Here is a 72089-nt window from a genome sequence, read left to right as displayed (position 1 = left end):
CTTGCCCATTCTGGAGCCCTTCTGCAAGTAACCTCAGCAGTCCTTCGCTGTTTTAGAACATTTGGAGACACATTGATATTCGAACAAGAGGAGGCAGGAGAAACAGGCCACAGAGCCACAAGGGGAATGAATGTGCAGGTGAAGCATTGCTATTTTTGCGGGGGGAGTAAGAGAGAGAACCCACTTTACATTGCGTACTGCTTAGAATCCTGCTTCTGACTCCTTGGATGGAGAATAAAGGTGGCTTGTTTGAAGAGATTTTCAGCAAGGCAAAAGGAGAAACAGTGTGTGTGGAGGGGGAGAGGAATGAGCGCTGGATTCGTAGCGAGGACCCGTCACTCTACGTCTAAATCTACCACTAACTACAATTTTTGTAACCTTGGCCAAGTGTCTTATGTTTTCAGGCTTCATTTTCTTTATGTGTAAATTGTGGGTGTTGGCCTAGGTAAGGGTTTTCTTAACCTTTTTTTTTTGTGACAGGATCCTTTGGCAGTCTGGTGAAGCCCATGGACCCCTTCTTTGACTCATATTTCAATATTTTTGAAGGAAATGCTAAATTTCAGTTAGAGGTTAGTGAAAGTAAAGATGCAAGTTCTTTCTATTCTGAGTTCACAAACTTTCTTCCACCTCTAAAATCAATGCACGTGGACTTCCCGGGGGTCTGTGGAGCCCAGGTTAAAAACCCTCTGGCCCAGACAACCTCTAAGCTGTCTTATAGCTATGTATGCTTAAAAGAAATCTTAACATCTTTTAAAAAGTCTTCTGGCAGTTTTCAAAAATCTATAATCTTGTACAGTTTAAGATTATCTCCTCCAAATTTCCCTTATTTCTGCTCATATGTGCACCAGTGCCCTAGATTTAGTGTTAGAAGAGATCTTGGGCCCATATCCCTTTTTACAAATGAGCTTATTGAGGCCTAGAGAGCTTCAGTGACTAACCCAAAGTTGTCTGAGTAGTAAATAGCATTTTTAGAGGTAATGAGCATTATTTGACAGAAACTGTACATTTAAGTGGGGAAACTGATTTTTAATCAAGAGGGAAAATGGTGTCAATCAAAATGCACCTTGCCAGGTTGTAGATGCTGGAACACCTTTCTCCTGGAAGTCTCAGAAGTGTGGACTGAGCTGAGAATAAGAGGAAAGAAGTCTGTTCTGGGAATCCATTGAAATAGCATCAAGTGCTGAAGAAAATGGGTCAGAATAAACTCTGTTCTAGCCAAAAGAAGAATCAATATCTTCATGAGTCATTTCTCTAGTTCGCTCATTTGAGCCTTTCTCTTTAATTCTGCCCTACTTTTAGAACTGGTAGGGACCTTAGGAGGGGGCAGATGGGTGGCATAGTGGATAGAACACTGGGTCTGGAGTTAGGAAGACTCATCTTTCTGAGTTCAAATCTGACCTCAGACACTTACTAGCTGTGTGACCCTGAGCAAGTCATTTAACTCTGTTTCTTCTTCTGTAAAATGAACTAGAGAAGGAAATAGCAAACCACTTTGGCATCTTTGCCGATAAAACCCCAAAGTGGAGTCACATAGAGTCGGACACGATTGAAATGACCTAACAACAGGAACCTTGTGGGTTATGTAGGCCTATCCTTTCATTATACAGATATGGAAATTGATCCAAGGATTCTAAATCTAGAGAGGGAAGGGGGCTCAGAGACCATCTGGTCCTACATTTTATAGTTGTGAAAAACTCAGCCTCAGGGAAGTGCTGATTTGCCCGCAGAAATACATGAAGCATACGTCAAAGATGGGATTCAAATCTTTCTACTGTACCACACTGTTTCCTGAAGGCCACAGTAGCTGAGTGACATGGCCAAGGTCACTCAGGTAATCATTGTCAGAATCAGAATTTTTAATCTGAGTCCTTGATCACAAATCTAAATTTCTTTCAATAACACCATGCTTTTAGTTTTCTATTTTTTTTTTGTGGTAATTCCATTAAGCTGTAAACTTCTTGAGGGCAAGGACCAAATCTTACTTTATCTAAACTTTGTATTTCTGCCAACAGTAGGTAATAAATGTTTGCTAAATGGATGTACTTTTCACAGATATATTCCTACACTATGCAGCTCACAATAGGACTTAGTATGGTAGGATTATTAACTAATTGACAATCAGAAAAACAGAATTATAGAAAGTCAGAGCTGGAAGAGACCTTAGAGATTACGTAGTACAACCTAAATCTAAACAAAAATCTCCTCCTCAGAAGAACTGATGAGTCATCATCCAGCCTTTGCTTGAAGACCTTAGGTTTTGGGGAACCCAGTACCTCCTGAGGCAGCCCCATTCATTTTTAAAATTAGTTTTCCCTTCCATCAAACTTAAATCTACCTTTAGGAAATTCCCCAACTGATAAAACAAGCCCAATCATTCTTTCATATGATAGTCCTTCAAATACTTATAAAAGTCCTCTATTCCTTTAAAAATCCATTTTTCCTTGCTAGGATTATACTAAGTTTTTCAGGGAAATCATTCTTTGTTGTAAGCCTATCTCTTTTGCCTTTTGGAATATTGTATTCCAAGATCTCGTCTCATTTATAGTAAAAGCTGCCAGATTTTGTGTGATCGTTAGCATTTCTCCTTGGTACTTGAACTGTTTGTTGAATGTTTGTGACAGTGGTCATGTTTTCCCTCTCTTCTCTTCTTCGTGTTAAACATTTCCAAATCCTTCAATTATCTTTAAATGGCATGAACTGGGGGACCCTTCACTATCCTGATTTTCTTCTGGATACTTTTGACTTATCAATATTATTCCTAAAATATTACAACCAGAATTAAACATAATACTCCAGATATAGTCTCACCAGGGTTGAGTACAGCAAAAATATTGGCACTCTTAATGTAATCTAAGATTGCATTAACTTTTGGGACTGTAATGTTATGTCATTGACTCATATTTAAATCAAAATCCACTAAAATCCATAGACCTTTTTCAAAGAAGTTGAGGTTTGTCCTTTATCTTGGACTTGGTGAAGCTGGTTTAAACCAAACCAACAGAAAAAAACAAAACCCCTGAATATAAGTGAATACAGGTGCTATGCCTGGAGTCAGGAAGACCTGAGTTTAAATCTGGCCTCAGAAACTAGCTATGTGACTTTGGGCAAGTCACTTAACCCTGTTTGCCTCAGTTTCTTCATCTGTAAAAAAGAGCTGGAGAAGGAAATGGCAAATGACTCAAGTATCTCTTCCAAGAAAACTCCAAATGGGGCCACAAAGAGTTGGATATGGCTGAAATGACTGAACAACAACAATAGGTCTTTATATTTATTCCTATTGAATTTTATTCTGTTAGATCCAGCCCAATGTTCTAGTTTTCAAAGATCTTCTGGATCCTGATTATGTCATCCTAGCCATTGGCTTCCAGGTTTATGTCACCTGTCAGTATGGTGTATATATCATCTATGTGTTTATCTCAGTTATTGATTAAAATGTTAAACAGCATAAGGCCAAGCACAGATCCTGGAGAACTTCACTAGAGACCTTGCCAGTTTGCATTGATCTACTAATAATCATTTTCCAGAAGGATAAGGTCAGCTCTGGGGAATGCATGACTGGCGGAGGAAGAGAGAACTTAATTTAGCATCCTCCCATGGACTATATAATGAGACAGGTAGTTTGTGAACTAATTTATGTGTTTACTTTTGGACAATCATTTTATAAAAAGGAAATATATGGCTCTAATTCCATGAAATAGACCTAAAATGGGAACATCACTAATTCTGAAATTAATAAAGCATCCATGAAACATGCCGTTCTCCAGATGCAATGATAACATTAATCAGATTTGAGGAGTATGATAAGGAACATGGATGGTGGAAATGGGCAAAATGAGATTGGGGGGAACGTGGTACTGCTCCCCCTTGAAGTGAAGCGCTGAAGGGGCCGAGAGTGTAAAAAGTTTAAGAAGCCTTGGATTAGATGACTCCTAAGTTCTCTTAATACTTAAAGCCTGTGATTCTATGGAATGTTAAATGTATCCCAGGCTTCTGATATCAGACACAGATGTGTTGCCAGCGTTGCAGATTGGAATGGGAATTTCCACTTTCTAGTTTCCATGCTTAATAGAAAATTTCCTTATGAATACATTACTGAGTTATTTGCACAAATACCCAGGCATGTTTGTGTAGTGTCAAGCAATGGGAGAATTTGTTTGCTATCATTTGTGTTTTCAAAGAGGGTAGATCATGGGGGAGTCCTGATTGCTTGCAGATGGTGTCCAGCTGTTTATATGTTAACAGTCTAACCACAGGGATTGAAAATTACTAATCGGCATCAAAAAAGGCCAAGAGAAAGGGAATTCAAATGTATATTTCACTGACTTTGCTCACTGTAATGTTGCTCTGAGCTCTCCCATAGGAAATCCAAGGAGAACGATTTCCTCCAGTGAAGAGGAGCTCACTACTTTTCTTTTTTTTGGCTAGGCAATGGGGTTAAGTGACTTGCCCAGGGCCACACAGACAGTAAGTGGTATGTGTCTAAGGTTGGATTTGAACTCAGCTCCTCCTAAATCCAAGGCTGGTGCTCTATCCACTGTGCCACGTAGCTGCCCCAAGCTCACTACTTTTTAGAGCAACCTATATCACTTTGTAATTTCTTCCCGTTGTTTCTAGGCTGACCCTCTGGAGTTCAGTTACCTTATCTAGGCAATGAGAAAGTACAAGGGGCAGTTAAGTGGCTCAGTGGAGAAAGCACTGGCTCTGGAATCAGGAGGATCTGAGTTCAAATCTAGCCTCAGACACTTAGTAGCTATGTGACTTTGGGCAAGTCACTTAACTCCAATTGCCTAAAAAAAAATTAGGTAATTAGAGTCAGTTCCACTTCTATGACTTTATGATTCTTAGTCCTAGGCCTCTTCTACAAGACACATCTTCAAATGGAAAATAGCTGTTATCCCTCTTTTTTATCTGCTAGATAAAAAATGCTGGATTCAGAGTCAAAGTATTCAAATCCTGTCTCCAAAGCTTACTGTCTCAGTTCCCTCAAATGTAAAATGATAACAGTTAGAATAGGTAACTTTGAAAGTCTCTTCCATCTCTAAATATGTGCTTTTATGAAAAAAAAACATGTTTGAAATATTCAATCTTCCTCTTTCTCTTTTTAAATTTGTCTCTTCATGATCCTGTAGACCATACACATTAATACTGTCCCTGGGGTTTTCTTGGCAAAGACACTGGAGTGGGTTGTTATTTCCTTCCCTTGTGGATTAAGGCAAATAGAAGTTAAGTGACTTGCGTAGGGTCACATAGCTGTATCTGAGGCGTATTTGAACTCGGATCTATCCTGACTCCAGGCCCAGGGCTCTATCCACTGAGCCACCTAGCTGCCTCCAGACTTTACCCAGACTTTACCAACAGTAATTAGTGATGATATTTGTTAGTAATGAGCAAAAATATGACCTTCCCAGTTACCAGTTATTTGAACTTCTGAGAACCTCTGACTCTTTATCTCAGGGAGGTTAACTCATTCATGCATTCATTCATTCATTCATTCATTTGTAACACCAGGTGGTCGTGAGTGTCCTAGTACAGGGTACAATTGTGTGGTCATTAATACCCTCTCTTTCCTATTCACTTTGTCTCTGAAGATTTAATCAGATGCATCCTGTTAACAAAACTTAGTTAATTTTTTTAGTCTATAGGCAATGTAATGTCCACTTCACATCCTTGTGGTCCTGCCTTTAGCGGATTTGAGGAGCTTACGTTAAACCCCAGTTAGGAACACATTAACATTAGCTCAGATGCCCCAACTGGGAAAATTCCTAACATTTAGGCAGAGGTTTTGCTCTCTGCCCTTAGTTAAATTTATCTTTATCTCTAGCTAATCCCTGGGTTTGTTTTTTTGTTTGTTTTGTTTTGTTTTTTGTTTTTTTATGGTTGAGGCAAAATTCAAATGACTAGAAAAATTTAAGAAGCAAGCTGTGTATGTTATAATATTTGTTAACGTTCAGGCACAGGGAGAGAAAGCTAAGAGAAGAGCAGAACTTCCCTCAATCTTGGAAGAGGTAGGTTCAACTGGTAGCTTTAACTTGAGGCTTCTCTTTGGATATGCTTTTTTTGGGAGGTTGGGTGCAACGTCTATCCTCAATCTCTTCTCTGCTATAGCTCAGCTCTACTTTTTACTTCTCATTTCACCTACTGCCCCTATGTCGTCATTCTCTTCTCTCCTGTCCTCTCCTCTCCTGTTGTCTTCTCTCCTCTCCTTTTCTCTCCTCTTCCCCTCCTCTCCCCTCTGTCTCTCTCTGTCTCTACTGCTATTTCTATTTGTCTCTTTTCTCCCTTTCTCTGTCTCCCTCCATCTCTTTCTCATCCTGTTGAAACTTCCGGACATGACTTAAGTAAGTCTGCCATCTGGCTGGGGGGTACAAAGTTAGAAAAAGGAACAATCCTTATCTCAAGGAATTTCCATTCTATTTGGGGTAAACAATATGTACATAGGCACATTAAAATGCAACAGTGACTACCCTGGCCTCCACTGCCTAAAAACCGGTTACATTTCCCAGCTCTCCCTGGGATCTCTGATATCTTTACGAGTGATTCAGTTCACAGCTTAATTCAGTTCCTACGCAGCATGGCACCCTCAAATTCTAAGTCCAAACCCCACCTCCCTTGCATCCCAGCACTCTGGTTTCTAAGGGTTATCCAGCTGGACTGGTTGCAACATCTGGCCTGGAATCTTGCCTCCAAGGTCATATGGCTCGAATTTCAGGGTTCAGGGATTCTTCTGCCAGCACCTAGAACTGAAAAGGACAAGCAAAACAGACCAAAACTCTAGGCCATAGGGTCTAACAAGGGTGGGCAGGGGAAGAAAGCCCTTCACCACCCCAAATGTAACTCAGTTCATCTGTACTGTGAACAGGCCCTTCACCTCAGGACATAGAACTGGAAAGCAAGCAAGCTGTGTACAAAGTTGACTTTTAATACTGGTTGAAAATTCCAACCGATCAAAGGCAGCCCCTGCTTCAAAGGCTGCTGATGCTCTCTGACATCCACTTCATCATGTCTGACACTGATGAGTGCAGAAAAAAGGCTAATGAAAGTGTTTCAATCTGGTAAAAAAAAAATCTCTATGGTCAAAGCTCTTTGGAACCTTTCTCCAAGGCTACATAGCTGGCTATTTTAATGACCCAATGAGAAAGTAACCTGAGTACAGTACATTGGATGTGAATTTGATGAATAGTGTTCTATAGAAAGCATGGGCAAAGATGAATAATACATGAATGATGTGGTACATTTATGAGCTATTTACAGCTCAGAACTCATTGTAGCAAAGAGAACAAACAGCTTCCTTTGTCTGCCATTTGGAGCCATATTAGGAAAACAAGAGGCAGAACATACCTGAGAAGGAAGTGCACTATGATTATAAGTATAGTAATGAAGAAGAAACCTAGTAAATATTTGCTTGAAAATGAAATTAAAGAGTAGTATTAAGACAGCTAGAAATACCAAATTATAAATTCGGGGAGGCTGTATATGATCTAATTTTATTATGTAAGTCGTGTTATTTGTGAATATTTTGCATTTTCTTTCCTAATTAATTCATGTTGATGTGTGATTCATCAGGATTTCTGAATATTTTTTATTCTCCAATAAGTTCTCAACTTTGAAAAGTCAGAAAATTACCATATATAATAATCATGTATTTTCTTCTTCTTTCTTCACTTCTTCCTCCTTTTCTCTGTTCCTTCCCTCTCTCCCTTCTTTTCTACCTTCCTCTCTTCTCTCCTCCCTCCTGTCTTCCCTCTTTTCCTTCCTTCTTTGTCCCTCCCTTCTTTTCTCTTTTCTTCCTTCCCTTTCCTTTTCCCTTCTCTTCCTTCCCTTCCCTTCCTTTTTCTTCCTTCCTTTTTCCTTCTTTCTTCCCTTCCTTTCTTTTCTCCTTCCTTCTCTTTTTCCTTCCTTCCTTCCTTCCTTCCTCCTTCTATCTTTCTTTCCCTCCCTTTCTTTCTTCTTTTCTTCCTTCCCTTCCCTTCTCTTCCTCCCTCCCCTTCCTTTTCCTTCCCTTCTTTCTTCCCTTTCCCTTCTCTTCCTTCCTTTCTTCCTTCCCTCCTTCTTTCCTTCCCTCTCTCCCTCCTTTTCTCCCTCTCTCATCAATAAAACGAGGAGGTTAGAGCAGATGATTTCTAGGTTCCCTTCTAGCTCTAAAGCCAATAAATCTATGTATTATCCTAAAGGAAGATAGTCTAGTGGGGAGAAGGAGAAAATGATAACACAAACAAAGTAAGTTATAATTTCAAGATATATGAAATATTTAAATTTCTCTAAGGTCACTTTTTGACCCTGAAGTTTGAAGATTCCATGATAAAAAATAACAAATTGTCTTTCTATTATGTCTGAAGTAGGCTATGAACTATGGTCTTGATTCCAGGTCCCATATTCTGTCCCCTAACCAGCTAGCTGGCACTCTCCTAGTAGAATGCTGGATGTTTGGGAGCAGGACTCCTCCTGAATGTTGCCATCTTGTTTCCACATGTACCGATGCTGTTCTTTGGAAACAACAGCCAAATGCTCTGAGTTCCTAAATCACATCAGCATCTTGGAAACTGATCTACTGAAGAGTTTTGCCATGAAGGAGAAAGCTCTGACAGCTTCCTGCTTGAAGCAGCTGGAGTAAGCCATACTTCTGGGATCTGGGCCTGCCTGCCATTGGGAAATTGATGTAGGCGCTGATGTAGCATCATACAGGATGAGGGCATGCATGCCAGATGCATCGACATTAATTCAATTTTAAACTCTTTTAAATGAGTTCATTTCTTGTATTCTGATTAAAGAGCTGTATGAGAGCACAAGAACTGGTGTGGCATAGTGGATAGAAAACTGGCCTTGACAGATAGATAGATAGATAGATAGATAGATAGATAGATAGATAGATAGATAGATAGATCTATAGATAAAAAGAGCAGGAAGACCTGTGTTCAAATCCTATCTGTGACGCATGTTGGCTTCATGATCTTGGGCAAGTTACTTAACCACTCAGTGCCCTGGGCGACGCTCAAAGAATTAGAAATTGCAGAGAATGTGCTGACCTGCATTAGTATAGGGAGTTTTCTCATCTGGGTGTTCTCCATACAGTTAAATCATAGGTCTGCCCCTCTCTTGATCCCTCTGCAAGCCTACCTTTATGAGAACTTTAAGGAACACAGACAGAGATGAGGAATCAAAAGAGGGAACAGAAGGATGGGGGCTACTAGCTGATAATCTGATTGGATAGGCCTTACCAGCCCAGCCCAGGCTAAGAGAGATAAAATGACACCGCACACAAAAGGGTCTAGTACAGGGGAAGAATAGCAGTCAGCTCTCAGAGAACCTCACAAAGTCATGGGAAGTTTGGCAGATGCCCCAAAGCACCCTCTGGTGTGGAGTGACAAATGGGTCCAGGCCCTTGATGTATATATTGCCCATTCCTGGGTGCTGACTATTTCACAGGACCAGCCATAAGTCACAGTACCTGAAAGGTGACATGAAGGACTTTGAGATCATTTATTTGAAGTACAAAGGGTTTTTTTTTGTTGTTTATTTTTTAATTGTCTTGGAGAAATGTAGGAATTCTTATGTCTATGATTTTCAGATTTTTAAAAAATAAATGCTTTGATGTTGAAACTCCTTTCTGAATAGCACTGCTATGTTTCACTGTGCCTTGATTTTATGCTAAAGCTGAATTGCCTTATTAATTAATTCTACATTGCAATTTCAGTATTTGTATCCTGCACTAATATATATACTATCATTGTAGTTTAAGCTAAGTAGGGAGAGTTGGAGCAGAATATTGAAAGTGAATTGGCATGGGGGACCTTGTTAAGAGGAGTACCTCCTGGAAGTGAGGAGAGGGTTGTTGAGGGTGACATTAGGGGTGCTGTAAACTGGATGTGGGGTGGAAGTGGGGGGATGCGAGATACTGAGTAACACTATACTGTTTTATATATATATATATATATATGTGTGTGTGTGTGTGTATGTATTATATATATACACACATATATATACATATATATGTCATATATATAACAGAAGCAGACAAAACCTTGCTTTATGGTCTAAAAATTAGTTGAACAAGTGTCACATTCCAGCATTTCTGAAGAGACAGGACTTGGAGGAAATTCTTGGGACCTCCCTACCAAAGAAGCAAAAGAAAGAAATCGCAAGACTTCTGCAAAGAGAAGAATTGGCTGAGGCAACTAGATGGCTCAGTGGATAGAGCGTTGGGCCTGGAGTCAGGAAAAAGGGCATTCAAGTGCTTATTAGCTATAAGACCCTGTGCAAGTCACCTAACCTCTGTCTGCCTCAGTTTCCTCATCTGTAAAAGGGGGAGAATAATAATATCTACCTCCTTGGTTTGTTGTGAGGATAAAATGAGATGATATTTGAAAAGTGCTTTGCAAACTTTAAAGTATTATATAAATACTAGCTATTATCAATAATAAGATAATGCAAGTTTTATTCACGGGATAGAAATGTCTGAAATAGCTAGAGATGATGAACATAGCATACAACTGCCTCTGTGTGTGTGTGTGTGTGTGTGTGATTGTGTGATTTGGCAGAGTGTATAATTCTTTTGTTGTTTCCAGTTAAGAAGAAGTATTTGTCTCTCTCTCTCTGTCTCTGTGTGTGTGTGTGTCTCTCTCTCTGTCTCTCTGTGTCTCTCTCTCTCTCTGTCTCTCTCTGTCTCTGTCTCTGTCTCTCTCTCTGTCTCTCTCTGTCTCTGTCTCTGTCTCTCTCTCTCTGTCTCTCTCTGTCTCTCTCTCACACACACACACATTCTCTCTTCTGCCCATAAAAACATAAATCAATCATAATAAATATGTATAGTCAACTAAAACAAACTCTCACGTTGCCCGTGTCCTAAAATGCAGGTCTCATTCTGCATTTCAAGTTTGTCATGTCTCTGGTAGGGAGTGAGTAGCTTGTCTTATTTACAGTCTGCTGGCATTAGGGTTTCCTAATGTATTGTTCAGTTGTTTTTCAATTGTTTTCAGTTGTGTTCAACTCTTCAAACTCCATTTGGGGTTTCCTTGGCAAAGATACTGGAGTGGTTCACCATCTCCTTCTCTAGCTCATTTTGCAGATGAGGAAACTGAGGTGAACAGGGTGAAATGATTTGCCCAGAGTCACACAGCTGGTAAGTGTCTGAGGCCTGATTTGTAGTTAGATGAGTTTTCCTGACTCCAGGCTCAGTGCTCTATCCACTGCATCACCTCTTTTTACTGACCAGTATTCTATAGTTAAACTAGATTGCCAGTGGGGTCCCTTCCAATTCCAAACTTCTGTGATTCTGTAATATGATTAAACGGGTGTCAGATAAGTTTTGCAGCCATTCAGCTGTATTGGTCTGGGGTTTTCCTCCTGGCCTTCCCTGCTGTTGTGGGTGGTTCTGGCTTCTATAACTCCAGGAAGAGTAATCAGTCAGAAACTCAGTGGTGTGTCAATGTTTTCCTGGGGAAGCTATTTGGCCAATAATTGGGTCCTATACTACTTATGAGCCAAAATACAGTTTATATCCAAAAGGGTTTCTGAAGGCCGATTGTGTCCTACATTCACTTTGGGAGTGTGTATCTCATTCTTCATAACAGAGCTCAGTCCCTAATCAATGGGGAATCAATGAGAACAGACTGATGGTTAAAGGCTTGCCTCACTGTCATAATGTACATTTCAGTGGATCTAGCCTAACTCCACATCTTTGAAGCCAGTCCAGGGCCCTCTACAACATTGCAAGTGTTGAGTAGTACACCACCAGATATTAGTTGCTCTTGGCCTGGGTTAGCTATGTGAGGGAGCTCTCTTCGTGACGTTGTTTGGTGTTTTCCTGGCAAAGACACTGGAGCGATTTGCCAATTCCTTCTCTAGCTCATTTTACAGATGGAGAAACTGAGGCAAACAGGGTTGTGAATTGCCCAGGGTCACATAGATAGTAAGTATTTGAAGCCAGATTTGAATTCAGTTCTTTCTGACTCCAGGCTTGGAGCTCTACCCTCTGTGTCACCTAGCTGCCCCCATGCTATCTAGCTACCCACTGAACTCTAATAGTTACTTAATAAACATTTTTTGAACACCTGCTATAGGCAATGGGCCATTCAAAGTGCTTACAATCCAGTGAGCTTTGCTAAGTCTGGCCTCCCTAAATGTACTGTAAGACCCAAAGGACTATGTCTTACACTTCTTGTATGTGTCTCACATATACAAAGAATATATGGAGTGTCCAGGGAAGACTAGCGTCTTTGGTATGTGGGCTTGCTGAGCCTTTTCAGGTTTGCTTGTCTACCTTTGGTGTCCATCTGTCACCCAACTCTCACCTGTGGTTCCAAGAAGCTGACACATGTGTAAGGCCAAAGTGGTAAAACCATCTCAGCAAATGGGCTTCACTAGAGTAACTAAAAGGCCTCAAACCTGTTGGTGAGTTAGGAGGGTGTCTATTCCATGTGCGTGAAGACTTCCCCTGGTGGAATGAGTGGATGAGAACAATTTGTTTCAGTAGCCATGAAGGTGGCTGACGTAGACACTGTGGAATGCTTAGAGCTTGATCAGACGTCAATGATGCCAACGTCATCCACTTCATCCTGAGCCATCGCCAGTCATCTCGACATTTGTTCTGCCACTGAACTTTAATGAGTCCGGAAGAGAGAGCGAGGCTGATGACTTGTGCAACTCCACCTCACTTAAATCCAATTCAAGTTCGAGTCAAGACATCAACCCTTGATGTAATTCGTCCTCTTTAAAATGAAGAGCAAACAACAATGTCTCACAGTGTTGAGCATAATTCTTGGTACATATTAGGGAGTCAGTAAAAAGATAGGCCATAAAATACAGTGCCAAGAGAGTTAGACTAACATCAGGAGAATCAAATCAAATCCTGGCTCTTCTATTAAGTAGCTATGTGCCCTTGGACAAGTCACTTTCCTTCTCTTGGACTTGATTTCCTTGTCCATAAATTGGATTTGATTATCTGTAAAAGTCCCTTTATTCCTAACATTGTATCTGTAACCCAAATCTTAAAGCCCATTGGTATGGGATTCTCTTCTCCCTTGTGGAATTCAATGCCCTGAGCCTGTGAGAGAGGCAGAGTAGAGTTGGTAAGAGGGGTAGAGTGCCAGGCTCTCTGAGCCCCTTCAGTTTCTTTGGGCTCTGCCATTGCTTCAGGTACTTCTGGTTTCCAGCTTTAAGAATGAAGATGGAAGATGCCAAACCCACCTCGGATAGCTGAAGGAAAAGACTCTGGGAAGAAGCCAACATGAGAGGAGCTGGCAGTCTCCATCACGTCCCTAACCCCAGCCTGTAATGCTAGAGACTTGGGGAACTTTCCCTAGGGTGAGATCTAGGACTCTCTCTCTCTCTCTCTCTCTCTCTCTCTCTCTCTCTCTCTCTCTCTCTCTCTCTCTCTCTCTCTCTCTCTCTCTGTCAGGTGAGCTGAATTACCTCACTCCCAATGGGACAGCACCTTCACTCTATATTGTCTGGTAAATATTCTCCCATGTATGCTTTCTTCGATTTCAGTTTTGTTACTGACTTGGAGAAATGGATCTCTTTGCCATTTGTAATACGTATCTTCATTGTCGAACTGGTATTTGGTGGGAAGAGTGTCAAGCCTTGAATACAAAGCTTGAGATCCTCCTCTCCAATTAATAAACAGTGATCAGAAGCTTTACTTGAACCTGAAAAGTGCATCCCTCTAGATTAACAAAATTTAAAGGATCAGATAGAAATAACTTTAGCTTGGTACCTCTCTCTCTGAGGAGAGCAGAGTGGCAAAGCTTCTGGCCCCAACCTCCTGCTTCTCCACCGAGAAGGAATAAAGTCTCACTGGAAGAAGAGCAGGGGAAGAAAAAGCAAGAGAGGTCTATTCTGCCTCTCTTCAAACCACACAACACCATCCCCCTCCTACATGTAGGGGACAATCTCAATGCATGTAATTCTCCTGATTGAAAGATGTGTTTACAAATGTGTGATAGGAAGCCTGTCCCCTACTTTTCCTTTTGTTTGGTCAGTGGCAAAAAGTACTTTTGCTTCGTAAAATACTTATATTCTGTGACTTTTTATTCCTTTTACAATTTCTCTTCACTTCGGATTGAAATTGATGTCCAACTGGTTTCTCCACATACTATGAAGCCAAACAGTGTCTGACATGGTACTAAAATGGTAGATCTGGAGTTGAAAGACTCTAGGTTTAAATACTGATTCTGCTACTTACTCTCTGCGTAATCTCGGGCAAATTTCCTAACTTGCTTGGGCCTGTCTCCATATCTGCCAAAGTGAGCAGGCTGGACTACGTGATACCTAAGTACAAGTTACAGAATAGCCTAGAATGAGACCTACCCAACAATTTGTTTTCTAAATTGCAGAGGCCAAGCATCTATTTCTGATCCAAAATGGTTTCAAAACAAACTATTTATATATGTATATGTATATATTTATTTATATTTTTATTAATTATATTTATTTTATATTCTATGTAATTTATTATATTTATTTATTATATATCTATATTATATAAATTCATATATATATATATATATATATCAGATGGCCTTTTTTCTTGGTCTCTGTGATTAGCATACTATAGAATACTATTTCTGATAGCTGACATGTACTATGACCCTAAATTCTATATGCATAACTTTCCCAATGGGAAAGGGGATCTTATGAACCTCTAGAAGACACAAGGAGGGCCCTGTACACAGAATATGACCAATGGTCAACTTTTAATCACTATGTTCCCTCATGAATAGACTCCCCATTTGCATGTGGATTTTTCAGAGAAACATAGAAATTGAGATTGGAAAAGGATATTAGATACCATCTAGTCTCTCTTGCTAGCCAAAGAATGCATCCTTTCTAGAATAACCCCAACACATGGTCAACCAGGTTCTTTTTTTACTTTTTCAGTGACAGGCAACTCATTACTTTATAAGGCATCTGATTCCACTTTTTGGATAACTCTAGTTCAATCAATCAGCCAATCAACAAACGCTTATAAATCACTCACTGTATAGCAGGTGTTGTGTTAGGCTGAGAGAATAAAGACCAAAATGGAAACAATCCTTTACTTTGAGGCACTTGTTAATATGAGAAATTATTATGAGAAACAACACATATAAGTATATACTTTGTATTTAATATATAAAATATATAAAAAGTAAATATAGGCTAGTTTCTGGGGGAGGCATTAGCAGGTGGGCTGGTTTGGGGCACAGTAGGGATCAGGCAAGGTCTCATGTAGGAGGTGGCATTGGAGGTGAATTGTAAAGAATGGGAGTTCTTTCTATTAAGCCAAAATTCACAGTGCTGCAACCTCCACCCATCATTCTTAGTGTGGCCCTACAGGTGGCCATGCAGACAGGGCAGCCTCTTTTTCTGTTCTTCTATTGACCTTTTGTTGCCATATTTCAGTCCAGAGGTCCAGCCAAGGGAGACTGAGTTACATGACAGCTATGAGTCATGGAGTCTCAGAGTTGGAGGATTCGTACTTGGAAGGAGAATATTCCCTTTGGCAACATAATGATAGCTCATATTTATATATCACGCTACAGCTTGCAAATGTTTCTCGAGAACCATCTTATAAGAGAAGTAATACAAGTATTATAATCCCATAGACTCAAGATGAAGAACGAGACATACATTTTAGGGCATGATCTGCCCTGCTGGAGGACCTCCAGTGATGAAGAAATCACTCCAGGTTAAGGTAGTCTATCCCACTCTAAGCATCAAGAAGTTCTTTAAATGGAAATGTGGACATCTGCCTCCCAGTGACTCCCACCCATAGTTCCTGGTTCTGCCCCCTGGGTCAAATAAAACAAGTCTAATGCCGCTATTACATAACAATTCTTCAAATATTTGAAGACACTATTCATGTCAGTTTAGTTCTTAAGTGGCTGCTAGGTTCAAGGCCCTGTACTAGGCACCAGGCATAGAAGATGAAAAATGAGACAGTCTCTGTCCTCAGAGATCTTACAGTCTAATATGGGGGAATTTGATATGTACATAAATAAATATGATACAAACAAAATAGATCATATTCACACAGAGCTTTAATGGTTGAAAAGCACCTTACATATATTATCTCTTTGATCCTCCCAATACCCCTATGAGATAGCTGCTATGCTATTTTACAGAGGAAAAAAACTGAGGCAGACACAGGGTAAGTGACTTACCCAGTGCCTCACAGGTACTAAGTGTCTGAGGCAAAATTCAAACTCAGGACTTTCTGACTCCAGGTCCCATTCTCTGTCTACAGTGCCACCTAGATGCCTCACAGAAAGGGTGTTCATAATGCATGGGCCAGGGGCAGCTAGGTGGTGCAGTGGATAGAGTGCCCGACTGAAGTCAGGAGGACCTGAGTTTCAAATCCGGCCTCAGGCACTTGACACTTACTAGCTGTGTGACCCTGGGCAAGTCACTTAACCCCAACTGCCTTACCAAAAAGCAGCAAAACAAAACAAAAAAACATAACGCACAGGCCAGAGCAAGGGCACACTGGAATGCTCCCCGAGGGTGTACTAATATGCTGGACCATACTGAATGCATACTTAGTTAGAAAGTGATAATTTAAAGAGTAGATCTAGAGATAACATGTCCTCAGAAAATTTGAGGAAGGAGAGATCACTTTCACCTGGGAGCAATCAGGGAAGGTTTCATGGAGGAGGTGCCATGCTAGCAGAACCTTGAAGGAAGATAAAGATTTCAACTGGTGGTTATGTGGGAAATGATGTGCATGTAGGCCTGGAATGCATAGGAGCTGGAGAGGTAAATGTGAAGGTGAGTAATAAGAAATAAGATGAGTGATGCATTGATATCAGCTTGAGGAGGGCCCCAAATTCTAGGCTGAGGAGTTTGCATTTTATCCTAACAGGAATAAAGAAACCATAGAATAAAAAAGTCAAGTGGGAGAGAGACAGAATTGCATATTAGAAAGATTATTTAGCAGCTGTGCAGAGGAAAAAAATGGGAGTCAGAGAGACCAGTTTGGAGGCTCTTATAGTTAGTTTGGGTGAGAAATGATAAACACTGGGAAGAAATTTGGAAATATACCATCCAAAAGAGTAAAATGTATATGCTTAGCGATACCACTTCTATTCTTATACTCCAAAGAGATAAAATGAAGAGGAAAATGACTCATGTATTTAAAAAATATTTCTAGCAGCTCTTTTTTTTTATAGTAGCAAAGAACTGAAAGCTAAGGGGATGTCCATCAGTTGGAGAATGGCAGAATATATTATGGTAATGCTATTGTGTCATGAGAAATGATGAAGGGGACTGTTTTAGCAAAAGCTGAAAAGACTTGTATGAACTGATGCAGATTGAAATGAGCAGAAACAAGAAAACAATTTACACTCTAATAGTAACATTGTAAAAATGAATAGCGTTGAAAGACTTAAAAACCCTGATCAACTCATTGACCTGCTATGATTCTAGAGGGCTAATAATGAGGAATATTGTTCAACTCCTGGCAGAGAGGTGAAGGACACAGGGTACAAATGAGACATAGTTTTGGACATGATTAACATAGGAATTTATTTTTCTTAACAACGAATATATGCTTTCCCCCCCCCCACTTCCACCTTTAGGGGGTATAGAGAATATAAATGCTTGTTAATTAAAAAAAATAAAATTTAATTTAAAAAATTTTAAAAGAGAAAGTGAGGTGCAAAACATCTTTGCCTTCAGAAACTCCTTTTGTAGATCCAAAAGCACTATAAGTTTAGAAAGTTCTGTCCTTAGCATCCCATTTAAGTGGGAAATACGGCAACATCCCTTGTTCTTTCTTATATGATATGCTATCACTTTTGAAAGGTGAATGTTAATTAGAAATTAAATCATGAAATATAATACTATTTCTCCCTATAAATTAATTAATTCATAGAATTTTCTAAGTATCTTTTAAAATAGAAATTCAGTAATAAAGTACAGATTGGACTGGTGATTTCATTGATGTAAGAAACACCCAGAGGGGAAAACTCTACCAATAGAGGTCAGCATCTTCTCTGCAATTTATAGATTTAGCTTCACCTAGAGATTAAATGGCTTGCCGAGGTATGTTTCAGAGGAAGGGCTTGAAATTAGGTCTTCAGGGCTCCTGGCAATCCTTTTTTTTTTTTAAAGGCAATTGGGGTTGAGTGACTTGCCCAAGGTCACACAGCTAGTAAGTGTCAAGTGTTTGGTCTGAGGCCAGATATGAACTCAGATCTTCCTGACTTCAGGGATGGTACTCTATCCATTGTGCTGCCTAGCTGCTCTGGCATCATCTAGCTGCCCCCTGGCAATCCTTTAAGGACGGGGAGTGGAGTGGTTACTCTAAGCTGACACCTTCTGGTTTAGCCTCTTCCTACCAAAAGCTGGTTACATAAAAAGCTATCTTGAAAAGTGAATAGCAAATAAATTTCAAAGGTCTCTTAGCAATTCCACTTCTCAGGCAGTAGTGCAACATAGCTCTTTCCACCAATTAGGAAAGACTCATTGTAAATGCCCCAGGCTTGGCCAGAAACCTGGGTCAAATGATCTTCCATAAAGAGAATGAGTTTAGCTTTGTACATGTCTAGTTTGCAATGCTCTTGGGACATCTGGGAGGCAGCTGATGATGATGTAAGACTGGAGTTCAGGAGACATATTGGGACTATATATACAGATCTACCAGTCATTCAGATAGAGGTAAGCATTAAATTCAATTTAATTCGAAGCAAAGAAGCATTTATTAAGTATCTACTATGTGCCAGCTGTGGAGCAGTGGCTAGAGCACCGGGCTTGGAGTCAGGAAGACTCCTCTTCCTAAGTTCAAATCTGGCCTCAGACACTTAGTAGCTGTGTAATCATGAGCAAGTCACTTCACCCTGTTTGCCTCAGTTTCCTCATCTGTAAAATGAGCTGGAGAAGGAAATGGCAAGCCACTCCAGGATCTCTGCCAAGAAAATCCCAAATGGGGTCACAAAGAGCTGGATATGACTGAAACGATGGAGCAACACTGCATGCCAGGCACTGTGTTAGGAAACAAAAATAGAAATGAAACAGCCCCTGACCTCAAGGAGATTATATTCTCCTGGAGCTTATTTTTTCCTATCTGATTAGCCAGGAGCTGTCCCTTGGGGCTATGTGGTGGTAAAGACAAATTCTCTGGTTTTGAGACTAGTCTTTCCTTAAACAAACTCTTCATGCTCCATATTTGCCCATCCTTTCATTGGGCACATCCTCTTTTCCCCAGGCATCTTCTATTCCTGAAAGTTTCTGTGTTGGAAATGTCCATGCCCCATTGAACCTCTCTTACTGATGCCTCTCTCCCCAACTTGTAATGTCAGAGATGGAAAACTATCCAGCTGTGCCCATGAGGGACCCTATATCTCATAAAGTACCTCCTTCAGCCCCTAGCCTGGACACACCTTCGCTCCACACTCTACACACCAGAAGAATTCAGTTATTTTGCTACTCTTTCTCTCTCAAAATTGTGGGAAAGAGGATGGTTTAGACTCTCATGCAGGGCAGTAGCGATGTTTGCTTCAGGTCTTGAGGCTCACAGGCTCTCACAGAATACCCTGGACTTTGGGTGGGTGGGGGACATTAACCAATCTTCGTGGCTGACTTTGCAAACTGTCCTCCTACTCACTGCCAGATCATTCACCTCTCTAGGACACTTCTTGTCAGGAACAATGAATCTATGTCCAAAGCATATGTTGGGATAGTCTCATCAAATGAGAGGGCATAGAGAAAAAAAAAAGAACCCAAAACATAAAGAAAAAGGTCACAAGTCTCATAGGTCTTAAGAAACTAAAATATTCTCCTTAGAGAAGGAGATCTCTGCTTTGCTGATTGTTTGGATAAAGATAGTTGCTCACTATCTGTGACTGTCTTGTGTAACGAGTGGTTGAGGAGAGCAAAGCTAGTTGGGAATAAACTAGCTGTTACCCTCCCTTTTAAAGTGACCAGTGAAAATATGTTTTATCTAATATCTCTAAAAGAGCACTCTGTGCCTAGACTGCAAATATCTAATGTGTAAAAGGCATATGTCTAGCCCTTTATCTCACCTGGGGATTGGAAAGTGAAGTGAATGCCTAGGCATGGCCCTTTTCCTGTTCCTCTTACAGTGCAGATTGAAATCTTTATCATAGATATAAAAAGAAGTATTCTAGATTGTGTCTATCTCAATATGAGTCGCATAGTTTAGTTTAAAAAATCATTGTTAATTAAATTACAGGTCTAGTTCCAGTGACAAACCCCATGTTCTCTTTGGGAACTGTATCCACCACCACCCGTCCCCAGAAGGCTATGCATTTTAAGATACATTGGCGGAAGTCTCAGGAAGTTGGAGAATAGACTAGAAAAGACATAACTTTAACTAGTGAGTGAAAAGAAGAAAAATGGCATCTGGTTCTGAGATTTGGTGAGCATCCATTTAAGTGCCACGAGGAAGCAGCAGCAGTCTCCACAGCTGTCCCCCAGTTGCCATGGCAACAGAAAGCCATAATACCCTCTACAACACCTGATTCCCATGCTCTGCAGTGCTCCCAGCTACTGAGCCCATCCTCTGCCATGAGTGATTTTAGACATGCTGCTGTTTCTGCGGCAGAGAAAGAGCAAGTCATAGGAAATGGAGACAAGCACACAGTGGAGGAATTTGGAGGGAGGAGGGGAGCAGAAAGGGAGAAGAAATGTGACTATTTTATTTGGAGTTGAACCTGATTTGCCTTTTTGAAACTAGTTTGATCTGGGAGAGACTACACAGGGTAAAGCCTAGAGGCAGAGGTGTGACTCTTTGCTGGCCCTAAACCTCGTCTTGAACCCAGGAAGTGTCAAGGGATCCCAGAAGCGCTGGGGTCTGTATAATGTCATTCACTAAAGTGGTGTGGGAATACCCCATATTTTCCTTTTTGAAAGTTTCATAGCAGTTTGGCATTAAAAAAAATAATAACCATTTTTGCTGCTTGGACCTGCTTTAATTTTCTCATCCTACAACTCTACCTTAGAAATCAGGTTTGGATCTATCCTCTAATAGTTTAGATATCTTTTTTCCCCAGAAGAAAGAGACAGTGACTAAAAGAGGTAGGAAATAACACTGGCTTGAAAGCCAGAAGACCCGGAGCCAGTGACTAGGTAACCAGGTATGTATTTCTCCCACTAATCTTCGCTGCTTCTAAAGCAGGTCTGTGACCTGAACTCCCACACTGAATAGACCTGTGCTAGCTGCCTTTGCTAACGAGAAACCTCCCCAAACCTGTTTTTTTTCCCTTAGCTTAAAGAGACTAGTGGGGTTTCTCACTAAAACCCTATCTCTCCCTACAACTCCATTTCCTATGAATATGGAAAAGACAATGCCTCTAGAACATAGGAGGCATTTTATATGTAGTTATCTAGGTGGTGTGATGGGTAGGGTATTAGAATCAGGCAGACCTAAGTTCAAATCTGGCTTAGACACTTACTAGCTATGTGACCCTGGACAAGTCACTTAACTGTTGTCTGCCTCAGTTTCCTCATCTGTAAAATGGGTGCACCTATCTCTTAGGGTTATTATGAGATTCAACAAATCAACAAATGTAAAATGCTTTGTAAATTACAATGCTATGGGGCAGCTAGGTGGTGCGATGGATAGAGCACCAGCCTTGAAGTCAGGAGGACCTGAATTCAAATCCAGCCTCAGACCAAACACTTGAATACTTACTATATGTGTGATCCTGGGCAAGTTATTTAACCCCAATTGCCTAAAAAAAATTATAGTGCTATGTAAATTTTAGCTAATAATAACAAAAATACTTATTGATTGATTCATTGACTACCCTGGACGTCGAGAAAGGTGAAGCATTAGCAATACATAGCTATAAAGATTGTATCAACCAAAGGTCCTGTGAGCATTTTGCTCTTTTCAAGTAATTCTTGCTAAATATTATAATGCTGGTAATACCTGCTGGTGTGTTTCTCTTCACTCCCACCCTGCAGTGGCCTCTGTAGCGTTGATTCAGTAGTTGTCGCTATGTGAGAATGGAGCACCTTTGATGTGGCCAGCACTACCTAACACATGAAAAGCTAGTACTTGGAATACTGGGTCAGCTTGCCTGCTAATTGGGGACATTTTGCCTCTCTGGATTCAGTTTCCTCACCTATAAAATAAAGGTGATGAGCCAGAAAGGGAATCTCTTCTAGCTCCGACATTGTATGAGTTCAGACTATATTCCCTGGAATCAGTGGAAATTAATTAAAAGCCAATCAAACCAAGGGATTAGAAAACATTACTACATCCAGAAAAATAGACCTCTCTCCACCCAAACCCTACAATCACAAGTGATGAATCAGACAAACAAAGCTAAGAGACCCACGTGATTGCTCTTGGTACCCAGGAAGAAGTGCATCAGACTGGCTTTAAGCCCTGCTTGGTGACTCTTTCTTTTTACTAGCTTTCTAAAGTTAAAAAAATAATCCTTTTAATGAATGGCCCTGCCAGGGAAAGTTAGAGCTGCCTGCCTGGGGACAGACAGTACCATAGTGTTCTCTGAAAGGGAATGAAGGCAGAGGTGGTAAACCCTGGGAGCCTTTTTCATTGGAGATAAACAGGTTGCTTTGAAACTGTCACCAACTTGGAGACAGCCTATTATTTCTGTGAAGCCTGAAACTTTTCAAAGGAACATAGGCTTGCATCCCTGACTCACAATGAATGGGTAGAAACAGCTCAGCCTACAACTCCAGAAGGTACCAGAAGCAACAGACTGATCACTTCAAAAGATAACTTCACAGGTGATGTAAAAAGGAAACCCGAGTACATTTCAACTGCCACCAGGATGACTTTGGATGAGGAGCAAATGTAGGGCAGCCAAGATGAGTCACACTCTCTGTGTTAGGTGTGGGTCCCTTTCAGTGCCAGGATACATCAGAGACATAACTAGGAACCTTCCCCCCAGAACAAAAACAAATGGGGGAGGGGTGGCAGCACAGGCCAACTATAGGTACAACCACACTGGTTAAAGAAGCAGTCCCATGCTTTACTAGCCCAAGACCCCACTCCCTTACCTGGTTTTGCCTCTAGACTCCTGACACCATAGAGCCCTGCTCTTGAGTCTCATTTTCCCTTTCTACCCCCTCCCCCAGTGGGGAGAAACATGACTCCTACAGATATCAGTGCTATAGAGTAACAGGCAAGTCTGCCCTGCTCTAGTTATGGCTGTAATATTCATTCAATGGGAAACTATAGTTTCTGGAGTTTTCTGGTGCTTCATTATTTATTAAAACCATGAGTGGATACAAGATCCCATGTGAAGAATCTTAGTCAATCAATTTCAATTCAATAAGCATTAATGCTTATTGATTCAACAAGCATCAATGCTTGGTATATGTAAGATACTATATTATGTGCTGGGAATACAAAGACAAAAACAGAAATAGTCCTTGCCCTCAGGGAGCTTACCGTCTAGTTGGGAGACACAAATAAGAATAGTATAATGAAAATTGAAGAAGAAGTAGTAACAACCGGGATCATCAGGGGAGCATAGATTTAGAGCTACAAGAGATTTTAGTAGCCACTCATTCAAACACCTTCATTTTATAGCAGGTTTGAAGAATAGCTCCACAGAGGAAGTAGTATATGATTAGAGATTTGAAAGCAGATAAGGCAGCTAGGTGGTACAGTAGATAGAGTGCCAGGCCTGGAGTCAGGAAGCCTCATCTCTGAGTTCAATTCTGGCCTCAGACACTTACTAGCTGTGTGACCCTGGGCAAGTCACCTGTTTGCCTCAGTTTCCTCATCTGTAAAATTAGTTAGAGAAGAAAATGGCAGACCAATCTAGTATCTTTGCCAAGAAAACCCCAAATAGGGTCACGAAGAGTTGGATGGGATCAACAACAAGGATTCTAAGAGGCCAAGACTGGGGTGTGCTGGAGCTAGGGAGAGTCCATTGTTAAATTTTCAACATGAGCATTTACACCTCCAAAAATGTCAAATACTTCAAGTCAAGGCTTAATTTGTTTTGTTAGTTGTCTAGACTTAAGAAAGTATTAATGATGCAGATTAAACTTAAATGTCTACAGTAGGTACATTTCCTTCCCTCAACTGTCCCCCCCCCCCCAAATAGCTGGTTGTTAAACATTTGTTAGCATAACCCTGGGAGGAGGAAATAAAGAATTTATGTAGGACTATACAGTTTGCACAAACTGTCTTCTCTGCCGAGGTTGTACTTATGGAGGAGTTAGAAATAGCACTCATGGGAAAAAACAGCCGGTTGGACCAAGTATTTATATCTGTCTATTCCCTAGATTTTAATAAGCATTTGGATGCATGCCCTTGGAGAGCTTTCCAATAGCAATGCATATCTGGAAAAACCAACAAAGATGAGCGATGAGCTGGCCTCAGGACTGAACAAGGAGGAAGAAGGCAGGCCAGGCTGCTTTCAGGAAATTACAGAGCTCTCTTACTGACCTCAAGCTTCCCATGAAAGCAAGGCCTACTGCTGGGGACAATACAATTATTAGGAGGCTGAGGTATCTGGGGGAAGGGAAGACACCAAAGACATGGAGAAAAAACCAATTTGTAGCTTATTAATACTAAAAAATAAAAAAAGATGACTGAGAAAAACCATCAGGAACTACTGAACTGTTTGTCTATTTTCCCATCTATAGTAAATTTTAATGCAGGTGAGAGTCTCGATACATGAATCAAAGTCACCCTTGACTTGTAAGGAGCAAGCAAACTTTCACAATCCATATTCACCAGTGGGCCACAGCTGACAATCTATTGAAAGATGTAAAGAATATAAGATCCCAGTATTCATTATTTGGTGACTAGGAAAAGTATTTGATTTGGTGGGACAAAATCCTGTCTGAAAGGCTCATTGGCAAGGTGTCTCCCCTCTGTCATACCTCAAGATTAGACAAGGTTCCCTGGAATATGTAACAATAGGAACAACACTGTTACAATGCCTCTCTGACAAGAATCATTAGAGGAGGCATGAAACTGGGAAATGTAGGTTCTCCAAAGGCCTTTCCCATTGTGATGGGCCAAAGTACAGATTGTGAAGGGGAATTCTATGTGGATGGTGAAGGCCTCCACTGCTCTCATTTGTAGATGATAATGCACTGATTGTATCAAGCTTCCATGTCCTGGAAGACTCAAAGATCTCACTCACTCAAAGGTAAGTGGCCTGCCCATCCACACAAGAAGACCAAGCTGATGAAGTATGTCAATTGCCCAGATTTCAACATGCATTTGGAGGGATACCTTGCTAAGCTTTCCATCTACATGTATATCTGGAAAAGATAATGCAGGACAATGAGCTGGGCCCAGACTTAACAGGAAGAGCACAGACTTGCTTGTTTTTGTGAAATTACCTGAGCCTCCTATGAAAGCAAAGGCCTAGTTTTCAAATATAAGCATACCGGTGTTGCTATATAATAAGATATGGAACACTACGGCCTCTAAAGAACTAAATATGAGAATCACACAGATGGAGAACAGAAAGGCCTATGGTGGGAGTGAGCAGGTTGCAACATGGAGATTGATGGGGAAACAAGCATTTATTAACCTCTTACTGCGTGCCAGGCACTGGTTTAAGCACTTGATAAATATTATCTTATTTGATCTTCGTGACTATCCTAGAAAGTAGGGGGTATTATTATCCCCATTTTTACAGTAGAGTAAACTGAAGTAGGCAGCAGTTAAATGACTTGCCCAGGGTCACACAGCTAGTAAGGATTTGAGATTTGAACTTAGACCTTCTTGAGTCCAGGCCCAGCTCTCTATCCACTGTGCCATCTGGCTATCTCACCCATAAGCAACTCCACAGAACAGGTGAAAAGGATGCCATCAAAGGGCTGTATAATAGGAAGAGAAGATAGACTCGCCATGTGACAAGAGGGAAACATGAGAAATGGATAGCCAAAGTGCCCCTCTGCTACCTTTGTGTCATCAGGAGAAAGCAAGGAAGGCATCCCTCATGTTGGGCAGACACCCTGGGCTGAAATTTTGGGAGAACATGGTCAAGAGTGTCCCAGGATGGGAGTTAGAATCTGCATCACTGGACCTAATTCCTGAATCAACGATGTCACAGATACAGGTAAATATTTTAATAATGTCCCATTGATCCTTCATGGTTGTGAATAATTGAACTCATTACCTCTGAGAAATCAAAACTGCTGTTGACCCTAGAGAAATGGAAAGACTTCTGGTGATTATAATATTCTACGACATATTACTGATGGTGACATACACTAGGAAGTGTGTAAAAGGCATTTTATGGCCAAAGAAAGTAAGGCCTAGGGAAGTTGGCATGTGAATTGTTCCCAGTCACATATGGTTGGTGCAGGGGGATTAAAATAAATTTTCTAGTACTGTGACCCTGTTATATAGCAATGCACAAACCAAGCCAATTTCCTTTTTATATTTCATTCTGCATCTGCTAAAAACACTCTGAATCTTTGCCATGCCTCTTCCAAGGTGATTTCAGACAGAATAAATTGAAAGAAATTTGGTTACCAATCATGTGGGGGGGGCAGTTACCTCCTATAATAATAATAATGTTTAATTGGAATAGAATGTAAAATCAAGGCCTGGCCCAGTGTGATTTAGTGTCTAGACCAATGGAGTAGGATTCTCTACTCATCTCAGATACTTGCTAACACGATGACCCTGGGCAAATCACTTAACCTTTCTGGGCCTCAGTCTCCTCATCTGTAAAAAAGACCAAATGGCTTTTAAAGTCATTTCCAGTTCTAAATCTATGACCCTATGAACTAGAAGATTTGAAAGACAAATCTCCACTAGGAAGACAGGATGGTAAAGTGGAATGAGTATTGATTTTGGAATCAGAGGTCTTGGGTTTGAATCTCCATGCTTTGTGACCTTGGACAAGTCATTGTATCTTCATCTATACAATGAAAATGTTAGATTAGCTGGCCTTTCAACCCTGTGTCATCTCAGTTGGGTGGTGCAGTGGACAGAGTGCCAAACCTAGAGTCAGGGAGACCTGAGTTCAGACACTTTGTCTCTAGACAAATCACATAACCTCTACTGCCTCTGCTTCCTCATTTGTAAAAATGCATAATAATAGCAGATACCTCCCGTGATGATTGTGAGGATCAAATTAGACTTTTGTAAAGTGCTTAGCATGGTGCCTGGTACATAGTAGGTACTTAATAAACGGCTGTTCCTTTCCCCCTTTCCCGTCCTCCCTAAATCTGTGATCCTGTGATGCTCAGCGTATCATTCTATAATTCCCTGCCCCCCCCAGGCCCAAAGTCTCAAGCCCTTTTCTGTGTCTCCTGAGAAGATTAAAAGGGTAGCATTTGTTCTCTGGGGCAGCTAGGTGTCACAATGGATAGAGTGCCTGGCCTGGAGTCAGGAACACTCATCCTGATGTGTTCAAATCTGGACTCGGACACTTAGTAGCTGTGTGACCCTGGGAAAGTCACTTAACTCTGTTTGCCTCAGTCTCCTCATGTGTAAAATGAGCTAGAGAAGGAAATGGCAAACCACTCCAGTATCTTTGCTAAGAAAACCCCAAATGGAGTTTGAAGAGTCGGACCTGACTGAAAAACGTCTGAAGGACAACAACAATTTGTTCTTAGCTTGTTGCTTGAGGCTAAGTGTCTAGCTCATTTTTCCGGGTAGCCTCCTGCTCCTGACATTCCAGGCTTCGACCTCAGTGGCTGCTGCTGTCACAGGGGAATGCAATGCCCTACTCCAGGAGCCCAGCCAGGGAGATGATGTCACCGCTGCATTTACCGGAATCCCGGCAGTAATACAAGCGAGTGTCAGGGACGGCTCAAATTCTAGAGAACACTGTGTCTTGTTTGGTTAGTCTAATGAGGACAAGTATATTTAAAAATATGATCACTCACTGTGTGGCATTCTACCAGGGTACAAAAAAAGAGGATTGCCAAGGATCTAAATAACTCGGAAAACTCAGTATCATTCCAATAAGTTTTTTTTCTTTAAGAAAGAAGTATTGGGATTATGAATCAATATTCATCTAATTTCCCCTAAGGCAAGGATGCTTGGCCTTTTTTTTTTTTTTTGAGGTTATGGACCCCTTTGGCAATCTGGTAAAACCTATGTACTTCTAATGTTCTATAAATGTATAAAATAAAATACATATGATTACAAAGGAAACCAGTTATATTGAAATATAGTTATCAAAATAGTAAAAAGAAAACAAGTTCATAGATCCAAGATTAAGAGTCATTGCCCTACAGAGAGCCAAGGCTTTGAATAATTATGGCAAATGATTCCAAATAGCTATTTTTCCAGTGTCCCACCATTTCTTGTGCATTTGACAGTTATAGAACTCCTATGTAACAATAATAATAATAATAGCTATCATTAATATAGTGATTTAAGGTTTGCAAAGTGCTTTGCAACAACGTTGGAAGGTAGGTGCTAGTCCTATTCCCATTTTAGAGATGAGGAAACTGAGCCAGGCAGCAGTTAGGGTCACACAGCTAGTAAGCGTCTTGGGCTGGATTTATACTTGGGTTGTCTTCCATATTCTAGGTCCAATGCTCTATCCACTGTACCTCCTTACTCCTCTATAACAAAATAGGGACTCACAGCCTCATCCCTAGTGCAGAGAGTAGGTTTTTAAGCCTCAATACTTATGTGGCCTACTATGGCAGGAAGGAGGACATTATTAGTGCAAGGGATTCTGTCAGAGAAGCAAAGAGCTAAGAGCTCCTGTCTTCCATATTGCTGCCTTGTGTCTGCCTGTAGAAATCTGCCCCATCTGTCCTCTCTGAATTACCTCTCTAAAGCTAGGTTCCCATAGAGACTGAATTCCTCAAACACTGCTTTGTGTGCAGCAACTGAGGAACTACTGGATTCATTAATTTCGTAAAAGGGAGTGGCATGGAGTGGAGGTAGGTTGGGTCAGAGAAGTTGCGATAGAAAGGGTTGTGTTTGTTTGTTTGTGGATAGCTGTTGTTTAGTTTAGTATTCTCCTGATGATGAATCGCAGAGTATCTATAGATCTGTATTGGTAGAGGGAGTTTCCTGACTGGGAGTTCCTGCATTCTGGACTTGATTTGGGGAAGACCTGAGTTTAAATACTGCTTCAGGCACTTATTAGCCATGTAACCTTGGGCAAGTTACCAGCCTTCTCTTGGCCTCAACTTCCAAATCTATAAAATGGGAATAATAAGAATGATTAGCCCTTTCTCATAGGCTTGTTGTGAGGACCAAATGAGCTAACATTTGATGACCAAATAAAGTAACAGAATAGAGGAGACAGTTGAGACCAGATGTCTATGGCTTTCTCTATATCAATACTTATATTCCGTCTCTCTCCCACAACTCCCCAGTGTTCCCTCTTCATGGGAAAGAGAACTGGATTTGCAATGAGAGGACTGGGGATTTAACTAGAGTCTACTTTATTTACTAGATCTGTGGCCTAAAGAGCCACTTTTCAGAACTTCAGTTTCTTCATCTGTAAAATGGGTATCTCCATTGTAGAATACTGTTCTATAGGCATTTCTATTCCAGAATGCTATTCCAAGGGCGCCTCTATTCTAGACCACTATTCCATGGGCATATCTATTCTAGAATACTATTATATGGGTGTATCTGTTCTAGAATATTGTCTATCCTGCCTATCTCCTGGGTTATTATAACAATCAAGTAAGATAATGTTTATAAAGCTTTTTGTTAACAGCAAAGCACCACATAAATAGCAGCTGTTGTTATTATTACTGTTGTTGTTATCAGGAATAGCAGCATGGTCTACTCTAGAGGATAGAAAGGTTGCCCTAGACTGAAGAAGACCTAGGTTCAAATTCTGCCTCTGATACATACTAGTCATGTAACCCTGGGCAAGTACCCCCTTTCTGTCCCCCCAGAAAGTGCTCTAAGATTATAAATTGCATGGTCATTACAGATCAGCAGTGGTAGAGAAAGCTTCCTCCCTGGGAGTTCCTTATAGGTGGCACTGTGCATAGGGTGCTGACTTGGCATTAGGAAGACTTGAGTTCAAATCCTGACTCAGACTAGCTATATGATGCTGGGGAAATCAGTCTTCTCCCCTATAAAACAAGTATAATAATAGTACCCATCTCATGAGATTGTTATGAGAATTAAATTAGATAACATGTGGAAAGTGCTTTGTGAAGCTTATGGTACTATATCAATGATAGCTAAAACCATCATCATCATCATCATAGGCTTAGTCCAAAAATCGTTATTAATAAGATTGTCCCCAAACAAGGCATCTTCCCTGTGGATTAATAATATAAATATTTCTACAATGACTATAAGGAAAACATTTCTGAAGGCCTTGAGAACTGTGATCAATGCAGTGACGAGGGCTTGAGTAGACTGGTGATAAATCAGATCTTCCACCCCTAGCCAGAGAGCTGATGGACTTGTAGAAAAATGCAAAAAAATGAGACAGACACAACCATTGTGTGGATTTGTTTTGCGCTGCTATATTTAATTGTTAGACGAGTCTGCTCTTGTGGGGGGGGAGATGCAGGGAATGGGGACTAGGAAGAGAAATGGGGGGGGAATGATACTGCTGCTAAATAAAGAAAAAAGAAGTGAAAGAATAATTATGAATCACGAAAAAATGCTGAGAAGAAAAAAGTTCAGAAGGGGACCTAGGCAAAGAGGATGGTATTGGAACTCAAATGCTTAAATGAACTCAAATTGAGGCAGCTCGGCCTGAAATCAGGAAGTCCTGAATTCAAATCCTGCTTCAGTCACTTACTAGCTATGTGACCTTGGGCAAGTCATTTCAGTTCTTTAAATCTCAGTTTCCTTATCTGCAAAATGGGAGTGACAATAACACCACTTTCCCAGAGTTGTTGTGAGGATCAAATGAGGTAATATCGGTAAAGCATAGACTTAGTACAGTGCCTGGCACATAGTAGGTGGTTAATAAATACTCATTTCCTTCCTTCAAATGGATCCATGATTTCATCAATTCAGGAGTGTCCCCTGGTGATGCAGATTGCTTTAAGACAAAATGTAGATACAGGTGTCATAAAATTAGTTTTAATCCTTACTTCATTAACCAGGTGTGATATGGGGCAATTCACAGAGCTTTTCTGGGCCTCAATTTTGCTGCCTATAAAATATCTTTTGCACCACTTGCATATGATCATTTGTAACACATTGTAGTATATTATAGACTCCAAGAATCTTTCCATTGGTCTTTGGGTCCCCAGTAATTTTTATTTATCTGAAATAGTGGATTCTATGATTCACAACCATATAGCATCAATGGGAGAATACTCAAGTACTCGAAAGGATCCATGATCTATCTCATTGATTGGGAAGTCCTCTCAGTAGATCACAACCCATTCGTGCCTGCCCAATCTGTCTTATTCTTGTCCATATTCTCCCAAAAGTTTCACATTGGGAATCCATTCATGTGCTGGGCTTTCCTCAATTTCTCCCAACCTGGAGAGAGTACCAATGGAGCCCTTTAGCCATCTGCCTATCACCCCTCACTCTTGGTAGGAGACCAGCCCATCCTTTTTTCCTGTCATACAATTCCTTGGTGATTTCCTTAACTCTTAATCTTCTTCAGTGTTTCTCATTGGTTATCTTTTTTACTCTGCTTACACCCACCATGTGCCCCTCCATTGTTCTCTGTGTGATACTCATCTTTGTACTTCCCAAGCAGTGGTGTTCCATGTCTTGCCATCATATAGCAACACTGAGAAGATGTAAGTAATTAAAAGATGGCTCTTCGCTTTCATGAGATCAGTACAAGGGCTGTGTAATTTCTTAACAGCAGCTCAGCCTGCCTTTCTACTCCTAATCAATTTTGGGACCAGTTAATTGTCCATCTATTGTCTGTCTCAGATATATAGACTGTTGGACAAGTTCCAACATTGGATGGGTATCCATTCAAATGAAATCTGGGCAATAGACATTTTTCATCCCTTATGTTTTTCCTGTGTGAATGGACAAGCTAAATTCCTTTGAGAGTCATTACAGATTTCCTCTGAGACCAACTAGGTGGTGCAGTGGATAGAGCATTGGGCCTGGAGTCTGGAAGACTCATCTTTCTGAGTCCAAATCCAGCCTTAGGCATTTACTAGCGTGTGACCCTGGGCAAGTCACTTATCCCTGTTTGCCTCAGCTTCCTCATCTGTAAAATGGGCTGGAGAAGAAAATAGTAAACCCCTCCAGTATCTTTGCCAAGAAAACCCCAAATGGGGTCACAAAGAGTGGGATGTGACTGAGATAACTGAAGACCAGCAGATTTCCTCTAGGAGAGTCTGAAATGTCTTAGGGATTCATGAATAGAACTACTGTGTTAAATCTGAAATAAAAAAAAAGCTGTACATACTGGAGATTTACTACTTCATATGCAGACCTCTTTGTCTGTTCTACTTTATATAGGAAACATTAATGGTTATTGATGTTGGTCAAATTCATAATATAAAAAAGAAAAATTTAAAAATTAAAAAAAAATTCTATGGCTGCAGTAGGTATATATGAAGCTGGACAGAGAGTCTGGTTAACCCAACAATGCACGCCACACTATTCATTTCAATATGTTTGTGTATATATAAAACTGACCTGTTATGTGTATATAAAACTGGCCCCAGACTAGGGCCCCTTAGTGAGAGAGGGTGAACATCCCAGCCATCTTCCCAGCAGATCTACATATACATAAATTTTATCTGTATGTATTGATGATGATTCATGTGTACAGACCAAGTTTAGTCTTAAGGAAGTCTCTCCTCTAAAGTGAGGGACAAAGTCTTGTTTTTTTCATACTCTTTAGTCCTATATCCCTACCTGGGAGCTATGGGAAAAATTAATTAAAGCACAGGTATAACTCATGTCTAACATCTCCCTTAAAAGGAATAGAAAGTCATCCATGCACAGAGTAGATCAGATATAGGACAGCTATTTTTTCCCTACACAAAAAAGAAAAGCTTAAGACAAGAAATTCATAATGCATACTGACAAAGACTTAAAAGGCATTTAATCTTCAGTCTGGTTCTGCACTTTCTGAACAACTTTCTCCAGGTTCATGTCTTTTGGGAAGTCAGGTCAGGCCTGGCTAGTAGCACATGACCTGAGGTTGCTGGAGGAGCCAAGAGTGCTGATGGTCTTACAACCTCCTTAGCGTGGTATTGTAGACACTATCCCGTGCCTTTATAAATTTATTATGTGGTTGAAGGCTCTGGGGAGAAAACAAGTGGCTTCATGTGTTTCTCTCACATGAGATGGTTCACTCCTTTCGAATTCTGGACTTCTCTTTTGTTTTCCCAGAATTTACTATGAACGAGTCCTATTCAACATGCACATACTTCAGAATTTTTCCCAAACATCCATTGCTGTGACTTTCAAGGAGAGCTATATTTAAATTTAAAAAAAAATACGCAACCTGTTTGTAATCTTGCAAACCTTTCAGTTTTATGTACAGGCTTCTTATTCTATTCTCTTTGTATGTGGAGTCATGTTATTTGATGTTTAGGAAATAACAAGAAAAATTTAAATATGAAAAAATGAAGAGGTGGGACGTGTGTTTCATATTGAAGTGTAGATAGGAATTGGCTAGAAAGGAAGAATTTAATATAGAAAGTCTGACTCAGTGCTCAGAAGTGGTAATGGGCATGGCCCACATGGCGTAGGTGAAGTCCAGTGAAGAGACTGACCAGAGCAGGAAGTACATTTTGGCCAGAGGTAGATAATGAGGCCTTATGGATGGGATGGGACCTTTGGAAAACTTAGAAAGCAGGAAGAAATGTTCAGCTGGATGGGAAAGAATCAAATCTAAATGTTGTTATTTACCGTAGAGGGGAGGACTGCCTCAATTTTATTCTACTTCCTAGTACTATTTGGGGGTGGAGAGAAATCAGAGATCTGTTTATTTTGCAGTTAGCAAATGAAAGGGCAAAAGAATTGCAGCTTTAGGGTTTGTAGATACTGAGTTTAACCATTAGGCTGAAATATTTACTTTGGTGAATGGTTGAGTACCTTAAATTATTCTGATATCACTCTCCTATTTGAGACACACCAATGAGGACTTGGCAAGAACCACTATATTAGAAACATATTTGATAAAAATTACTTAAGCACTGAAACTTGAAAGGAAAGAAGGAAATGAAACAACTTCTCATCATTTTTATAAGTCATCTCTTGCTCTGTTCTGTCTCTAGCCTTTAATTCTTCTAGAAGGGAACAAAGAAGTTGGGTCTTAAAGTTGGACAACTTCTGGAAAGAGGCTTAATCTGAAATGGAATCCAGTACAGCTGGACATTTAAAGCCCTCACTGCCACCAGGTACAATGTGACCCGGATTTGTCAATTCATGTAATTCACATGCCATTTCACAAACAATTTTTTAATACGTCCTTTTACTTTCTCTCCCTGGCCAGCCCTGACTAGATAATCCGTCATCCTGCAGCAACAATGAAAAAATGGGAGGAGAGAAAATTTGAAAGAGAAAAGGGCTTTCTTGTTGTTCCTTGAACAAGACACTCCCTGTCCTGATTGCAGGCATTTTCACTGCCCATCCCTCACACCTGGAATACTCTCTCTCCTCATGTCTGCCTCCTGGCTTATCTGGTTCCATCAAGTCCCAGCTAAAAGCCCACCTTTTACAGGAAGCCTTTCCTGATTCCCCTTAATTCTAGTGCCTTCCTCCTGTTGATTAGCTCCAATTGATCCTATATATATCCTGTCTGTACTTGGTTGCTTGCATATTGTCTTTCCCTTTAGATTGTGAGCCCCTTGAGACCAGACTTTCTTTCACCTTTCTTTGTATCCCAGCACTTAACAGAGTGCCTGGCACATAGTAACAACTTAATAAATGTTTATTGTCTGACTGAAGACAGAATAGTTTGGTACCATTAATAAGATCTTTGATTTTATTAATGTGAATATCCCCTTCATTATTGTGGATCACAACATTGCCAAGTCACTCTCACCTGTATTCTTCCATATACTCCCCACAGACGATCCACTCCAAGATGAGGAAAACATTCCTCTAACTCTATTTTACATTTCATGGGTTCCAATGTAGTCTTGGACCTTCTATCTACTATCCCTCACCCTCCACAAAATGGATTCAGTTTTTTCCTATCATTTGTGGCCTCAATAATACCATTTAAAGCACTTCTTGGGCACAAGGCATCATTGAAAATATTCTGCAGCTCAATTGTGTCCAACATGAGTCTCTCTACTGTCCTTTGACATACCTACTGTCCTTTGAGACTTGGATTCTTTAGAGATCGTACGTTGCAACCACACAGCATTATTAGGAAAACATATGCTTAAAATTGGGGTCTTTGCACTGGAGAGCCACCTACAATCTTTAAAAGCCCTGAATGATTACCCAGATGCAACCTATCCTGTTTTCTTGCTCTTTTTTAATTCTGGACCCAGCTCATTGTCCATTAACAGTACCTTTCTCACATGCATGTATTGATGAACTAACTTAAATGACTGATTATTCAGCTGTAAGTCAGAGAATGAATGATAGCACTTTTCACTTATTTGGTATCATATATATATACATATATATACACACACACACATATATATATATACATACTATATATATATACATACATATATATATATACATATATATGTGTGTGTATGTATGTATATATGTAGACTGAGCTCCTATGAGTAATCACAGATCCCATTGAGGAGGCACTGTAATGATCTACGTCTTGATGTAATCACCTCTTAGTCATGTGCAAACAAGGGCATCCAAAGGACCTCACCATCTATTTAATAGGATAGACACTGAACTCATAATTTAATTCCACATCCCAGATGCGGAAATTTTACTAATGCAAGTTGGCACCTTCTCTTCAGCATAATGTCTTAGAGAGTTATCTAGAGTGGGGAGGTTGAGACTTGCACAGGATCAATAGCATGCCAAAATAACATCTTTCTTCTTCTTCTTCATCATCATTATCAATATTATTTTTTAATATGGCAGCTTTCCAATGACATTTTCATCTGGAAAAGTACTACAGGGAAGTAGGGCAGTTTTGTTACTATTATGTTAAATTTGGACAGCTACATGGCATAGTGGATAGAGGGCTATGTCTGAAAGTTAGGAAGATTCATCTTCCTGAGTTCAAATCCAGACACCAACATTTACTAGCTGTGTGACTCTGGGCAAGACAATTAACCCTGTTTGCCTCAGTTTCCTCATCTGCAAAATGAGATGGAGAAGGTAATGGCAAACCACTCAGGTATCTCTGCCAAGAAAACCCCAAATGGGGTCATGAAGAGTTGGACACAACTGAAAATGACCGAACAACAACAATATCAAATTTAGCATTCACTTAAAAATGGAAGTTCACAGTTTAATACACAATTTCCTCTTCTGTTCTTTGTATATTGAAATATTCATGTTCGTTGACAGTTATTAGCTATCTGACCTTAGGCAAGTTACTTTCTCAGACTCAGTTTTCTCAAGTTAAATCAAGTCAACAAGCATTTATTAAGCAAGTACTATATGCTAGGCAGTATACTAAGCATGAAGATACAAAAAAAGGGGGAAAACAGTCCTTTCTCTGAAGGAGCTCACGTTTTAGTGGAGGAGACATGTAAACAATTATGAGCAAACAAGATATATACGTGATAAGTTGGGGATAGTCTCAGGGCATTTAGATTAAGGAGGACTGAAAAATGAGGATGATAATAGGGCTAGTAATAGAGGAGAACCTGCAGACAACTAGGTACAAATAAGCTCTATTGCTCAATGTACAAAGCAGACAAATTGGAGGTGAACTCAGAGGGAGGGCACTACGACTAAGGAGGACTGTAAAATGGGGACAAAAATAGTACCTACCTCACTGGGTTATTGTGAGGATCAAGTGAGATAAAATATGTAAAGTACTTGGCAAAGATAAAAGTGCTCTACAGATGCTAGCTATTATTATAATCGTTATTATTATGTGGAGTTCATAATGAAAAAGACAATTTTAACAAGCACTCTAGGAAGTCCCTGATCAATGTTCTGTTCAGCATTTGTTAATGCCTAGTCATATAGCATTTGGCTACTTTATAATTAATTAATTAATTAATCATCATAATAATTCCTGTTTATGTAATGCTTTAAGATTTGCAAAATGTTTTCAACACAACAACCCTATGAGATAAGTAGCAAAAGTATTGTTATTCCCATTTTACAGCTGAGGAAACCGAGACTTAGATAAGTGAAATGACTTCTCCCATTCCTGTTGGGTCCATGCCTTGAACTTAGGTCTGACTAACTTTTTTTGCCATTAGGATAAAATGCCTTCCTCTATCGTCAAAGCAGGATATTTAGAATTTAGTCAAGTACCCATCTGTGGGCAGCTAGGTAGCACAGTTGATAGAGCACTGGGCTTGGAACCAGGAACTCTCATCTCCATGAGTTCAAATCTGGCCTCAGTTACTTACTAGCTGTGTGACCTTGGGCAAGTCACTTAATACTATTTGCCTCAGTTTTTTCATTTGTAGAAATGAGTTGGAGAAGGAAATGGCAAATCACTCCAGCATCTTTGCCAAGAAAAGCCTAAAATGGGGTCAGAAAGAGTCAGACATGACTGAAATAACTCAACAACAACAAAACAATCACTTATATGCTACTTTGAGGAAAACAATCCCCCAATAAATGTGTGGATATTCTGTAGCCTTGCTTTGAGGCTATTATGTGGGAGGGTTTCTTTCTACTAAGAAACTTCATTGACATAAAACTACAGATTTTCTAGCAGCTGCAGAAATGAATGGGTGGCACATTTTTAGGTCTTGCTATCTACACATTATCTGTAGGAAATATTCAGTGGAAGGATGGTGGGTGTATCCGCAGTCTTTATTTTACACATCCATTTATTCCTTAATGGGAAGACGATAACATGTGAACGGCCAGGGAGAAATCAAGTCCTGAATTGTTGCTTTAAGGAAAATGACTTCTAGAGTTCCATGTTTGCCTCTGGAAGAGATTCTTAGTCAGTAGCCTGTGGGAAATCCATCAAGATACTGACACGTTGGTCCTTCCAGTCTGTACTATATGCCCCAATTTTAGATATGAGGTGAGAGCTCTATAATTTACTTCTCACTACCTTGAGAACCAGTGATAGCCCAGCTGGAGACTAAGACAATCAGGTGATATTGCATATGATGGCAGCCTGTCAGGGAAACCAGGTACTGTGGATGAAGCTAGTTCTGTGGGTCTTTTAAACAATTAAAAATATAAATAGTATTTAATTTTTTCTAATTACATGTAAAGTAAATTTTCAACATTCATTTTTGGAAAGATTTTGAAATTCAAATTTTTCTCCCTTCCCTCTCCTCTCCCCAAGATGGCAAACAATCTGATACAGGTTATACATGTGCAATCATGTAAAATATATTTCTACATTGGTTATGTTGTGGAAAAGGAAACAGAACAAAAGGAAAAAACAACATGAATATAGTGAAAATTGTACGCTTCAGTCTTTATTCAACTCCACCAGTTCTTTCTCTGGACCGGGATAGCATTTTCCATCATGAGTCTTTTGGAATTGTCTTGGATCATTGTATTGCTGAGAAAAGCTAAGTCGATCATAGTTGATTATTGCGCAATGTTGCTGTTACTTTATATGATGTTCTCCTGGTTCTGCTCACTTCACTCAGCATTGGTTCATTTATAAGTCTTTCCATGGTTTTCTGAAATCATCCAGCTCATCATTTCTTACAGCACAGTAGTGTCCATCACAATCACATACCCCAACTTTTCAGCCATTCCCTGACTGACAGACATCCCCTCAATTTCCAATTCTTTGCCACCACAAAGAGTAGCTCTGTGGGTCTTGGTAGGAAATCCACAGACCCTTCCAATGAACTTGGCCCAAGAAGCTTGGTCTTTGACACTGATCCTGTCTTATTCCTCTTGCCCAGGATTCTGATTTTTGTCTCCACTTCTGGATCATGCTACCCCACTCCCCAAGCCCCCGCCATATTGCACAGAAGTAATCTTTTGCCTTTTTTGGTTCTTTCAGATTTCTGTTTTGGCTAAATTAGTGTTGTCCTCTTTGCTTTGCTACAGGCCAGTCCCTCATTCCTTCCCCCATCCCCCATGAATCAGCCTTAGTTGCTTGGTCCCTGAATTCTGGTACTTTATAGAGACATTTTATTCTGTCTCTCTGTTGCTGACTTTTTAGCATGAGGGCATCTTAATTGAACAGGATATAAGGACCAAACTTCAGAAGGGAAACTTCAAGATGTTGGAGTCTAATGGTTTGGATGGAGACTATGGGGATTTCACCCAGACATCTGAGATCTGAACATTTACACATAGCTATGGAAACTTGAGGCAGCAGCCAATCCCAAAGGGTTTGTCCAGAACAGAGGTGGATCCCTTGCAGTCATTTATTTATTCATTTAATATTTATTAAAGGCCTCCTATGTGAGAGGTATTGGACTAAGCATTGGTGGGGTAAGCAATGAGAGCTATAATATAGATCCTGATCTGAAAAATATCCTGGTCTAATGTTGAAGTGAGGAGCAGGTAAGGAGGACAGGTACATATAACAGCACATATTCCTTGTAGCATAATTGTGGTACAAGGAATAGGGATATAAGTGCAAAGAAGAGGTCCAAGTATAGTGATAGAAGAAATTTGGGGAGGGGAAAAATCATTGTTAGATAGCATTATTCATTTTATCTATCAATCAATAAACATTTATTAAGAGCCTACTATGTTCCAGGCACTATACTAAGCATTGGGACCCTGTGCTGAGCTCCTAACAATCTGGAGAGTCATAATTTAAATTCTAATGTTGACAGGGCCTCAATTTTGCTTTATCTATGCTCTCAGAACACTATAGACTCTTGGTCCCTTTTGTGGTATGTGTTATGAGGAAAATAGAAAAGGTTTATTTGGCAAATGCAGAGTTCAGGAAAGGGAGTAATATGTAATGAGTCTGCAAAGACAGTTTGGGGCCATGTTGTAAGGGCTTAAAAAACTAAACAAAAGGATTTGTATTTGATCTTACAAGCAACAGGGAGTCACTGGAGTTTATTAAGTAGGAGAGTGACAAGCTCAGACCTTTGCTTAAGGAAAATCATTTTGAAAGCTGTTGGAGTGAGGTGGAAAGAGATTTGAAGCAAGGAGACCAATGAAGAAGCTGTTGTAATAATCTAAGGGAGAGATGATAAGGACTTGAACTAAAGAGTTGAATGTATGAATAGAGAGAAGGCGTAAGATGCGGGAAGTGTTGGGGAGGTAAAAATGGAAAGATTTAGCAACTAATTGGATATATGGGGTGAGTCAAGGATGGTACCAAGGTTATAAAAGTGAGAGGCTGGAGGGGTAGTGGGGCCTTCAACAGAAGGTTTGGGGAGAAAGACAACGAGTTCTGTATGTCTTTGGTTTGAGATATCTCATCCAGTTTGAAATATCCAGTAGGCAGCTGGTGATTTGGGACTGAAGTCTAGGGGAGAGATTAGGGCCAGATATGTAGATCTATGAGTCATCTTCATAAAGATGATTATTAAGCTGATGAAGTCACCAAGAAAGAGGAAAGAATAGGGGCCAGAACACCATTAGGGAGAAGAATATGGATGATGAGCCAGCAAAAGACACTGAGTGGAGAAGAAACAGGAGATACTAGTGTCAAGAAAATTCAGAAAAGGGACAGAATCCAAGGGGAGCAGTCAATGGTGTCCAATATAGAAGAGTGATCAGCAATGATGAGGATGGGCAAACGATCATTAGATCTTGCAATTAAGAGATCGTTGGTAACTTTGGAGAGAGTACTTTCAGTTCAGTGGCAAGGTAAAAACTCAGTTGGAGAGGGTTGAGGGGTGGAAATGGAGGAGTGCAGACAGCTTTTTCTCAGAGTTTGGCTGGGAAAGGAATGAGAGATGTAGGATGATAGCTTAAGAAATGATAAGGTTCTGGTGAAGTTTGGTTAAAGATGGGGGAGAGTTGAGCATGTTCAAAGAAAGTAGGGAATGATCCAGTAGACAGGTAGAGGTTAAAAACAAGAGGGAAAGGATGATTGAGGGGGCAGTCTGCTGGAGAAGACAGGAGGGGATGTGCTTAAGGGTCTATGTAGAGGGATTGGCCTTGGCAAAGAAAAAGGCTATCTCATTATCAGAAACTGGGAAACCGGAGAAAGAAAGTATAGGATAATGTCAAGAGATTTTGAAGTAAAGATAAATGTGAGGAAGAGGGAAGTTTTCTTAGACATCCACCAATCATCTCTTTACTGTTCTGTTTTCCTATTTCCCTAGGATTTAAAGTAGAGCCTCCTGGCCTACAGTTTGTAGATTCTGTTTTCTCCTGTTTTTTGAAAATCAAGAAACTTATGTTTTGCATGACTGCACACATATAACCTACAGCAAACTGCTTGCCTTCTCAATGAGGGTAGAGAGGAGGGAGGGAGAGAATTTGGAACTCAAAATTTAAAAAAAAAAGACTGTTAAAATTATTTTACATGTAATTGGAGAAAAATAAAATCTTAACTAGATGTATTAAGAAAATCAGGAAATTTGCCTTTCTTGTCAGTCTTACAGTATCTCTCCTATCTCTCACGATCTTTCAAGGATTACTAATAGTGGCTCAGCAGCCGCACCTGCCTGTGCTTTCAGTATCTGAGGATATGGTTCATGCGGGTCAGGTGACTTGCATGCCTCAAGGGCAGCCAGGTGCTTGTTCGCTACCCTCTTATTGATCTTGGGCATCAGTTCCCTGTTGATCCTTTTTATTCTTTCATTCCCAGTGCAAAAGTCATTCTCTTTGGCAGAGAAGACAGAAACAAAATGAAATTGTACTGTTCAGTCCTCTTCCTGTTGATGGTTGTCATAGTCCCATACCCCCCAAGCAAAAGTCCTGTCCCTTCTTTGATCATTATTTTTATTCTAATATGCCTCTTGTAAAAGCCCTTTGTGTTTTCTGTAGCTGCCTTTGCCAGCCTCTGCTCATTTTGAACTTTAGCATTCCTTGTACTATTTTTACAGGACTATTCACACCCTTACATACAGCCCTGTGACATGGCCTTCCTTCCATTTTTGGTCTAAATAGATCCAAGTTGGTTAGTTAGCTAGTTCTCTGTACATCCGCAATCGATCTCTTTAGACAAAGCCCATTTCCCTTCTACATTAGAATTGTTTCCCTTTGTGCCTTCAAAATTTAATTTGGAAAAAAACTTAATTTGGGAGCATCTGTCCTTTCTGGGTTGCCTTCCCTTGTAGAATTTTAGTCCACCGAATCCTACCTAAATATCTTGCCTCTGAAACTTTGAAATTTGCTTTCCCCAAATTGGGGGGGGGGGTGTTTGTAGGACTTTGACCAGATTTCTTCTTTTCTGTTACAAACCCTAGGTGGGATCGGTTGCAACCCCCCAGGTTTTCTATCATCCTCATCCCAGCAAATAATTCCTACCTGTTAATGAGAATTGGATCCAGGAGAACATTTGCCTTTATTGATCCATCCACTTTTGGAAGGACAAGATCATCACTAAGGCAAGTCAAGAAGTTATCTGCTCTGCCTTTGGCAGATAGAGAGTCTTCAGACGTCTTCATGGTCTCCTGCCATTTCTGTATGTAATGATGTACAGTGGTATAATGAGGTATAGAGAGTAGGAACTCATAAGTATGGACCCCCAAGCGGGTTTTGCAACACAGCAGGGTCCTGTAAAACTTCATCTTTTTTTCCAGGGTGAATAAGACCCTCTGAGTCATTGAGGCTATTGCATAAGAAAAGTAGATTAACAATATAAAGTTTTCTTCTGCTTTCTCATGCTGTCTTCTTCTTCCTCAAGTTATCACACCTATAATTATCCAATTCCATATTCTTCCCCCTCAGTAGAATATATGCTTCTTGAGGGCAGGCACTATTTTTAATTTTGCCTTTGAATCTCCAGTATCTAACATAGAACTGCTGCACATAGTAGGCATCTAATAAATACTTTTTGGATTAGATAGTACTGTATTTATCTTAATCTTTAATAGGAAAAATCTACCAAATTAATATATGAATTAAGTATATTTAAAAATAGATTATTTTTTAAAACCTTCAGTTGTCAGATGGTAGGATGTCCTGGAACAGCTGTTGTACTAGTATTAGAGTAGATGAGTCTTCTAATCATTGCTTTTAAGCATTATTACCATTCATCCTGTCAGTCAACAGAGGAAGATTGGAGTTTCAAGAGGATTTGGTGGAGGGTAAGGGTTGTCAGCTATGAATCTGATACCCATGGTCATAAAACAATTTGCCTCTAGGAGCAGAGAATGGTCTGAATTGCTGATATCAGTTGTAACAGATTGTGCTAATTATATCACTTTCACAAAGGAGATGCTTTGAAATCTTATTTCCCTCTAGGATGGGAAAACTCTACATACAGTAGGCAGTAAGATTAGGAAATAATTCTAAAAGCTTTCACTATCTAGAAATGAAATTAAGCTGGCAAACTCTATTAAGCTCTGTTCCCTTCCCATATATTTAAATGTTTCAGTTCTCATAGACGGACAAAAATTTTTTCTAAAAAATTTCTCAGTGGAATGGAAATGACCTTCTTGTAATTAGGTGAATAGATGAAGGGAATTAATCATTAAATCAATCAATTAACAAGTATTTATTAAGCACCTACTTCATGCCAGTCATTGTGGTAGGTGGTAGATGCTGGTGAATACAAAAACAAAGATGAAAACTTTTTTTAAAAGTCCTGGCTTAAAGGACATTATGGTATAACTGGTGGGGATGGGGCATAATCTGTACATATATAGGTATTAATCTTCCTTTCCCCTCCTCCCAAACTCCTGCTTTTGCATTAGAGAATTTCATCATTCATATTGATGCTGCCTTGAACTCCCTAACCTCCCATTTCCTCAGCCTTCTTAAATCCCATAATCTGTTCTTTACTAGATCTCACCCATACACATAGATGATTTCATCCTGGGGCTCACCATTACTTACAAGTATTTTACTTCCTTAACGAATAATTTTGATATTTGTCTCCATGTGACCATAACGTCCTATCATTCTACCTTTTCCTATGTCTAATCTCTCCTAAATCTATTCTTTGCCTTTATCCTGACCTTCAATCTCTCTACCTCTCAGTACTTTTCAAACCATTACCCCAACGCTGACTCTACTTTTGTTCAGTTATTTTTTGGTTGTGTCTGACTCTTCATGATCCCTTTTGGGTATTTTCTTGGCAAAGATACTAAAGTAGTTTGCCATTTCCTGCTCCAGCTCATTTTACAGTTGAGCAAACAGGGCAAAGTGACTTGCCCAGGGCCACACAGCTAATAAGTGTCTGAGGCCAGATTTGAACTCAGGTCTTCTTGACTCCAGGCCCAGCACTCTATCAACTGAACCAACTAACTGTCCTGGCTTTACTTTCTTCCCTTCCAAATCCCAACCCTATAGTTAAACAATTCAACTGTACATTACCATCTACTCTCAAACTCCTCACTCCTTATTCTATTGAATCATCAATATTTTTCCATTTCTGTTCTATTTTCAATTTTCTAATTCAATTCTATTGATGCTGTCCAAACCGTAGCCCTGGGTTACTTCCACCATCCACCTCTCCCACTCCTATTCATGTGCAGTTAAATAGAGCTAGAAGAAGTCATATAACCAAGCTGACTGGGGATACTCATACCAATTTGTGTTATCTGATTTCATATTATCTTCAACTGGACCCTCCCTGCAAAAAGGCATTCCTTTCATTCTTCCCTGATTCCATATCTCACTCTCTTCAAAAGTTATTCTAAACCTTTTTTCTCTTCAAGCCTTCTACACACCTTCTTTCTCCACTCTCTCAGCTGAAGACTTCTTCTGACTTTACTGAGAAAATTGAAACCATTCATCATGAATTTCCTCTTCTCTTCTTTTCTTCTTCTCAAAACTACATGCTACAGTATGGCAGCCCTAGCTTTTCACCCTACTTAGGGCTGGCTTTATACATAAGTGAAGTAGATTACTGCCTACATGGTAGGATATGAAGGATGGTAGGAAAGACTTCTTCCTCAAATAACTTTCCAACCCTCTTGTAACACCGCATAAAATTTCGCCTGTGATCTATGGCCCTGAATCAAAGCTCTTGGTCCATATTGACTGGGTCTCATCTTAGGGGCTTCTCAGTAATCACCTTTTGCAGTCTATCTCCCCAGTCCAGGGTTTCTCCATTGAAATATTAGAATTTAAGTAATATTGCCCCCCAACCAAGTTTTCTGCAAGAAACATCAGAATTTGCCTTGTGCCTAGATTTTTACAACCAAAGGGAAAAGGCCCTCAACATCCATGCAAGCACTCAGGTAAACAAGACATAGAACATACAAATGGCTTCATTCCATGCTACAGAAAACAAGGGCCTCATATGAGGCCCATAAATAGTCAAATCAAAGCTCCTTTCTTCTCTGGTGGTCTCTACTGCCTCCAGGGATCGATAAAGTCCTCCAGACTTATAGTATTAGGCTGGAAAAAGCACCCAACATAACTAGATATTTGACCTCTCTCCCCTAAATGAGTCCTACCTTCCCAAAGACCTTTATAGTCACCTCTGGACATATGATACCACCCTAGGTGAGGCCCACTGGTAGAGGACAGCTAGAGGGTCAAACAACTCTTCCCTCTGGTGAATCCTGCCTTCTCAAACACCTCTATATTTATGGTACTGCCTGGTTGCCACCGCTCTCAAAAAAGGGAAAGAATGTGGACTCACTCTATCATGAACCCTTTTCCCCATGGGCCTTCATGAACCACACAACTCAAAATACTAGTGAAGAGCAAAGCACAGGTTTATTCCTCCATGGCATGGCTCTGATCTTTGATGCTCCTTGGCTCTAATTCTCATTTGGTCTGGGAATTCTCTATGGTCCAGGAACTGGACATTATCTTGGAGCTGCTATTCTTCTCTCCAGGAAGCTTGGGCCAAGAATTGCCCTGCTCATCGAGGAACTTTCCTGTCTCTAGTGCTACCAACTGCTATAGCATTCTAGCTTGAGCCAGAAAATCTTCACTATTCCACCCAAGCCAGCCAGGCAGGAAATAAGCATTTATTAAGTACTTACTATATGCCAGGCACTGTGCCAGTGCTGGGGATGCAAATACAAGGGAAGAGGGACAGTTCTTACCTTGAAAGAGGATTATGGTATAGCTGGGGGAAGAGAGCACATAAAAGAGAGCTAAAAAACTCAGAGTGATATGTCTAATAGGATTGTACATGTATAGCCTATATCAGATTGCGTGCTGTCTTGGGGAGAGTATAGGAGAGGATGGGAGAAAAAAAAATTTAGAACTCAAAATCTTATAAAAGTGAATGTTGAAAAGGTATCTTTACATATAATTGGGAAAATAAAATACTATTAAATGAGGAAAAAATTGGGGGTGGAGAGGGGGGTAGAGAAAAGATATTCACTTAAAATTAGAAGAACATGGAATATGTTAGGATAATAAGGATGGGAGAACAATTTATGAATAAACAAGAGACAGAGAGCAAAGCTAGGTATAAAAATATGTTAGGATAGTAAGGATAGGTAAACAATTTATGAATAAACAAGAGACAGAGAGCAAAGCTAGGTATAAAACAGATAATTTTGATTACGTTAAAAAGTTTTTGTACAAATAAAACAAATGTAGGCATGATTAGAAGAAAATTAAGAAAAAATTTTATAGACAGTTTCTCAGATAAAGGTCTCATATCTCAAATATATAAAGAACTTTGTCAAATCTATAAGAATATGAGTCTTTCTCCAATTGATAAATTGTCAAAAGATGTAAATGGACAGTTTTCTAATAAAGAAGTCAAAACAATTTTAGCCATATGAAAAATGCCCTAAATCATTGATTAGAGAAATGCAAATTAAAACAACCTTGAGATATCATTTCTTAACTACCAGATTGGCTAAAATGATTGAAGGGGAAAGTGACAAATATTGGAGGGGATATGGAAAAATTGGGGCACGTTCATTGTTGGTGGAATTGTGAACTGATCCAACCATTTTGGGAAGCAATCTGGAATTAGCTCAAAGAGTTATTGGACTGCCTATACGCTATTGACCCAACAATACCACTATTAGGTTTATTTTTAAAGATGATTAGGGAGAAAGGAAAAGAGCCTATATGTTCTAAAATGTTTATAGCATCTCTCTTTGTGGTGGCAAAGAACTGGAAATTGCAGGGATGTTCATCAACTGGGGAATGGCTGAGCGAGTTGTGATATATGATTGTGATGGAATACCCATTTGGGTACATGTAGCCAAGTGACTAGAGTCATAAGCACAGCTAGGAGGGGATTGTTCCCAAAATGAATGCCCCACAAGCACCTTACTAATGGGAGAAAGGGATCATCATGGTGGAGGGAAGTTCCAGAATGAGAAGGCAGCTGATCCATAGTGGAGAATTCCAGAGAATCGTAAATCTACCCATGAGGGAAGCAGCCTCCATCTATTGTTGTCTCTGGGCCTGCATGGTTCCCTCTTTTTTTAGGGTCCTCAGATGTTCATGATTCCTAGAGGAGTCCCAGGGCCGTGAATGTTTCTGTCTTGTTGTTGTTCAGTATTTTTAGTTGTACGTTACTCTTTATAACCCCATTTGGGGTTTTCTTGGCAAAGATACTGGAGTGGTTTGTCATTTCTTCTACAGCTCATTTTATAGGTGAGGAAACTGAGGTAAATAGGGTTAAGTGACTTGTCCAGGGTCTCACACTGCTAGTAAGTGTCTGAGGTCAGATTTGACTGTAATGTGAATTTGCCCATGGAGGTGGGGAAGGTGGGGGGTCCCTTGCCTGTGGAGGGAGGAGGCCAGAACATAATTCAAGAACATGTGGGGGCCGGGCCAGAACAAAGGGGAAGAAGGTAGGGGCAGACACATGAGGGTTGGATGGACACAGACAGGAAAGGATGATACCAGAGCACAGATGAAGAGAAGACAAACACATCGGGACAGTCTCCTCCCTAGGGGCCAGAGGTCTCAATGTCCATTTTCCTACTTTCACTTGGAGGTTTTTTTTTTTTTTGTGGTGGTCAGTGGAAGGCCTAGGAATGCCCAGTCAAGGGGCAGGAGCAGAGAGAGAGCACAGTAAAATTAACATAGGTGGGTTTTTGGAATGCAGATTTCTTTCAAAATTCTTTATGTAAAGTCAAATTTGCGTAATGTGAATTTATGTCAAGCAAAACTGTACCATACTGATACGTTTCCTGTTGAACTGACAGCTGTGTATAGGATGGGATGAGCGTGGAAAGCCTGGAGGCAAGGTGATGGAAAAACATTGAACTGTGAGGGGGAGGGGGGGGGGGGGGGTGGGGGTGGGGGAAGCCCTGGGTCTGAGATAAGCAACCACATGTCTCCTCCTGCTACCACTCAGCAAGGGAGGGGCAGGAATTCTGATGAGCAAGTGGGAATATGGATTATCGTTGTTTTTGATTGGCCGAACTCTGACATAGAAATATGTTTTGTTTGGTTGTCAGATGGGGTATGGAGGGGGCTGGAGTTGGGTTGGGGAGGTGGGGGTGGAGGGAGGTTGGAGAGATGAGCTAGGTTCTTTCACCTTGCCCTCAGATATCCCTGCAGAAAGGGCTTATTAAAGCAAATAAGGAAGAAAATGTCCTTTGAGAGGAGGAAAACTGGCAGTCCATGAGGCAGACAGAATGGCAAATTGTGACCAACTCTGCAAAGCACGATCCATTCACCAGGCAGAGGGAAGAAAGAAAAGGCAAGGTTATTTATTATTCCTAAGTGTGAAGGGCTCAGCAGCCACAACTGTATGCAGGAGCAGATAAGGAGGATGGTGATTTCAGGTGCTTCAGCATGCTCATCTGTGCTCAGATACTCTGTGCTTAATAATCTATAGCATAGACACAGTCACGCATACCCTTGAAAGCAAAATCAAAGATCAAGGCATTATCTGGGTTGCATTCTTTTGTTCCGTGTCTCTGTAGGCATATGGTGAGTTTTATGATGAACTTCTGTCTGATTTACTTTCAAGGATATCTTCTACATCAGATATTCTTAAACTTTTTTTTTTTGTAGCATGGACTCATTTGGCAGTCTGGTGAAACCTGTAGTCAGGCCCTGTTTTCAGAGAATTTTTTAAAAATTATAATTACAAAAAATGCTAAATTTCCACTAAAGGTTAATGAAAATAAAGATGTAACCTTTTCCCATCCAAATTCATGGACCTTTTAAAAACTATTCATGAGCCTCTTCGGAGTCCATAGTCCCCAGGTAAAGAACCCCTATTCTAAAGCAGAGGTTTCAAACCCTTGGCCTATCACTACAGGCATAAAACTCCTGAGTGTGGTGAATCAGATTAAAATATAATTAGGAATTGTTTAACAAAATAAAAATACAACACAACATAGATGATGTTAGTTTGTGGTTTTCTAAGTCAATGTGCCACCCCTGTTTCTTTTTTAATTTGCTACCCCTGATCTAGAGAACTGTATCCAGAACTGTATCTGTTTTATGGATAGAACTAGTGACAGTGAACACTGGATCTGGAATCAAGTGACCTGGGGTCCAATCCTTATTTTGTTCCTTACCACAAGTGTGACTTTGGGAAAGACATTTAATATCTCTGAAAGTAAGAGAAATTATTTTTTAAATTAACCATAGAGTGTTAAATAGAATAACAGCTTGGCATAATGGACAAAGAGCCAGCCCCAGAATCAGGATGATTTGGGTTCAAATTCTGCCTCTGACAATGGCTATGTGACCCTAGACAAGTCAATGCCTTGGGTAACTCTTTAAGATTCTAAGATGCAGAACAATCAATAAATCAATAAATAAACACTTATTAAGTGCCTTCTATGTAGCAGGCACTGCACTAAGCACAGAACAGATGGCGATCTGCTTTGGTAGAGGGAATTTCCTCAGTTGGGAGGTATGTGCACTAATGGAATCAAAGATATAGCCTAATTAAAACAAATAATTATTTAGGTATGAACAATTCTTTTACCTTTCCTCTAAGTCATCAAAGGTTTTGCTTTGTTTTGTCAGGCCAGACCTTTGACGCTGATAAAGATCAGCAACTCAGAGTCAACAATTGTTTCATTTTTTTGTCTTTCTATGCCTGGTGTCTAGCACAATGCCTGACTCATAGCAGCTACTAAATAAATGTTTGTTCATTGTTCTGTTAAAAAATTATTGGATACTGATATATTTTGTGACTTGTCCATAGTCTCACAGCTACTAGGTATCAGAGGCACAATTTTGTGACTCCAAGGCGAGTCTTCTACATGCTCTCTCATGGCTATTGGATGGTAATTAAAGAAGCTACAATGTCCTTTCATGGAAGATTCCACCATGAAGGACTCTCACTCCCTACAGAAATGAGCAAATCATTCCACCCTGTGTTTCTTCCAAATTCAGTGGCCTCATTGTGACACACCTCCTATTTCTTCCTCCCCTACAGTGATGGGTGAATGCCAGGTCTAGAGTCACGGTTCATCTAAAGATGAGATCTACGGTTCCCAGGCCAGCTCTTTCATTGTATGTCTATAAATATTTTGAGGGTCAGCCTCCTTGTTGTCATCTTCCAAATTCACTGACCCTTCTTCACTGTAAGGTTTCTCTGACAAGTCCATATGTAAACACCAAGAATTGATTAATCACCTGGAACCAGCCATTGCACAGACCTCAAGCTATTGGAGCAAAAGTTGGGTAACTAATTGAGGCATTAGTTCCACTAGCTCAAACCAGTTCCAGCTAGAATTTCTCAGGACTAATGATTATCTCCCTGAATAAAAATGTGCAGACATCTTTCACTTAATGTGAAACTTAAGTTTTCCTTGGAAAGTCTCTACCTTTGTTTTCCCTTGGGACAGTGCATCTCTATCATCCTGTAACCCCTTGTGCCACATTGAATAGCTTCCAATCCTGATTGACCTTCCGTTCAATTACCAGTTCTGTCAATTACATAAGATCCATCTACATATAGAGAAACACTCCATAAGAAAGTCTGAGACATTCAGGCTAGAGACAAATTTTTTCGAAGGGCAGAGGATGTGATGACTGAACACACCAAAAGGTGATACATTCTTCTTCTAGGTATGAAAATTACAAAGTGGTTTCAAAAGCCCAGCCTGTCATGGACTATCTTTTCATTATATGTTTTTTCTCTTTCACCTTTTCAATCCTGCTGTTTTCATCATTGGAGGATCTTGGAGGGATAGTGCCTAGAGGGCAGGGCCTGAAGTCAGGAAGATCTCAATTCAAATCTGGCGTCAGACACTTACTAGCTGTGTGACCCCGGGCATTTGCCTTAGTTTCCTTATCTGTAAAATGTCTGGAGAAGGAAATGGCAAACCACTCCAGTACTTTTGCCAAGAAAACCCCAAATGGGGTCATGAAGAGTTGGACATGACTGAACAACAAATTTCCATCCTAAGAAATTAATATTTTATTTTACTTAATAGTATTTTATCACTTACATGTAAAGATAGTTTTCAACACTCATTTTTGTAAGATTTTGAGTTCCAAAATTTTCTTTCTCCCTCCCTTCTCTCCTCCCACCCCAAGACAGTAAGCAATCTTATATAGGTTTCACATGTATAATCCTGTTATTCCACATTAGTCATGTTGTGAAAGAAGAATGAGAACAAAAGGGAAAAACCAGGAGAAAGAAAAAACAACAAAAAAAGTGAAAATAGTATACTTCTATCTGCATTCAGACTTGATAGTTCTCTCTCTGGATGTGGTTAGCATTTTCTGTCACGAGTCCCTTGGAATTATCTTGGATCACTGCACTGCTGAGAAAAGCCAAATTTGTCATAGTTGACAATCACACAATGGCCATTACTATGTACAATGTTCTCCTGGTTCTGCTCACTTCATTCAGTATCAGTTCATGTAAGTGTTTCCAGATTTTTTTTGAAATCTGCTTACTCATCATTTCTTATGGACCAATAGCATCCCATTACATTCATGTACCACAATCTTGGTCAGCCATTTCCCAATTGATGGGTATCCCCTCAATTTCCAATTCTTTGCCACAACAAAAAGAGCTACCAGAAATATTTTTGTACATGTGGGTCCTTTTCCCTTTTTTATGATCTTTGTGGGATATAGAACTAGTAGTGGTATCACTGGATCATAGGGTATGCACAGTTTTATAGCCCTTTGGGCATAGTTCCAAATTGCTCTCCAGAATAATCATATCAGTTCACAATTCCACCAATAAGGCATTAGTGTTTGAATTTTCCCACATCTTCTCCAGCATTTCTTATTTTCCTGTTTTGTCATGTTAGCCAATCTCAGAATTGTTTTGATTTGCATTTCTCTAATCAATAGTGATTTAGATCATTTTTTCATATGACTGTAGATAGCTTTAATTTCTTCCTCTGAAAACTTATCCTTTGATAATTTATCAATTAGGGAATGACTTGTATTATTATAAATTTGACTTAGTTCTCCATATATTTTAGAAATGAGGCTTTTATCAGAAACACCGGCTATAAAAATTGTTTTCTAGCTTTCCTTCTAATCTTGGTTGCATTGGTTTTGTTTGTACAAAGCCTTTTTAATTTAATGTAATCAAAATTATCCATTTTGCATTTTATAATGCTCTCTATCTCCTGTTTGGTCACAAATTCAAGCCTTCTCCATAGATCTGACAGATAAACTATTCCTTGCTTTCCCAACTCGCTTGTAGTATTATCCTTTATGTCTAAATTGTGCAACCATTTGTACCTTATATTGGTATAGGGTGTGAGATGTTGGTCTATGCCTAGCTTCTGCTACACTGTTTTCCCAGTAGTTTTTTTTTTTGCCAAATAGCAAGTTCTTACTCCAGAAGTTGGAGTCATTGGGATTGTCAAAGAGTAGATTACTATGTCATTTACTACATGTTTTGTGTGCCTAATCTATTCTACTGATCCACCACTCTATTTCTTTGCTAGTACCCAACAGTTTTGATGATTGCCACTTTATAATATATTTTAGATCTGGTATGGCTAAGCCTCCTTCCTTTCTATTTCTTCCCATTAACTCCCTTGATATTCTTGAACTTTTGTTCTTCCAGATGAATTTTGCTATTATTTTTTCTAGCTCTATAAAATTATTTTGGTAGTTTGACTGGTATGGCACTAAATAAGTAAATTAATTTAGGTAGAATTGTCATTTTTATTATATTATCTCAGCCTACCCATGAACAAATGATGTTTTTCCAATTATATAGATCTGACTTTATTTGTGTGAATTGTTTTGTAATTGTTTTCATATAGGTCTTGGATTTGTCTTGGCAGGTAGACTCCCAAATATTTTATATTATCTACAGTTATTTTAAGTGGAATTTCTCTTTCTGTCTCTTGCTGCTTGGGCTTTGTTGGTAATATATAGAAATGTTGATGATTTATGTCATTTTATCTTATATCTTGCAACTTTGCTAAAGTCATTAATTGTTTTAAATAGCTTTTTTAGTTGATTCGGTAGGATTCTCTAACTATACCATCATATCATCTGCAAAGAGTGATAGTTTTGTTTCCTCATTGCCTATTCGAATTCCTTCTATTTCTTTTTCTTCTCTTGTTGCTAAAGCTAACATTTCTAGTACTATATGGAATAATAATGGTGATAATGGGCATCTTTGTTTCACCCTGCTCTTATTGGGAATGCTTCTAGCTCATCTCCATCACACATAATGCTTGCTGATGGTTTTAGATAGATACTGCTTATCATTTAAAAGAAAACTCCATTTATTCCTATGCTCTCTAGCAATTTTAATAGGAATGGGTGTATTTTGTTAAAAGTTTTTTCTGTGTCTATTGAGATAATCATGTCATTTCCATTAGTTTTGTTATTGATATGGTCAACTATGCTGATAGATTTCCTAATATTGAACCAGCCCTGCATTCCTGGTATAAATCTCACCTGGTCATAGTGTATTATCCTCATGATAAGTTGCTGTAATCTCTTTCCTAATATTTTATTAAAATTTTTTGCATCAATACTCATTAGGGAAATTGGACTACAATTTTCTTTTTCTGTTTTGGCTCTTCCTGGTTTAGGTATTAGGTATTTGTGTCATTATGTATTTAGGTATTAGGTATTTGTGTCATAAAAAGAATTTAGTAGGACTCCTTCACTTATTTTTCCAAAGACTTTATATAGTATTAGAATTAATTGTTTTTTAAATGTTTGGTAAAATTCACTTGTAAATCCATCTGGCCCTGGAGATTTTTTCTTAGGGAGTTCATTGGTGGCTTGTTCAATTTCTTTTTCTAAAATAGCATTATTTAAGCATTTCATTTCCTCTTCTGTTAATCTGGACAATTTATATTTTTGTAGATATTCATCCATTTCACTTAGATTGTCAGATTTATTGGTATGCAGTTGGGCAAAATAGTTCCTAATGATTGCTTTAATTTCTTCTCCATTGATGGTGAATTCACCTTTTTCATTTTTGATACTGGTAATTTGCTTTTCTTCTTTCTTCTTAATCAAATTAACTGGTTTGCTTCTTTTATTGCTTTTTTCATTTTAAAGTTTTATGTATTAGTTCAATAGTTTTTTTTACTTTTTGATTTTATTTATCTCTCCTTTAGTTTTCAGAATTCCTAATTTGGTATTTAATTGAGGATTTCTACTTTGTTTTTTTCCCCTAGCTTTTTTAGTTGCATGTCCAATTCATTGATCTCCTCTTTCTCTGTTTTATTTATGTAAGCATTTAGAAATATAAAATTTCCCCTGAACACTGCTTTGGCTGCATTGCATAAGCTTTGGTATGTTGTCTCATTATTATCATTCCCTTTGATGAAATTGTTGATTGTTTTTATGATTTGTTGTTTGACCTACTCATGCTTTAGGATTAGGTTATTTAGTTTTCAATTAGTTTTTAGCCTGTCTTTCCATGGCCCTTTAGTACAGATAATTTTTATTGCATAATGATCTGAAAAGGATGCATTTAATATTTCTGCCTTTCTGTGTTTGATTGTATGGTTTTTATGCACTAGTGCATAGTCAATTTTTGTCCCACTCAGTGGTACTCATGTACCACTGAGAAAAAGGTATATTCCTTCCTATCCCCAGTCAATTTTCTCCAGAGGTCTATCATATCTAACTTTTCTAAAATTCTGTTCACTGCCTTAACTTCTTTCTTGTTTGTTTTGTGGTTAGATGTATCTGATTCTGAGAGGGGAAGGCTGAAGTCCCCCAGTGGTATAGTTTTGCTGTCTACTTTTTCCTGTAACTCACTTAACTTCTCCTCTAAAAATATGGATGCTATACCACTTGGTGCATATATATTTAGCATTGATATTGCTTCATTGTCTTCGGTACCTTTTGGTAAGATGTAATTTCCTTATCTCTTTTAATTAAATCTATTTTTTTTTACTTTTGCTTTGTCTGAGAACAGGACTGCTACCTCTCTTTTTTTTTTTTACTTCAGCTGAAGCATGATGTATTCTGCTCTAGTCTTTTACCTTTACTCTGTGTGTATCTCTCTGCTTCAAATGTGTTTCTTGTAAACAACGTATTGTATGATTCTGGGTTTTAATCTGCTCTTCTACCCACTTCCATTGTATGGGAAAGTTCATCCCATTCACATTCACAGTTATGATTACTGTGTCTTTCCCTCCATCCTATTTCTCCCCGCCCAGCTCCCGCTTTATAAATTTCTCTCTCTTTTCACCCTGTCTCTCCTCACCAATGTTTCACTTCAGAGCACCACCTTCCTCAATCTGCCCTCCCTTCTATCAGCCCCCATTTTCCTTCTTGTTCCCCTTTCTCCTCCTACTTCCCTATAGCATAAGATACATTTCTATACCAAACTGAGTATGCGTGTTATTCCCTCCTTGAGCCAAATCCAATGAGAGTAAGATTTAAATAATACTCACCCCCTCCCTTCTTTCTCTCTACTGTAATAGGTCTTTTGCACCTCTTCTCGTGGTGCAATTTGCCCTATTCTGCCTCCTCTTTCTTCTTCTCCCAGTACAATCCTTTTTTCACCCCTAATTTTTTTATATCATCACGTAAAAGTCAACTTATACTCATGCCCTCTATCCATGTATACTCCTTCTAACTGCCCTAATAGAGATACAATTCTCAAAGAGTTACAAGTATCATCTTCCCATGTACGGATGTAAACAGTTTAATCTTATTGAATAACATGGTTTTTTTTTCTTTCCTGTTTACCTTTTAATGCTTCTCTTGAGTCTTGTATTTGAAGAACGAATTTTCTGTTCAGATCTGGTCTTTTCAACAGCAAACTTTGAAAGTCCCCTATTTCATTGAATATCCACCTTTTACTTTGAAAGATTATGCTCAATTTTGCTGGGTAGTTGATTCTTGGTTGTAATCCAAGCTCCTTTGCCTTCCAGAATATCATATTCCAAGCCCTCAGATCCTTTAATGTAGAAGCTGCTAAGTTCTATTAACTCTGACTGTGGCTCCTTGATATTTGAATTGTTTTTGTTTTCTGGGCGCTTTCAGTATTTTCTCCTTGACTTGGTAATTCTGGAATTTAGCTACAATATTCCTTGGAGTTTTCATTTTAGGATCTCTTTCAGAAGGTGATTGGTGGATTCTTTCAATGACTATTTTACCCTCTGGTTCTAGGACCTCAGGGCAGTTTTTCTTAATAGCTTTTTTGACAGAGACTGTCTGGTCTCTTTTTTTGATTATGGCCTTCAGGTAGTCCAATAATTCTTAAAATATTTCTCCTGGATCTATTTTCCAGGTCAGTTGTTTTTCCAATAAGGTGTTTTATGTTTTCTTCAATTTTTTCCATTCTTTTGATTTCATTTGACTGATTCTTGATGTCTAATAGAGTCATCAGCTTCCACTTGCTCAATTCTAATTTTTAAGGAATGATTTTCTTTAGTTAGCTTTTGTACTTCTTTTCCATTTGGCCAATTTTTTTTTTTTTGGCAATTGGGTTTAAGTGACTTGCTCAGGGTCACACAGCTAGTAAGTGTCAAGTGTTTGGTCTGAGGCTGGATTGGAACTCAGGTCTTCCTGACTCCAAGGCCAGTGCTCTATCCACTGCGCCACCTAGCTGCCCCCCAATTCTATTTTTTAAAGAGTTGTTTTCTTCAGTCAATTTTTGTGCTTCCTTTTCCAAGCTGTTAACTCTTTTTTTCCCATAATTCTCTTGCATAATTGTCATTTCTTTTTGCAATTTTTCTTCTACCTCTCTTACTTGATTTTTAAAGATCCTTTTTGAGCTCTCCCAAGAGGACTTTTTTGGCATGAGACCAATTCATATTTCCCTTTGAGGCTTCACATGTAGGCATTTTGACATTGCTGTCCTCTTCTGAGTTTGTGTTTTGATCTTCCCTGTCACCTTTCTATGGTCAGGGCTCTTTTCTGTTTATTATTCATTTTTAGCCTGTTTTGTTACTTTTAAAGTTGAGCTCTGCTCCTGGGGTACGGGGGGCACTATCCGAAGCTGCTTATGCTGGGATCCAGGGGCCTGGTCACTGGCTTCCCTTGCTGGGGCCTCAGGGGCTCACAGCTTGCTCATTGTGCTGGGGTGGCTCAGCCTAGTCATTCCTATTGTTCCAGGGTCCCAAGGCTTGCAATTGGCCTTCTGCAATGGGGCTTGAGGCCTTACAGTTAGCCTGCTGAGTCAGGACTGAGGGGCCTCAGTTACTGATCTGTACTGCTGCTAAGAGCTTCCCTCTGGCTTGCCTGAACACAGGCTGGGCTGTGCTACCCTTTTACCTAAGTGAGACAGACCTTTCCCAAAGTCCTTCTAAGTTATCTTAAGCTGGAAAATTGTTTCACTCCATCTTTTTGTGGGTTCTGTTACTCTGGAATCTGTTTAGAGCCTTGAATTAATGTTGCTTTTGAGGGAAACTAGAGAGAGCTTAGGCAACTTCCTGGCTTCTCTGGGCCATCTTGGCTAGAAATTCATAATTTTTAAAGAAGGTGGAAATCGTTACAGTAATTCATTTAAGTTTTTATTTTGGATGGGGTTGGTATTTTCTTTGACTTAGAGAATTTCCAGTAAGGAAACTGCTTCTACCAATACAAATACCAATATCTACTCTGCAACCTCTTGTTTTAGAAAGCTGACTGGGGAACTGAGAAGTTAAGTGAGTTGCTTGGGGTCACACAGTCAGTACATATCAGAAACTGGACTTGAACCCAAATCTCCTTTACTCAGGTGCCACACAGAATCTCAATAACTCCCATTCATACAGCATTTTAAGGTTTCACAAGCATTTTCCTTACAACTGGGTAGTGGGAATATGCTATCTTTTACTGATAGAGAAATGGAGATTTAAAGAGCATAAGTGATTTGGCCACGGTTATGGGCTTTTATCCTTGCTGAGTCATTTCAGTCGTGACCCCATTTAGGGTTTCCTTGGCAAAGATACTGGAGTGGTTCGCTATTTCCTTCTCCAGATCATTTTACAAATGAGGAAACTGAAGCAAAAAGGTTAAGTGACTTACTCAAGGCCACATAGTTATGAAGTGTTTGAGACTGGATTTGAACTCAGAAAGCTGAGTCTTACTGACTCCAGGCCCTGCACTGTATCCACTGTGCCACCTTACTACCATCATTGAGTAGTAGGCTGAAGTTAACTTTTGGACCAGAATCTTATAAGCTTTATAAGGCTTATAAGGCTGTTTAGGGAATCTAAACAGGTGCAGTTTGAGAAGTAGAAAAAAATCTCCTTTCAATTAAACGATGCTCCAAACTGAGAAATCACATTCACATTTCTAATTTTTTTCTAGGAGAGTGACTACTCCCTTGTTATAAAAGTAGAGAACATTTTTGTAGGAGAAATAAAAATTAATATATGAAGCCCTAACAATGATGATGATTATAATAGTAGCTAACATAAAATTTGTAAAGTTCTTCATATGTATTGTCCTATTTGATCCTTACGATAATCCTGTGAGGTAGGTGCTATTATTAGCCCCATTTTGCAGATGAAGAAAGAAGGAGGTTGAGACAGCTGAACTGTTTGGTCCAGGGTCACATGGCTAGGAAGTACCTGAGGCAGGATCAGGTCTCTCCCTGAGATCCTCCAGAGGGGCTGGGCAATACCCATGGGTAACAGCCCCCAACCAGACAGAGAAGAATCACAGTAATAATTACTAACATTTATAGAACACTTTCCTGACATCAGCTCAAGTAATCCTCAAAACAATCCTATGAGGTGAGTTCTATAGGCACTATTATCTGTTTTACAGATGGAGAAACTGAGGCTGTGAGAGATTACAACTTGCTCAAAGCCACATATTGACAAGTGTCAGAGCTGGGATGTGAACCCAGGTTTCTCCAAGTCCAGCACTGTCTCCCTATAACATCCCCACTGCCTCTCCCAGGGAAAATAGAAAGGGAAGAAGGGAGAGGAAAAGAGGTAGAAAAGGAAATTGCTATCATTTTAAAGATTTTGTTTAATATGGCTAGAATGCAAGGATGTTGTTTATGTCCTCTTTATTATTTTACACCATCAGTTCAGGCGCAGATGGCACTCAGACTGTCCCCTGCGGCACCTCTCAGCTGGTTGCATCACAGTCTGTGCCCTTGCCTACAAGCTAATGTTTGGGATCCTGATCAGTGAGATAGACAGGCACGTGTACCAACAGGCACCTTCCTGCTGCTGGGTAGGCATCTGTCAGCGAAGAATATTGAGCAGCCCCGTAGTCATTGTCTCCACAGTTATTTCCACCCTCCCCTCCCCCAGATCACTGAATTAGTTCTTGTATAGGTGTTCCCCCACATGTTCAAAGTTAATTCATACCTTTTGTATTAAAGGGACTACATGTTCTTTCTCTCTCTGTGGACTCCTCAGACTGCTCCCCTGTGATATTAATTCACTCTGCTAAGTTCCCAGGGTGCACTTCCCTCTATGGCTTGACTCTTGATTTTAGGGATGGTTCTCTTGAGTTCATTATCAGTTCTATTCTTTGTTGCCAGAGGTCTCACTCTTTGAAGCTGCTTCCTGACTCATCTCAACTGCGTCTCTATTTCTGTGTTCATCTAGAGAGAGAATGGAGGTGTGTCTCTATTTCCTCTTGGATGTAGGGTCTCCTAATTGACGAGTAGCTCCAACTGAAAATTGCCATGGCTTATGGAGGAGGAGAGAGAAACTCACTCTTCCCTCCACCAAGCCGTGAAGAGCAGTTCCCTCTCAAGGGCTAGGGTGTTCCTCTATTAATAGTTCTGGTCTTCACTGACTACAGAACCAATCAACTAGCTTTTTAAGGGTAGAGAAAGTTCATGGTCAATTTTTTTCTGGTCAATGGTCAGGCTTCTTTTTCAATTCAATCACATCTTTTTTTATACTTTATAAAGGCATTGCAGGATATACACAGATCTTTACACGTAGCTTAACACCTCATTATCTTCCAACGACTCTATCCTGGGCTTGGAGGTTGTTCAGGGACCAACTCCCTCCTCCTTCCCAACATAGTCATAAACATTAAAGAATAAATTAGATAGTTCTACAAAATAAATTACTGGGGGAAATGCATCTAGGTATAATTTGGTATCTTTCTCAATTATAATTAAATGTTTATCAATCATTACTAATTTTAACCTTGGGGTTTTTTTTTATAAGTATCAGTTAAATGGTTCTTTCAATTCAATATGCTTTTTATTATTTTTTTTTTGGCTAGTCAATAGGGTTAAGTGACTTACCCAGGATCACACAGCTATTGAATGTTATGTGTCTGAGGCCGGATTTGAACACAAGTCCTTCTGAATCCAGGGCCAATGTTCTATCCACTGCACCAGCTAGCTTCCCCTATGACCATCATTTTTTGAATATCCCTTAATGGAGGGTGTTTTGGACTTGAGGAAAGTGGTGTGTCACTAAAAGGGAAAAAAAAGCCTTTTTTTTTTTACCATTTTTTCCAGTGAGAAAAGTTCATATTTCCATTAAATTTTTCTTAACAATTCTGCTTCTGTTCTATAGGAACTGTTTAGTCATAAAACTTTCCTGTTTGTCCTGGGAGTACAGACCTGGGAAACTTTATCTTGGAATAGTGATTGATTAAAACTCCTGTCAATAGACAAAGCATGTAATATCTCTGAAGAAGGTAGAGAGCTGAACAGCAAAAGGCTGCAAGGCTGGGGGCAACCTCATCCGGATGTCCTGGAAAATGCCTTTCTGTCCGAAGCAGGTGGAACTCTGCACCCCCACTGGAAATAACCCAGCCCAATGGGGAAGTGGGAGGAGAGATTTGGAGAGAAAATGGGCAAAGAGAAAGTCTCCTCCCTGGTTCTTATCCCGTCTGCTGCCTACCCTAAGGCATACTGTCTGCATCCCCTTCTTAACCCTCCTTTGTCTCAAATAGCATGAGAAATAAAACTCCAGAGAGAAAGAGGGAGAGGGCCTGCTCTCCAAACCCCTTATCCTAGTTTGATCTTCTTTAAATTGTTGTTACAAGAGAACAATTTTTTCCTTGAACCTTCATTTAAGGAAGCAGCTGGCCATGCTGTCTTCATCAGATCAAGACTCCTCTGACTGCTTCTCCACCTCATGCATTCCTTTTCAATTCCCTTTTATGTATTGTCTCCCCCCAATGGAATGGAAGCTCCTTGAGGGCAGAGACTTGATTGTACCCCCAGCATTAACACAGCACTTATCACATGGTAAATGCTTAATAAATGTTCTGTCTATCCATCCATCTCTATCTATCTATCTATCTATCTATCTATCTATCTATCTATCTATCTATCTATCATCTCTGTCTCTCTGTCTCTGTTTCTGTCTCTCTTTCTCCCTAACCATTCAACCATCCATCTAGCTATCATCTATCTCTCTGTCTTTCCGTCACTCTGTTCTTTTGTCTTTCTCTGTATCTATCATACATATCTCATGTCACTGATCTGTGTAAAACTCTCTGTTTCACTCAAACTTCACTTCTTCTCTACTGATCAATACTTTATCTGAGGATGGTGTTGTTACGGGAATTTTTTATTTTTAATTTCTTTTTTTATCAATTTTTAATATTTAGGAATAAGGGCCATTTCTCCTAGTTAATGGGTTATTGAGCTGGCTGAAATGTGTCCCTTGGGATGTGACAATTTATTCAAGGCCTCAAATGCTCCTCAGACAAAAAGCCAAAAAGGCAGTCGGGGATTCTCAAGTAATTTAAGTTAAGAAAGGATTCATCTCACATCAGCTCTTCAGGCACACAAATCTCCCCTCTTAATCAGCCCATTGTGAACCATCTAAATGTAGTTTAATCTGTAACTTGACTTAGTTTACCTACAGAGTTTGTTTAACCAGATTTGTTTACTTGGGGAATGTCTAAGATTATGATAGTGTTCAACTAAGTTTCTTCAACTTTTATGATATTGAAGGAAGCATAGGATTATGAATCTGCCTTTTTTTTTAAAACAAACAAACTTGTATAGCCTAAAATAATGTACAAGGTTGCAATATGTAAAAGAATTAATTCTCTGTCACTCTGGTGTAATTTTGTCTATGACAGGGCTTACTAGAATCCTAATTGGAGTTCAGGGGTATTTTTTCCCCTCTGAAACCCAAACCTGTGCTAAAGCATAATAAAACCTGAATTTTTACCTCTATAATTTTTCATGTTGAGGTAGATTTATTTCAGCAGCAGTTATCGACCACATGAACTTAAAAAAAAAAGATATTTCTCCCATAACAGCATGATATTAAATTTTTATTTGATTGTTGCCTTAGCAAGCAGCTCTTATGGTGTTAGGTACAAACTGCCTTCTCAAAGAGTTTGGCATTAAAAAAATATGTTTACAGTGGACTCTAACTTTAACTTAATGAGGATTTCAAGCGGAGAAACAATAAGAATGGGAGGGGAGTTATAGCAGAGAAAAAGGAAAAAGAGAAAGAGACACATGATAGCACTGATAACTCGTGGTTACAGTGTGGTAAATAGGAATTTTTTCACTTGGGGCCAAAATAGCTAGAAAGAAAGGGGCTGTGGTATGAGAGAAGAAAATCTGAAGATGGGAAGTAACTGCCTTAAGAAGGAGGGAAAATTGTCTTCCCCCCTCTTCCTTCCACCAGCCCACAATCATATTCCCTGACTCAGAATCTTTTTTCCCCAAATATGTGGCAGAACATGAGACCCAAGGACAGTAGTCTCTGGACTGCTTTGGGGGGAAAATACACACCTTACGTTTGTGTACTTAGGAAAAAGTCCCAACCACCTCATCCTATTTATACCTCTGCACCATTGCACAGGAATCGCTCAGTGGTACCAAGTAACCTAGATGTACCTGCCAATACCTGCCATTCACAGAGGAAATTACCTGAAGACCTTTGTAGAAAAATCCTCACTGCTGCATCAATGTATCACTAACACGTTGCTAAGAATGCTATTAAGGATGAAGATTCATTCCAAGTGCCCACCTGGGTGCCAGATACTTAATTGTTAGAGGATCAGATAAATAATAAAGGGGGCCTAAGGTTACATCCAATGGCAAGAATTGCTCTCTCCTGTGCTTTATTTCCAGGAAGGGTGGACCCCCTCACCGTTTGAATCTGGGCAGTTAGCGTGTCTCACTCTCATCAGGTCATTATTCCATGTTTCAGTCATGTCCGGCTTTGTGTGACCCCATTTAGGGTTTTCTTGGCAGATACTGGAGTGGTTTGCCATTTCCTTGCTCATTTTATAGATGAGGAAACTGAGGCATACAGGGTCAATTGACTTATCCAGGGTCATACAGCTAGTAAGTGTCTGAGGCCAGACTGGAACTCATGAAGATGAGTCTTCCTAATTCCAAGCCCAGTGCTATATCTATTATGCCACCTAACTGCCCCATCATTTAGAGGTGAAGAGGAACTCAGAAGCCGTCAGGTTGAAGCCCCTCTTTTTATAGACGCAGAACCTGGGACCCAGAGAGGTTAAGAAATTTGCCCAAGGTCACACAGACAGTGAGTGTGAGGGAAGTGTAGTCTCTTTTATCTTGTTTGAAATTGGACCTATCCAGGCACATAAGCTCCTTGACAGTGGGGATGATTTCATTCGTTGCATTTGTACCCACAGTACTTAGTCCCAGCTCTGGGATATAGAAGGCACTTGGTACATGCTGGTTGATTGGCTGGTCTGTGGCTGGTATGCTTCATAGTGGATGAAGACCAATCAATCGCTTTACAAATCAGCAACAGGTTCTGGGGCGGAAAAGAGCTGGGAACCCAAGCCCTCTGATGCCAAACTCCATTTGGTTAGTAAGAGTAATTTATTTATTTAGTAATAGTATTAACACCTGAGATCCTATATAAAGGTTTGTACAGCATTTCACGCAATTTACTTTATTTAATCCGTGTTATAATCCCCATTTTATAGATGAATTAACTGAGGTTCCTCAAAGTTAGGTGACTTGTGCATATTAATATAATTAGTAAGTAACAGAGGTGAGATTTGTTTTGAGAGGTAGCCTGGCATGGAGTAGAGGGGGCAAACACAAATTCAGCAATACCCTTGGCCTGAACCAGATAAAAATGTAATTGGAAAATATTTAACAAAATAAATAAAAAGACTATGAAAATAACCCTTGTCAAATTGCTTGCTGTTTGAAGGAGGGGGAGGGGAGAGAGGGAGAAAAATTTGGAACTCAAATTTTTTTTAACAATGAATGTTAAAAATTATCTTTACATGTTAATTGGAAAAAATAAAATACTATTTAAAAAATTAAAAAGACTGTGAAATATAGATAATGTTACTTTTAAAAACTAAGTCAATATGTGGCCTACAGGGATCCTTATGTATGGATTAGCGGTGCCCATTTTTATTTGGGTTTGATTTTTCGGGTAGAGAGTTAGTATTGAACTCAAATACAAATGTACTAAGAAGTACGTGGGGTTGCTCATGAGATGGCTCAGTGGATGGTGCACCAGGCCTGGAGTCAGGAAGACCTCAATTCAAATCTGTCCTCAGACACTTATTAGTTGTATAACCCTAGGTAAGTCACTTCAACTCTATTTGCCTCAGTTTCCTCATCTGTAAAAGGAACTGGAAAAAGAAATGGCAAACCACTCCAGGTATCTTTGCCAAGAAAACCCCATATTGGGTCACAAAGAGTCAGACACAACTGAAAAAACAAACAAACAAATGACTGAACAACATCAAATAATACATAAGAGTCCCCACTGGCTGCATATTAACTTAGAAAAGCACATATTAACATTTTCTAGATTTTATTGTATTTTAACTTATTTTGTTCATATTTCCCAATTATATTTTAATCTGGTTTGGTAGTCAGACCAAGCATGTTTTGACACCTCTGGTGCAGAGGATAGAATGCTAGATTTGGAACCAAGAAAACCTGGGTTCAAATCCTACCATAGACATTTAGTGCTGTATGACTGTGGGAATATCCCTTGACTTCTCTGTATCTCAGCTTTCCTGGTTCTGTAAAACAGATTGGATCAGATGACTTCTAAAGTCTTTTCCAGCTCTAAACCTAGAAATCTATAATCTCAGATCTCCAGTGACTCTTAAACGTAACACTCTTTTTCCCTAACCGCTTTGCCACTCACAAAGAGACTGAAACCATATGTGGTCCAGGCAGGGCTTCCGTCATTCCTGGGTAGGTGACTGTGCTTTGTAAGTTCTTGGAGTCTGGCCCTCCCCTGGCCCCCCAGAAGCCTATACCTCGAGTACAGCTATTATGATGTCTACCCTTCCTTGTTTGCTAGAGCTGAATGTTCAAAGAATCTCAGTTTTCAGGAGAGTTGTTAATCAAGGTTTTTTCTTACCCAGTCAGCCCCCGATCAATCACCTGGAAAGGCTACCTTCCCTACTAAGCACATGGAAGTGGGAGGGGAGCATCCTTTTTATCTTTTATGAGACCTGGTCTGTCTGCTTAGGCATAGAAATGAACAATTGCCTTCTGAGTTGAAAAGTATAGATCTCTCATGAATTGGCATCAGGCTTGAGGCTGATGCACTTTGCAAGTTTAAAGAGTGAAAGGGCTTATCAGGAAATCACCAGGTGCCAGAAGCATCCTCAGTCATCCAGATCAACGGTTTCCAAAGTTGGGGCTGATGCCTCCTGGGAGGTTGTGGCCTGATTCCAAAGAGGCTATAGGAAGATGGGTCACAAGTAGCCCCACCTGTCAGGATAGCCTATCCTGGGGCTAACCACACCTACTCTTATCTTCCACTGTTGCTCTATTCTGTTCTTTCTCTCCCTCATAGAATTTCTCAGTCTCCCCTATTCTGCTGGAACATGGAGGAGAGTGCCCTAACCACTACCAAGAAAGCCACAGCAGTAACTGTACAGGTGCCGCTAGGGATATCCCCCACCCCCTCCTCAAGCACACCCTACCTCTGTCCCCCAGATCACTTCACGGCTGTGGCAGACATACTTGGGAGGCTCCAGGGCAATGAGCTATCAGAGCCCATGTTCCCATTTTTCATGTTGGGAGGGGACAGAGTGAGGCATATAGCATGAAAAGGGGAGGGAGCTTTCAAATATGCATTGGAGATCTAATTATGCCATCTTCCTGTCCCTACTCCATCCACTCCTTTTCTGAACTTCCTTATTCCTTTTGAGGGCACTGCCATCCTTCCAATAATCTGGGTTATCTGTCGTCTTCGGCATCCTTTTTGGTGCATCCTCAGTGTCGTCTTCTACTCCCAACTCTCTATCAATGTAACCAATCAGTTCCCAAAACTCATTCTGCCTCCATCTTTCTTCCTCTCTCCCCTTCTCTCTGCTCACACATTCCCTCATCACCTCTCACCTGTACTGTTGCAATATCCTTTCATTGCTCACTTTGCCTCTTATCTCTCCACACTCTCCATTCTCCACTCAGTGGCCAAAGCACAGGTTTTATCACATCCATCTTCCTCCCAATAAATCCCGGTGACTACCACTTATCTAGAGGCCAAGAGGCTTTCCCAGGATTACATAACCACCATGTATCCAGGCAAAAAGTGACCAAATCTTAACCCAGCAGTCAAAATGCCAGGCCCTACAAGCAAGAGAGCAACTCCATCCATGAATTATTTTGAATTTAAGAATTGAACTTGGTAGGGCAAATGCCTTATAGCTTTGTCTGAGCCCACTTTCCCCAAAGACTAAGGTGGTATAGGGGATAGTGTTTCCCCAGATTCAAGGATGGTTTGTAATTCTGCTCTTGCAAGAGCATTACCATTTGTAAAAACTAATTAATATTAATTAGTTGAATGACACTTGAAAAATTAATTATTGGAGGTATGAAGGAGATATTGTAACTGGTGATTGATATTGGGGAAAAACTTGGAGGACTCAAGCTAATAGCATTAGAAAAAGCCCACCCTACCCCCAATCCCAATGCTTCAAAGGTATTTCTAAAGCAGGGGTGGGGAACTTGTTGCCTTAAGGCCATACGTGGCCTTCTAAATCCTTAAATGCATCCAAATTTTACAGGACAAGGCCTTCTAAATCCTTGGCCTTTTGACTACATCTAAAAAGCCACACTTAAGGATTTAGAAGGCCACATGTGGCCTTAAGGCCACAGGTTCTAGAGCCTTGAAGTGGAGAGATAGCCACCTTTGCCCTGGGAACCTGACCTGCTGGTCAGGCTAAATCCAGAGTCTCACTGTACATAGATAAGTGAATATGTACATATTGGAGATCAAGAATGTTTTACTGAAGGGGTGGCTAGGTGGCACAGTGGATAGAGCCCTGGCCTTGCAGTCAGGAGGACCTGAGTTCAAATCCAGCCTTGGACACTTGACATTTACTAGTTGTGTGATCTTGGGCAAGTCACTTAACCCCATTGCCTAGCCAAAAAAAAAAAAGTTTTACTGATAGACATTTGCTCTCAGAAATCTTTGGAAACCACTTCTCTAGGTAACAAAAGAAAAGATGTGCCTGATCTATGTTATCGATCCTAAGTAGATCTGTATGTTACTACTCATTGTGGTAAATAGAAGGATAAGCTTTCTCAGAAAAGTTAGCTGTCCCAGAGGGGTCATGCTTCTTGCTAATGATTCTTTCACAACAGACAATTAGGGGAGGAATTACCAACATGGTTAAAATGGAAACAACTGACATGCCGTTTCAAAACTGCCTATGGGGAGAGAACAGTGCTCTTCAATGTCATGGCATGTTCCATGATCCCAGCTACCCCAATGTCATGGACACCTTGAGCTTCTGAGCTCCCCTCCATCTCTCCAGGACATTCCCCACCTCCTAAGTTTGTAAGGGAATTTGGGTCATACTGAGGGGTTGGGAGCTACTAGTCTTTCCTAGTCCTATCTGGCGAATCTCAATAGTTATTTCTGGAACATAAAATGTTCCTAATTTTGAAGCTTATAATTGGGCTAGAATCATAGAATGTTAGACCTGGAAAGGAGACTAAAAATCATCTAATCCAGGTCTGTCATTTTGTAGATAAGAAAACTCAAACTCAGAGATTGTAAATGATTCAATCATGGTCATACAGTTATTTAGTGATACACATAAGAGAACACTGGGCCTGGAGTCAAGAAGATTTGAGTGCAAATCCAGCTGTAGAAACTTACCAGCTGTGTGACCCTGGGCAAGTCACTTAACCCCTGTTTGCCTCAACTTCTTCATCTGTAAAATGGGGATAATAATCATATCCCAGGGTAACTGTGAAGATCAAATGAAATAATAATTGTAAAGCGCTTCGCATAGTGCCTAGTACATAGTAAGGGCTTTATAAATCTTAGCTATTTTTAGCTATTATTATTACTAGAACCTTCTCTATGCACATTGTCTCTTATGCTTATCATTTGCAGCTTATAAACCATTGGACAATTAACTATACCACATATTCTTTTTTTAAAAAAATATTTTATTCTGGACTTAGGAAATAAAACAAACATTTCCATAACACAGGAAAAAAGATGATTGTGCATGAAATAGTGAATCTATTATGTACAACTTGCTATTCCTTTTAAATATACAATAAAGTTATCACATAACTTTTTTTTCCTTTTTTCTTTCCCCCCACCCTAGAAATGGCTACCGTTAGACAACAATAGGTGTGTGTACACACACACACACCACACACACACACACACACACACACATACACACATATATGCAGTATGGATTATGTACATATGTATGTATGTGTATGTATATATACACACACATACATATGTAAAACCATTCTATACATATTTCTATTTGTCATTTCTTTCTCTGGATGCAGACAGTGTCTTCCTTCATAGGTCCTTTGTATTTAATTTGCATATTTATAATAGTCGAAATGACTTAGACACTCAAAGTTGTTCTTAAAACAATGTTGCTGTTACTATACACATTGTCTTTGTTCTGTTCGTTTTACTCTCCATTATTTCATGCAAGTCTATCCATGTTTTTCTAAGATTGTTGAGCTCAGCATTTCTCATAGCACAGTAGCATTCCATCACAAACATATACCACAACTTGTTCAGCCATTCCCTAATTGATGGGCATCCCCACAATTTCCAGTTCTTTGCCACCACAAAGAGAGCTGCTATAAATATTTTAGACCATATAGGTTCTTTTCCTTTTTCCCTAATCATCTTGGGAAATAGACCTAGTAGTGGTACTGGTATCAATTGGGGAATGATTCATATTCTTATAGATTTGACAAAGTTCTTTATATATTTGAGATATGAGACTTTATCTGAGAAACTGTCTACAAAAATATATCATTACTCTTTTTGGATAATCAAAACAGAATTGGCAATTCTATTGTATTGTTCGGTCAATAAACATTTTTAAGCACCTATAAATGCAGGCACTGTGCTAAGTGCTAGAAATACAAAGAAAGGTAAAAGACAGTCTTTGCTTTCAAGGAGTTCACAGCCTAATGGGGAAGGACAATATGCAAATAACTCTGTACAAACAAGCTATGTAGAAGATAAATTGGAAATAATCAATAATACATTGATGTATTGTGTGACTAAACTAAAGCTTGGTAGAAGTAGCAAGATGTAGTAGAATGAACACCAGAGGGTAACATAACTTCTCAGCTCTTTCCCTGACTATCCTTGGCTTTGGACAAGTCACTCACCCTTTGTTGTTTTCAGTTTTCACCCCTATAAAATGAAGGGGCTATACTAAATGATATCTAAGGTTTAACTTAACATCTGGAGAATGGAGAAGCCATTTTTGGATGCTGTAGGCATGATTTTAAACTTTATTTTCTATAGTTCTTGGGGCTGGGAGCATCACTTGCTGTTGTTTGTCCTTTGTTTTTGAAGAGGGCTGATGACATCATGGGGTGATGTCTTGACTCATGCATGAATAGGATTTAAGTGAGGCAGAGTTGCCAAAGTTGTCAGCCTCACTCTCTCTTCCAGAATCATCAAAGTCCTGTGGCAGGACAAAAGTCAAGATGACTACTGATGGCCTGATGCAGTGAATGACCTTGACATCTAAAGACCTGGTTGTTAAGGAGTCCAGTCCCCACCCCACCCCACTCCTATATGCCCCAACAAATACCTGAAAAGGACACAAAAGAGAGAATTTTTTTAAAATTTAAAGCAGAAGTAAGTACCTCAATTTCATCTAAAATTTTACAAAATAGGAGACTAGGAGCCTACACAGGGTAGGAGAGGGGTAGGACTAGGGCAGCCAGCATAAACTCTCATAAAAGGGGTGAAAGCCTTCAGGTGATGGGAGATGGGTCATACCAGGGGAACAAGTACAAATTCTAATAAGTGAATCTGAAGCCAGAAGATGTTCTAGGAAAGGATACTCCTGGAGAATGGAAGACAGTATTGACAATTGGGTTCCCAGCCCTGGCCTTTCAGGGACAGAGATAGATACACAGATGGACAGATGGATGGACAGATGGATGGACAGATGGACAGATGGATGGACGGATGGATGGGTGGATGGATGGATGGATAGATGGATGAATGGATAGACAGACAAATAGATAGATAGATAGATAGATAGATAGATAGATAGATAGATAGATAGATAGATAGATAGATAGATGAATAGATAGATAGATAGATAGATAGATAGATAGATAGATAGATAGATAGATAGATAGATAGATTGGGGTGCTGGGAAGTACACACAAGGTTGCCTGGTTAGAGATGTTTGATAAGTGCTATGGAGTGCCTGGAACTGAGTGAGATAAAGCAAAAGCTGTCCTAATAGAGCCAAGATGTTACCAAGGGGGTTCAGTTTTACTGTGCAAAGGGAGTAGAGATGATGGCCAAAATTGAGTGGAGGAAGAATGGTAACTATAAAGTACTGGAAACCACTAGAAGAGAAAAGGTCTCTCAGCCACAATTTCTTCTTCTGAAAAATGAAGATAATACCTTGAATTCATGAGTTAGCAACTGGAAATGTTTTTGTTGTGCAGATTTTTTCTTATATACAATTTTATATTTTATACAATTTGTATTATATATTATATAATTGTATAATTATATATAAGAATATAAAATTGTATATATATATACACAATTTTATATTCTTATATATAAAAATTCTCCCTTGCTTTTATTGGTTAAAAAAATACTATATCTAATTTGACTCTGCATTCAATAGCAAACGGAGTCCTGCATCATTCCAGGAAGTTGCCTCATTCTCCCCCACTGATATTTCTCCTTTTCCTCCCCCCAAAAAATTGTATAAAAGAATATAAAATTGTATATATATATATATTTTTTAACCAATAAAGGCGAGGGAGAATTTTCAGTGCTGAAGAAATTAGTTCTAGGGAAAGATTTGCTTTTTAAAAACCTTTGCTTGTCCAGTAGCATGTGTATCTTAGACAGGCAGAACAAATGGAACATGCGCTAGACCCAGAATTGAACAGGAGAAGACAAGCAGGTTAGACTGCCTACAGGAAATTACAAAGCTCCCTTAATGACTCCATAGATTACAGGTGGACAGCCTTTGGCCTCCGCTGGTGTCCTTGTAGCATCAGGAGAAAGAAAGCTTGGCCTCCAGCACCATTGGCTAGAACTCCTATGGCAAAGTTATGGGATGACATGAAAAAGAATTGCATGAGATAGTCTACCTTGGATCATAGATTTACAACTGGAAGCGACTTTAGAAGCCATGCATTCCAACACACTCCTTTTATATATAACATGGTTGACTGGCCCCATCGTTTCAGGGCAAGGCCTACTTTATCTTCACCAGCAGTTCCAGGATACCCTGAGGGGCTTAGGATGTCTCTTTTTCTATTGCTGTTATCTCAAGCCCCCACCAGCCGTGTTTCTCCCCACTCTCCATTTTTAGGAGGCCAATTCTGTTTTACCACTTCGTATCAGACAACTTTTATGAAGGGATATTTATTTCAATGATGTGGCAAGAAAGAATCTACAAACATTTCCCCCGTGACCTCTCCTCTAAGCTCACAGTTTAGTTCACTTCC

The sequence above is a fragment of the Phascolarctos cinereus genome, unplaced genomic scaffold, assembly GCF_003287225.1.
Source record: "Phascolarctos cinereus isolate Bilbo 61053 unplaced genomic scaffold, phaCin_HiC Scaffold_1;HRSCAF=81, whole genome shotgun sequence".
NCBI classification, from domain to species: Eukaryota; Metazoa; Chordata; class Mammalia; order Diprotodontia; family Phascolarctidae; genus Phascolarctos; species Phascolarctos cinereus.
The sequence above is the reverse complement of the archived record's forward strand: the minus strand, read 5'-3'. Positions refer to the sequence as shown.